General features: G+C 44.5%; 1 protein-coding gene and 1 long non-coding RNA gene across 5 annotated transcripts; both read right to left on the reverse strand.

Annotated features, from left to right (window-relative positions):
- Window positions 1-31472: 31472 nt before the first annotated feature.
- On the reverse strand, window positions 31473-37979 carry LOC128848651 (uncharacterized). Of its 2 annotated transcripts, XR_008447094.1 has the most exons (3): window positions 37968-37979; window positions 36819-36987; window positions 31473-31853 (listed from the first exon to the last, which is right to left on the reverse strand). It is a non-coding gene; the product is annotated as an uncharacterized LOC128848651 (long non-coding RNA). The 2 variants fall into 2 exon arrangements; XR_008447093.1 differs by lacking the exon at window positions 37968-37979 and having other exon boundaries at window positions 36819-37955.
- Window positions 37980-38090: 111 nt separating this feature from the next.
- KCNE1 (potassium voltage-gated channel subfamily E regulatory subunit 1) lies at window positions 38091-54581 on the reverse strand. 3 transcript variants are annotated; one of them, XR_008447089.1, is made up of 3 exons: window positions 54437-54581; window positions 49178-49249; window positions 38091-38204 (listed from the first exon to the last, which is right to left on the reverse strand). XR_008447089.1 is itself a non-coding variant. In XM_054048677.1 (3 exons), the coding sequence occupies exon 3, from the start codon at window positions 46261-46263 to the stop codon at window positions 45883-45885; it is 381 nt and encodes a 126-aa protein (XP_053904652.1). In that variant the 5' UTR covers window positions 46264-46301; window positions 49178-49249; window positions 54437-54577; the 3' UTR covers window positions 43430-45882. The 3 variants fall into 3 exon arrangements, 2 of the variants coding, with proteins under 2 accessions (XP_053904652.1, XP_053904661.1); XM_054048677.1 differs by lacking the exon at window positions 38091-38204 and adding an exon at window positions 43430-46301 and having other exon boundaries at window positions 54437-54577; XM_054048686.1 differs by lacking the exons at window positions 38091-38204; window positions 49178-49249 and adding an exon at window positions 43430-46301 and having other exon boundaries at window positions 54437-54579.
- Between the last annotated feature and the right edge of the window lie 17508 nt (window positions 54582-72089).

The following is a 72089-nucleotide window of genomic DNA, read 5'->3' on the forward strand; positions in this document are numbered from 1 at the left end:
CCCAGTGTCCTGTCTTCCGACAGTGGCCAATGCCAGGTGCCCCAGAGGGAATGAACAGAACAGGCAATCATTGAGTGATCCATCTCCTGTCGCCCATTCCCAGCTTCTGGCAGACAAAGGCTAGGACACTCAGAGATGATGTTCTATCCCTAACCGTCCTGGCTAATAGTGATAGCCATTGATGGACCTATCCTCCATGAACTTACATAGTTCTTTTTTTAATCCTGTTACAGTTTTGGCCTTCATGACACCAACTGGCAAGAAGTTCCACAGGCTGACTGTGCATTGTATGAAGAAGTATTTCCTTTTGTTTGTTTTAAACCTGCTGTCTATTAATTCCATTTGGTTACCCCTGTTCTTGTGTTATGAGAAGGAGTAAATAACACTTCTTTATTCACTTTCTCCAAGCCATTTACAATTTTATAGACCTCTATCATATCCCTCCATAGTCGCCTTTTTTCCAAGCTGAACAGTCCCAGTCTTTTTAATTTCTCCTCATATGGAAGCTGTTCCATACCTTTCATTATTTTTGTTGCCCTTCTCTGTACTTTTTCCAATTCTAATATATCTTTTTTCAGATGGGGTGACCACAACTGCATGCAGTATTCAAGATGTGGGTGTACCATGGATTTATATAGTGCCATTATGGTATTTTCTGTCTTCTTATCTATTCCTTTCCTAAAGATTCCCAACATTCTGTTAGGCATGGAGTTAAGCACTCAAGTTTGAAAAATATGGCCCAGGTGAAGAGAAGATAGAGCTCCTGCACTTATCTCAAATGATCTGGTCTTCTCTTTCAACATAGAAAGTACAAAGATGGTGGGAAGAGGTGGGACGGGGGTGGGGCCTCAAGGGAAGGTGCAGTGCAAGGGCGGGGTTTGGGGAGAAAAGGCCATGTGAAGGCAGAGCCTGGGGAAATGGCCCTTTGCCTGGTGCAAGGGCCTGGGCAAAGGCAAGGCCTTGAGGGAAGAAGTGGTGTGGGGGCGGGGGCTCAAGGGGAAGGAACAGCACAAGGGGCAGGTCCATGGTTCAGGTACCAGTGATGCCCCCACTTTTAGGAAGCTTCCACCGCTCTTGCAGGTAGTCCCATTTACCGTGTGTGGAGTCAGGTACTGCCAGTGGTGCAAGGAGAAATTATTTCTTGCCAGAACTGCACTCATGGGAGGGACACAAGGGGGGGGGGCATGTGACCTCCCCATGTGACCTTCCATGTGACTCTTCCCCACCCTGCCCCCAGCCTGGGGCCCCCCGTACTCTCCCCATCCCCTCAGTACCCCGCCTTTGTATATACAAACATCAACATGCTTCCTACTCACTTTCCCCCAAATATGTAGTATTCAGTCAGAACATTTCAGATATTATATTAAATAACATAAAAGTCAAGTTAATAAGATCAAAACAAAATGTCAGTTTGATTGTTCCTAAACAAAACATCAGAATTTCTTTCCATGGCAAATGACAACATTTTGTTTTTTTCGTTTCAATTCTGAACAATTTTGGGGGGAAATTTCAGAATTTCCTGTGGAATGGGAACTCTCAGTTCCAACCAGCTCTATCCCTGACTTGTATCATCCATATCTCCTCCTATCAGAAACAATCCTGCAAGGCCATGAATATTGGTTAACCAGTGAGGCCAAGGAGGTCAAAGACCCTTCATGAGGCTGTGGAATTCACCACAGAACCTGCCTGTATTTTTCCTGGCATTAGCCCGACGGAAAGGGAACCAGCTGCTAGTGAAGAAGATGGAAGCAGAGTGTCATGATCCCTGTGAATACAGCTCTGTGTCTAATATATATGATGGAAAAGGGGATTTGAATCTGTTTCATGATATTTTGAACAACTGGAAACTTTGTTACATCTGTTTTGTAAAACATGAGAAATTGGCCATAATGCAAAACTTAAGGGAAGCAATTCAGTTGAATGCTGGTATTGTGAAAAATTTGGCCATAAAAAGAAGGATTGTTATAAATTTAACAAAGCCAATACAGTGTCACAAGTGCCTTGTGAAAGTCCCTCCACCAGTTCAGGAGATGGGGGGACATCAAGCTGACAGTGCAAAGCTTGGAGGTACAAATATCAGCTCTAAAGTTTTTGTTTAGATTGGGGCAGTTAAACAGCAATACTGGGAGTTTGGCTGTTGACCTCTCTCCCCATAATTTGCAGAAATGCAAATGTTCCTTGTTCATTCACTGAAACAGTGGATGTGGGGTTGTAGGAGTGGGCTTCAGAGTAGTTAAAAGATTCCTAAAGAGAAGATCCTGATATCAGGATAGTGTGTAATGGGAAAATCAACCAGCAAATGAAACTCTCTTGAAATGCAGTGTCCCCTCACGAAACCACAGTAAAAGTTTTCTGGTCATAATGGACAGCTTGGAATTTAAAAAGGAAATATTGTATAAGAGATGGAGAAACCAGTGGGTGATGGGGACAGAGCTCCTATGCAGCAGTATTTTGTGGGGGCCACCAATAAAAATGTGTTGCTGTAAGCTGTTGATGTGCTTGGACCTTTGCTTGAGACAGTGGCTGGCAATTTTTGCTTGTAGTTATTCACAAAATGGCATGAAGCCAATGGCCATTAAGAAGCCATGTGGCTGACTATAGCAGAGGTAACAGTGGTCTAGTGAATAAATTCTTCTCTTGATCTGGGGTCCCAGATGACTTGCATACAGATTATGGGAGAAACTTTGAATTCAGAGTGCTTTAGCTGGCTTGCGAGATTCTGGAGCTCCACAGAACTCTTACACCCACAATCTGATGGGTTGGTAGACAGGTTCAATAGGACTGTGGGGTTCAAGAACAGCATCAATGGGACTGGGACCAGCCTATCCCATTCCGTTAGATGGCTTATAGAACTGCAGTCAGTGAGAGTGCAAAGCATACACAGCACACCTCATGTTTAGGAATGAGCTAAGGACCCCAGCAGACCTCTTGTCCCAAGTCACTGGCATGAGGTCATACAGGAAGTCCATGGGGGGGAGTAGAACCCAACTCTCTAAGGGCTAGCTCCCTATCCACTGGACCAGCCTGTCTCTCTGCTGCATGCTGCAAAAAAAGAGGACTCTGATAGATGGGAGGAAAACCAAGGCAGCCAGTTCTCTGAGACTCCAGCAAACAGTCCCGAGCAATTGGGAAGGATGTCATGGTAGACAGCATGAAAAGCAGCACAGAGATTAGAAACAGGAAGGATGAAGAAAGAAAGAATGAGAGCCTGATGAGAGATCATCACTTAACGCCCCAAGGGGTGGCAGGTTCTGCCCCAGGTTGGGCTGTAGAGCAATGGTTGCTGTGCAATTTTAATGGAAAACCATTTTGTTTTGTCATATTTTCTTCTGAGTTCAAGAAAAGGAAGGAATCAGAAAGTGTCATATGAGTATCAGATGTATTTATGCCTCAAATTCTTAGGGTTTCAGCTGTATCCAGGCCAATTCCAGAACAAAGAACAGAAATTGCATCCACAGAGTCCATAAAGTAGATGATTATTGTCACGATTTGTATTATTCACTGGGCACTATCTGTGTGCTAAGCACTGTTCAGAATATGCCAGAATATGTAATCCCTGAGCCAATGTGTATAAAATGTGTAGCCCTGGATAAAATGGCTGAGATATTTAAATATGAAGTGTATAGTTACTGAGCACATGTTATGACATATTCACTGTGATGTTAATTATCTGAGTGGAGGTGCTGATGGCAATAGAAGTTTTATTTGATTAAGGACTAGAAGACGGGGCCCTCCGACTTTCTTTCAAGAGGAAGAGCTGCCTAGAGCTCCTGCCTGTAGTGGCCCTGATATACCTCCGAAGTCTCAATTTTTTTTCTCAACTTTAAAATGTGGAATGTTCTTGGTGTTTGGTTTTAAATACTCTCCTGTGAAAACTGCAAGTATTGTGTTTAAGAGCCTTCTGGAAAGTAACTAGCCTTGTGAAAGTGAAGTGAAAGTGACCTGAAAATGTTAAAAGAACACGAGTACTTGTGGCACCTTAGAGACTAACAAATTTATTTCAGCATAAGCTTTCGTGGGCTACAGCTCACTTCTTCAGATGCATAGAGTGAAACACACAGACAGAAGATATTTATACATACAGAAAACATGAAAAGGTGGAAGTACGCATACCAATTGTAATAGGCCAATCAATTGAGATGAGCTATCAGTAGCAGCAGAAGAAAAAACTTTGAAGTGATAATTGAGATGACCCATAGAAGGTGTGAGGAGAACTTAACATGGGGGGGGAAATTCAATTAGTGTAATGACCCAACCATTCCCAGTCTCTGTTTAGACCTAAGTTAATTGTGTCTAATTTGCATATTAATTCGAGTTCAGCAATCTCTCTTTGGAGTCTGTTTTTGAAGTTTTTTTTGTTGCAAAACTGATACCTTCACGTCTGTCACTGAGTGATTAGAGAGGTTTAAGTGTTCTCCCACTGGTTTTTGAATGTTATGATTCCTGATGTCAGATTTGTCTCCCTTTATTCTTTTGCGTAGAGACTGTCCAGTTTGGCCAATGTACATGGCAGAGGGGCATTGCTGGCACATGATGGCATATATCACGTTGGTAGATGTGCAGGTGAACGATGACATGGCTGATGTGGTTAGGTCCTATGATGGTGTCACTTGAATAGATATGTGGACAGAGCTGGCATCGGGCTTTGTTGCAAGGTTAGGTTCCTGGGTTAGTGTTTTTGTTGTCTGGTGTGCGGTTGCTGGTGAGTATTTGCTTAAGGTTGGGAGGCTGTCTGTAAGCGACGACTGGTCTGTCTCCCAAGATCTGTGAGAGTGAGGGATCATCTTTCAGGATAGGTTGTAGATCTTTGATGATGCGCTGGAGTGGTTTCAGTTGGGGGCTGAAGGTGGCGGCTAGTGGCGTTCTGTTATTTTCTTTGTTGGGCCTGTCCTGAGGAAACTACAATCCATTGTATGCATCCGAAGAAGTGGGCTGTAGTCCACAAAAGCTTATGCTCTAATAAATTTGTTAGTCTCTAAGGTGCCACAAGTACTCCTGTTCTTTTTACAATCCATTGGTGATCTTCCAGAAAACACCATCCTGGCCTCTATGGATGTAGAATCCCTCTACATCAGTGGTTCCCAAACTTTAACAGCCCGCGAACCCCTTTCACTAAATTGTGAAATCTCGTGAACCCCCTCCTAAAAATGAATATTTTCAGGGATTTAAGTTTACATTTCCTCAGTGTGATGGATGCCCCAACTGCCAGGCCCCGGAATCTATGAACCTCTGAAAAATATTTTTAATTGAAACTTTTTTTAATGAACATAGAAAAACCAGAAACCAAAAATGTTTCTGTAAAATGTTTTTTTGGCTTTTGTTTTTTAAAAAATGGTTTCTAATAAAAATAAATTCATTTTTGGTTTTCAAAAATCAGAAAATGTTTCATGAAAACAGTTTTTGAAAATGAACCATTTTTCCGTTTCAGTTTTTTGTAAATTTTTCATGGGGAATTTTGAAAAATGTGAAAAAAATTCAAAACTTTCTGTGAAAAATGCTTGGTATTTTTCACCCACCTCTAGTTTCCGGTGAGGTTGTGGCTGGTGGTAACAAGGAGAGCCATGGTTCTGGCTTTAGATGAGATTTGGCAAATTCCTGGGGCTTGGGCTGGGGTTCGGGCTGCTGGCTCCCCCGCTGATGGGGGCGGGGCTCAGGCTGCCAGCCCCTACTGCCTGGCCCCACTCTCCCTGGGGCTCAGGCTGCCAGCCCCCCACAGAGCGCTGGGGTTCAGGCTGCCGGCTCCCCCGCTGACGGGGGCAGGGCTTGGGCTGCTGGCCCCTACTGCCCGGCCCTGCTCTCCCTGGGGCTTGGGCTGCCAGCCCCACGTGGAGCACTGGGGTTTGGGCTGCTGGCTCCCCCACTGATGGGGGCAGGGCTCAGGCTGCCAGCCCCAACTGCCTGGCCCCGCTCTCCTTGCGGCTCAGGCTGGGGTTCAGGCTGCTGGCTCCCCCGCTGATGGGGGCAGGGCTCGGGCTGCCAGCCCCAACTGCCCAGCCCTGCTCTCCCTGGGACTCGGGCTGCCAGCCTCGTGCGGAGTGCTGGGGTTTGGGCTGCCAGCTCCCCTGCTGATGGGGGCAGGGCTTGGGCTGCCGGCCCCAACTGCCCAGCCCCACTCTCCCTGGGGCTCGGGGTGTCTGCCCTGCAACCGGGTCCCACCTGCTGTCTCCAATGCCCGGGGTCCTCTGTCTGCCATTAGTGAAATTTTTCTGGCGAACCCCCAGGGGTTCGCGAACCCCAGTTTGGGAACCACTGCTCTACACCAACATTCCGCACAAAGATGGACTACAAGCCATCAGGAATAGCATCCCCGATACCATCATGGCAAACCTTCTACCTTTTCATGTTCTCTGTATGTATAAATATCTTCTGTCTGTGTGTTTCACTCTATGCATCCGAAGAAGTGGGCTGTAGCCCACGAAAGTTTATGCTGAAATAAATTTGTTAGTCTCTAAAGTGCCACAAGTACTCGTGTTCTTTTTGCGGACACAGACTAACATGGCTGCTACATTGGAACCTGAAAATGTTAGTTTCACTCTTGTTTAAAGTCAGTTTCTAGTCTATTATTTGTAAGGCTGTGAGTCTATCAGGGATGTCACAGAAGTCACAGATTCCTTGACTTTCCGTGACCTCCATGACTTCTGCAGTGGCTGGTGCTGGCTCAGGGGACCAGGCAGACCCTGGGCCAGCAGCAGCAGTTTGGATGTGTGGGACGGGGCTCAGGGCTAGGGGCAGGGGTTTGGGGAGTGCAGGGGAGGTGCTTACCTTGGGGTGGGGGGGCTTCCCAGCTCCCACTGACATGGCCCCTCTGCAGCTCCTAGGCAGCAGAGGGGCGGGGGGGGGGGGGTTGCCGTCCCGCATGCTGCCTGTGCCTGCAGGCTCGCCCCCCGCCCCGCCAGCTCCCATTGGCTGCAGTTACCAGCCAATGAGACCTGCGGCTACACCGGCACTTGTGGCGGGAGCAGTGGGGCCCCTGCCCTGGCCCCTGCCACCTAGGAACTGCAGGGATGCGGGGCTGGGTAGGGAGTCCCTGACAGCCCCACCAACCTCCCCCTCTCCCCAGTACCAGCAGGGGTCCCAGGCCGCACACCACGGCTAGGCCCTCCCCTCCCCCAGCACCAGTGGGGGTCCTGGCCCACCTCCCCCAAAACCCACAGTGCCCCCAGACCGCTGCCCCCCAAGCACTTACGGCCCCCCGCCCAAGTTTTAGTCAGGGTGGGTATTTTTAGTAAAAGTCATGGACAGGTCACAGGACCGTGAATTTTTGTTTATGGCCTGTGACCTGTCCATGACTTTTACTAAAAATACCCATGACTAAAATGTAACCTTAATTATTTGTAATGGGGTAACACCGCTAGATCCCCGCTCCCCAGGCAGGTGCAGTATAAACTCATGGGACCTTCCCCTTGTAGGATATTTTCAAAGTTAAATGATCTATTCCAAGCTTGTTGAACTGCAAAAAAGTGATAGAAAGTAATCTAGATTTTTCTACAATTGTTTCAATTGTTATACTCAAGAATTAGCAACAAAGTAAGAATATACATTAACATTGTAAACCTAACTAGTGTCCCTTAAGTGACTTGACACAAGATTTCAGAACATGTTAATATTAGACCTGAGTGGGTCTAGTATTTATTTTTCTTTCTTTATATAGGAATTAGATACAGTGTGGTCCTGTCAGCTAATTTCTAAGTTATCTGCAAAAAAACCTTAGCGTTTTCAGGTACCTAAGTAGCCCCTGGAATCATGGTTAAAGTTGTTCCCCCCTCCCCCCCTGCCCCAATCTGAAATGGCGCCCCTGGCCTGATCAGAAGCTTAGTTACATGGACTGAGGGGTTCCCCTATTGCAAACACAAGGGCTAGGCTAGGGGATTGGCTGTCAAACTGTATGTGTACTAGAGGCAACAAATGGCTTGAGAAAAGCTATTGGACAGTAAGAGAAGCAGTTGTGATTGTGGCCATGGGTGCAGAGAGACAGAAGCACTGCACTTATGGGAGGGGGCAAACTTGGAAATTGTGAGCAACGAAACTGCCTGCTGTTGTTAGTTTCTGCATGTTCAGGGACACAGGACTTGGTGTATGTTCTTTTTTAAAAAACGGTTGCACCAAAGAACTATCATCCATTTCTTCTCCTAACTGAAACAGCCCTGCAAGGCCATAAATACTGGCTAGTTTCTCGGGCCAAAGGGCAACAATATGTATAGCAGATATTTTGGAGGCATTTAAGGCTGTGACCTCCCCCTCTCTCACTGAAAAATGTCCTGGAGGGATCGGCTGACTCAGCAAACCCCACTGCAGTTGAAACGTGTGGCATTCCAGAGGGGCTATCCCTCAGTGGAGGAAGCAAGGGGTTTGTGGCCCAGTGAAGGTGGCCATGGGCATTTGCCCTCCAACATCGTGAAGCCTGTGATTCTTGGGGCATCTATCCAATCTAGTTACTGCTTGCTAAGCTGGTGCTGTCACGACTTCTGCTGCCACTGGAACCCCAGCTATGCTTGTGCCCTACTTCCTGTTCGCCACAAGGAAGCAGGAGTGGAGGATTCCTGGGAGCTTCTGCTGGCAGGGCTAGTATTAAATGCAGAAAGAATTCTCCAATGAAATTCCACTGGAATTGTTACGGGAAGTGCCACAGTGCCTTCTGCCTTGCCACACCCCCCTAGCCATAACTATTGTAGGGTTACCATATCTATTAAATAAAAAAAGAGGACCCTCCACGGGCCCTAGCCCCGCCCATTTCCCCACCCCCCAGCCCCGCCCTAACTCCGCCCCCTCCTCCCTCCCACTCCCAGCCACGGGGAAAGGGCTGCCCGAGCGCTACCGGCTTCATGGTTTGCCGGGCAGCCCCCAGACCCTGCGCCCCCGGCCGGCGCTTCTCCCTGGAGCCCGGGAGGGGAAGCGCCCAGCCGGGGGCGCAGGGTCTGGAGGCTGCCCGGCAAACCATGAAGCCGGTAGCGCTTGGGCTTCGGGCAGCCCCCATGCCTCCGGACCCTGCGCCCCCAGCCGGGCACTTCCCCTCCCAGGCTCTGGCGGCGCAGGGTCCAGAGGCATGGGGGCTGCCCGAAGCCGGTAGCGCTCGGGCAGCTCGGCTCTGTTTAAGAGCCGGGCTGCCCAAGCGCTACCAGCTTTGGGCAGCCCCCATGCCCGGCTCTTAAACAGAGCCGAAGTGTCAGGGGATGAGCAGAGCCACGGAGGCTCTGCTCCTCTGCTGACTCTTTGGCTCTGTTTAAGAGCCGGGCTGCCCGAGCGCTACCGGCTTCGGGCAGCCCCCATGCCTCCGGACCCTGCGCCCCCGGCTGGGCACTTCCCCTCCCGGGCTCCGGCGGCGCAGGGTCCGGAGGCATGGGGGCTGCCCAAAGCCCATAGCGCTCGGCTCTTAAACAGAGCTGAAGAGTCGGGGAGGAGCAGAGCCACTGCGGCTGGAGGCTCTGCTCCTCTCCTGACTCTTCGGCTCTGTTTAAGAGCCGGGCTGCCCGAGCGCTACCGGCTTCGGGCAGCCCCCATGCCTCCGGACCCTGCGCCACCGGAGCCCGGGAGGGGAAGTGACCAGCCGGCGGCTGGGGTCCGGAGGCAAGGGGGCTGCCTGAAGCCCATAGCGCTCTGGCAGCTCGGCTCTTAAACAGAGCCGAAGAGTCAGGGGAGGAGCAGAGCCGCCATTTTCCCGGACATGTTTGGCTGTTTGGCAATTCCCCCCGGACGGGGGTTTGAGTGCCGAAAAGCCGGACATGTCCGGGAAAAAGAGGACGTATGGTAACCCTAAACTATTGGCCTCATCCACAGCCCACTGAAGTCAACAAAGTGAATCCCATTGATTTGAATGGGCTTTGGACAGGAGCGCCAGAGCCAGGGGGGCCGTGTGTGTCCCCCACACTTTTAAATGTGGGAGAGCCATGCCTGTCAACTTTTTAACATGGACGTAGTAGCCTAGGGCAGGCACGGCGTGGCAGCAGCAATGCTGATAAGGTGATCAGCAAACCCACTGCAAAATGCAGTCCCTACTAGTGGCACCAGCCTCTTCCCTGAGTGGGGGGGGGGATGCTGAAGTGGGCCTTAGCTCCCTCTTGCCATGGATCTGCCCTGCTCCCCCTCTCCCCCCAAGGCCCAGACCTCTGGCCAGGCCAGAAGCTGAAGCCAGAGCCAGGCCATTGTAAGAGCCACCCAGGGAGCCTGGGCTGCTGTGGGAAGCCCCAGACCCTCCACCTGCCTTGGGCAGCACACCCCAGGGGGTGGAGACATGGGCCAGGGGCTGCTCCCTGGGTGGCTCTTACCATGGCCTGGCTCCGGTTTCCAGCCTGGCCAGGTGGTGGGAGCTCAGGGGAAAGAGGAGAAGCAGGGCCAGGGTCCCAGGGGGAAGAGGAAGAGGTGGGGCCACAGTTCCAGCACTGGTGGCCCCTCCCACTTCTACACACAAAGGGGCTTCCTGGGGGATGGGAGGAATTATGCCAAATACCGTCCCCAGACCAGGTTGCGAAGTGAGCACCTTCTCTTTATCCAAGTCTTAGATCTTCCTCAAGGCCCTCAAGTAAAGAAGTACCTTTACTTAATTTACTTTAAAAAAAAAAATCACACTACGTTTGCTCCAATCCCTGGATTTCCCAGTGTGTCCTGCTGTGACAAAGTGGGATTTTTTTATAATGTTTTTAATGAAGCCTATGCATGTCTCAGTTTCCCTCTGTATTTCCCATTGCTTCTCGGTGAGTGCAAAAGGGTTAGCACTGCTCCTGGAACAGCAAAGGAGGCATGAGGTGTGTGTGTGTGAGAGAGAGAGAGAGAGCGAGCAAGTGAGACCCAGATCATCAGAGAGACAAGGAAATCTCCCCCCCCACACACACACACAATGACTGAACAATCAACACCTAGCAGCAGGAAACCCTGGCAGGTGGGATATGTGAACTGAACTGGAGAACAAAGGAGAAAAGGTGTCAGGTGGCTTGGAATAAGGGCTGCCTTTTGGAGGGACTCAGCAGCTCTCACCAGGGACTAAGGGTATGGCTACACTACGAGGCTTTTAGCGACACAGCTGTGCCTCTACAGCCGTGCTGCTAAACGACATGAAGTGTAGCTACCGTTTTCCACCCCCCATGAGCGGCAGCAGCTTTGTTGGCAGAAGAGCACTTCTGCTGATAAAGCTCTATTCACACTGGCGCTTTACATTGGTAAAACTTTTGTCATTTGGGGGTGTGTTTTTTTAACATCCCGAACAAAAAAAGTTTTGCCGATGAAGTGCCAGTGTAGACAAAGCCTAAGGAAAAAGAGGTGGAGTGAGGGAGCAGGAGATGGATTTTATTACAGCTTGGCTGGCTTATGTCACTGGCTTGGCCAGAATGGACTATGGCTTAATCTCTGCCTCTGTTTGCTAACCTAAGGACTTTCAGATGCTGTATGCCAGGTGACTAATAACCTGCTACCTTGTTTTGAGAAGGCTCCCTGGTGTCACTGCAAATACTCCCTGAGAGCATTGCACCCTGAAGGGGTACAGTACAAGCCTCCCACAGGAGTCTGGTTCATCTGGATTTGCTGCAGGGAGTCACCGAGAGAGAATCAGGGATCGCTGTTGCTGAAGAACTAGTCTCAGAGCCGTGGAGACGATAGGCCTGCCCTAGTCGAACTGTGTAGGTCCCTGGGCCTGGCACATTAGAGGCCTCAATTCGAAGTGGCACCCTGGTTACAGGCGGGGGCACAGACCAGACCCTGTGGATCTATGGCAGTTCTGCCTTAGACATAGCACCATTTGCTAGAGACTGTAGCTGGTCTTTATTTTTGTATAGCATACAGCCACGAAGAAATGGTTGGTGCTAAACAAATAAATAAATAACGAATAATAATAATAATGCCAACACAGCTAGAAAAACCACTAGCGCATGCAGGGACAAGACAGGAGCATAAGGAGGGAGGCATTTCGTTCTTTTGAGAGACGCATTATAAAAACACATTAGAAAAGAGACTATAAAAGAGTCACACAAGTTTGCACTTGATTTCCAGTCACTTCTGTACAGGCCCAGCGCTGGCATCACAAGGGCATTGTGTTGCACATCAGGATTGAGGAGGTGCTTTCACAGCTGCGTGTGGGAAGCTTGCACCATACCGGTCTGTGCAATGTCCTGGCACTAGCCAGTGCTACCAGTATCTCACTTTTGTGAACAATAAAATCACCTTTTGATTCCTGTTCCTTCTTTAAAGACGGTCCATCAATGCTCTTTCATATGTTTCTCAGAACTGCTTCTTGGCTTGGTGTCTCAGGCTCATTGTTATTGCTGTCAGTTTTTTGCCATTCCCTAGTGTTGTTGGGGTCCACCATCACTTTGTCGCTAATCGTTACTGACGTGTCTTTGCTTTCTTTTCTCTGAAGTCCTCTCTCATTTCCCTGGTTGTTAAACTTCCCAGAATAGAGATAGTCAATGTAGTTTTCAGGCTTGTTGGAAACAATATTGCTGATCATCAGGGAGAAAAGGAGGAAGCCAAAAAAGCCAACGATGATAAGGATAAAAAAAGAGGCTGTTATCTCCTCTTGCTCCTTCAAGGCCGGGCTGGTGAAATTATTGAGCCTAACACTTTTCCTCTCTTCCACGTACATCTCGAGAAAATTCCGCAGGACAGAGTTTGTTTCTGAGTGGTTGAAAGCCATTTTACGATTCCACTCTGGAAATAAAGAAAGCAACTGTAAGAAGCCTAGTTCATGTTTTTGGCTTCCTCAAGGACAGCTCTAAATTGACACTGATATGAACACATTTTAGATTAGTTTCCCACCCAAGTCAAAACAAGTAATAACCACACTAGGTATATACTGACCACAATCTACCATTCTTCCATGCACTGAACTTCCCATAAAATCAGCAAGGGGTTCATGCAAAAATCAAGGGGTTAATGTATTGGCTATTACATTGGTAAAGAAAACAGAAGACTCCATGGAGGGGATTCTCTTTTTACAGTACTGTGAATCAGAATCAACTCTATTGCAATCAGTGGCATTACACAAGTGTGCAACGTGTGAGTACAATATCTAGCACAAAGGGGCCCTAATCTGTGATTGGGGTTGGTAGGTGTTACTGTACTAAAAGTAATATATGATTATTAATAATAATACTAAGTGAGAGGCAAACGAGCGCTGTATTCTACCTTTGTTCAATGAGTGGACATGCCATTGACAGCTGTGATGGTACCAAGTTAGCTACAAGTTCTTTTGTCCAGTTAGTGCCCACACTCAGGGTGACCAGACAGCAAGTGTGAAAAATCGGGACAGGGGGTGGGGAGTAATAGGAGCCTATATAAGAAAAAGACCTAGAAATTGGGACTGTCCCTATAAAATCGGGACATCTGGTCACCCTACCCACACTGTACGCACAGAAGCCTCTCTGACATCCTTCATAAATTGAAGCCACCATTTCTCTCTCCCATATGACCAGTAACTCACTTCTTTCCTTTGTCCTTGATTCTCTGAGGATATTACAGTCCAGATCCTCAGCTGGTACTGCACAAATCTGTGTAGCAACACTGACTTCGATGGAGGCATGCTGATTTATGCCAGCTGAGGATGTAGCCCCATCTAGTCATACCCCCACTATAAAACAGTCAGAGCCGATTCATATCATATGCAACCAAAGCAACACTTATTTTAAAGAAGTACAGGAGATGAAGAACCAAAATAAAAAGAAGTTAAATATGAAACATCTGAGGTGGGCAGTAGAGAAAGCTCCTTCAAACCAGACCTACCCTTTAATCACAGCAAAGCCATGCAAGCCATTCGGCAGTATTAAATATGAGTTACCCGTGGAAGAGATCATGCTCAGGACCCAACCTCAGGGCAGGCTGCATTTCCAGTTAGAACCTTCCTCTTCCCTTCCAGCCAGCTTGCCTGTCCCAAAATGGACCCTCTCTCCCTGGAGAGCTGTTTTATAGCATCTCCTCACCCTGTGAGGAAGATTACTCCTGACTGAAGAGAGTACGCCATTTCCTCTCCAGCCCCTTTCCTGGTGAGTATTCGGAAGCCCGATGAACTGAAATGCTAACTGTGACTGGGCACCTGAAGTTGCAGGAACATCCTGAATGACTCAGGTTAACGATCCCTGGTTAACCTTCCCCCTCCCTCCTTGGGACTATTATCTTTTAATGGCTGTGTTTACCTTACCTTCATGGTTGTGACTGGGCCATCTGGAATGCTATTAACATTCAAATAGCCCCTGTGACCCAAGAGTCCAGTGTGTGACTTTTCCACTTCACACCAGACACATTCATAATAGCAAGCACAGATTTACAAGCGCAAGGACAGGTATCAAAAATGTAGCAGGTGGATTATAATAAATCACAACCTCAGTGAGCGTTTGGGACAAATATCAATGGTAGATCAATTTAGATTGATACAAATACATCCTTACAAAATGCAAAGTGTATTTTGTAAGGATGTATTTGTGTCTATCTATCTATCTATCTATAAAGTGGCACCCCTACCAGAAATTACAACAACAAATTCAATTAAACTGCCCACAGAACATGACTCCCACACTCAAAATCTGATAACGTTACCTGAGCTCAGTTGTGGCAGAGATCTGTGTTCATGACACTATCTACGTGTGAAAGATGACCTTATGGTCCCTTGTTTTCAGAGATGAGTAATTTAGTAGGAAATGAACTCCATGTGGCCTGGAAAGAAGCAAAAAGTTATCAGTCTAAAGAAGATTTTTCAAAAGTAAACAAGATGATTTAGGCTTTTTCATCTTATATCAGGAAACTAATACCCTCCTGTCTCTCTATACTACGCCTGAGGAGTTCCAATCCCTTACTGCAGCTCCCAGGCACTCAGAAAGACCTTGCATCCTATACCATCCTTTAAGACAGTACAACCTGCTTCCCTTGGCTCATCCAGCCAGCTCCATGAGCCGTGCATATGCCAGCATTACATCATGCACAGATTCTCCCAATCATAGGGGACCATTTAAGACGGTATCACAGCCTCACAGCACCATCTGAGCAGGGCTGGGGATCTAGCCCTATATTGCAAATGTACGCTTTTTTTTTAAAATAGTTGTTTCAATAACATTATTTTTATATGTGTAATGTCACCGGGACCACTCACTAATAAATCAGTTGTGTTCCACTTTCCAGAAATTAAAACACTGGTATAGTAGAGACACAGTGGAGTGTCTGAACAATGTGGGACTCACTGACCCATAGAACAGTGAAAAACTGCAGGCATATTTTGAATGCTATATTTTACCTGAAATTGCCTTGACAATGTTAATAGTAGTGATACATAACAAAATATAACAGAGAAAAACGACAGTGTGTGATTGTGCCCGCAGAAAACAACGAACACTTGAGTCTGCTGACATCACAAGAGCAGATGGAGCACCTGCCGTTACTGTAATGAACACGTAATTAATAACAGGTTAAACATACAACACAATCTGACTTGTACTCAGCAGCATCTTCAGGACTTTCTTGCAGAAGATGTAAAACAACTGACAAGAACAGAACCTGCAAACATGTACAATAAAAGAAGAGGGAACAGGTATTTTAGGCTTGATCTTGTGTTTATTGACACCAATGGCAAAACTCCCATGAACTTCATTGGTGCAGGATCAGCCCTGTATTGACCTTTGGCTCAAATTGGCTGGTCTCAAGGATAAATTTAAAAAAATATGTTTTTTGTACAGTGCTTGTAGCAACTGAAATTGTATGTATAACCCCTCCCCCCCGCATGAACTGGAAACTTATATTATATGACAAGGTGTGTGTGCATTACACACACACACACACACACACACACACACACACACAGAATTAGAGAGTTTAAGGAAAGAAGGGCACATGAGATCACCTAGTCTGTCCTCCTGAATATCACTGGCCACTAAACCCCATGCAGTTACCCTTGTATTGAGCCCAATAAACTGGATTAGACTAAAGTATTACAGCCCTCAGGATGCTAAACTATTGTGTGCCACAGGCAGGGAACAGGAAGGACCCAGGCCTGAGGTCTTTGCAATGGCAGAAAATGTATTTGATGACATATACCTAGATGATCCTAGCAACTGCAAGCAATATATGCATATACACATAAACATACATAGAAATGCATGCACACACACACGTATATGTGTAGCGAGAAATACACACACAAGTATATGAACACACTAAATACACACAAATTATAGATAGCCTAATTTGTCAAAAATGACTAGTGATTTTGGGTGCCTCCGTTTTTGGATGCTCAACTTGAGACATTTCAAAGGTGGATGATTTTGATCAAGCAGGTAGGTGCTCAGCATACTGTGAAAATCGTACCCTTTTAGATGTTTTGAAGTTGGGTACCCAAGGAGTGAGGCATTCAAAGTCAGTTACTGCTGAAAATTGTGGCCATATATCACTGTGTAATGTAAAATCCAGATACAAAAGCCTCGTAATAATGGTAATAAAATGTATACACATTTTAGTTGGCTACTTACATTGCAGACTTGGGTATGTCCTTTGAGCAGCTTCTCTTTTGGATATTAAATTAAGCTAGCTCCAAGCTGACACCTGCATTTAAATATTTTAAGAACATAAGTAGAGAGAGGCGTGGCTTCTGCTTCTTTCCCCTAGCAAATAATCACAGGCATGCTACACGTGACACCGTCATCCAAGGAAATGTGGTAACATAATATTATCAGAATTTTAGGTTTGTACAACATGGAAGGCACACACATGTTGCCATATATATCTTCAGTTAAGATGGCTAGGTAAATATATTGATCATAAGGTCTGTGGCTTGATTGTCTCAGTACTGATAGGAATACAAACTAATTCCTAATTTTCAATGAATAGTTGTTGCTGGACAGAGCATCTATGAAAACAGATTATGCCTGGGGTTTTGTTTTCTGCGGCTGCTCTGTAGATTACAGATGAGTTGCTTTTCAAAATAGTCAACAGACATTACAAAGCAGGATAGAAAATTTCTTTATTCAACAAGATTTCTTGTTCAATGTGAGTCTTGCCTTTACCCTGAGGCAAAAGAATGGGGAAAGAGTACAACTGGAACTGGAAAGAGTATGTAAGATGAAGCAACCCTACCCTACCACACTTCATTTTGCACCCTCCTGTTACTGCTTGCTACACCCCATTCTGCCTCCTGGCTGTGGGTGTTTCATTCCATTTGCACGCCGTCTCAATATCAAATCAGTGCAAGTTAAACTACTTTACCATCTGCACCCATTTTATGACCAACTTGTAACTCACAAACAGTTTACAACATTATTTAATTTAGATCAGACGCTGCCATGGGAGTTATACTGGCTGGGACAGATTGTTCTGATCTTGGTTAGCCCAGTGAAAATTTAGTATCAGAGGGGTAGCCGTATTAGTCTGGATCTGTAAAAAGCAACAGAGAGTCCTGTAGCACCTTCCCACATCTGTTAGTCTTAAAGGTGTCACAGGACTCTCTGTTGCTTTTGAAAATGTAGTGTAGGTCTGTTGAAGACAACTGAGTCCAGCTCGACAAAAATTTTTGTAAATCACAATTTGGATGAAATTTTTCACTGAAATTTCAAATAAAAAAATTTCAATGACAGTTTTTAAAAACATTTCATCTTGTTTTTGATTAGCCAGGGAGCTGGTAAAAAAAATGTCAAACTTCAATTTAAGAGAAAGGAGAAAATAATCAGGAACAATTTCCCCAAAATGATGTCCTGTTTTTCATCCAACTCTGCAACTAAGTTAAATCTGCCCCATATATCATTTGGATAGAGTCTGGTCTGCTTACTCCAGCAGCCTGCAGTGTGGATCGTGTCATTCAGCCTTCAGGAATGAGAAGTAAGAATGAGGCATCCTAAACATTTTGCTGTGGTATGTTGGAGGTGCAGCTTGTGTGGCTAGGTGATGGTCTCCTGGAATTGTTAGCATGTTAGAGATTTTGGTGGGGGGGAGGTGAGCTAGATGGCTCTAAGGATGGTGTATTGGGAAGAAACTGACAGTATGTTGAGGAGTAATCTGGGAAGAAGGAGCATGACCAAGTTGAGGTGTATGGGAAGGTTCTCCTTATTTGATCTTTTTCCAAAATTATCAGGGCAGACTAGAGAAGAGAAGAAGGTTCCAGACAGCACCACTTGGCCTATTCCTACTTCTACTGCTTGTTATTGTCTGGGCCTCAACCCCAGATTCCTCACTGAGTAAGATGCTGTTTAGCTAGCAACAGCAATGCTCTTTATTTTCACTACCCTAACTCTCAGTCAGCCCACACTTTGATAGTGATAGATTATGGCAGCTTATGTGTTAACCTTCTAAAAGCCAATAAAACTAAATCAAACACAACAGGACCACACAAGGACTGGGATATGGCACTTTCTACTGGATCTAAATTGCATTCTTCTCAAGTCTATTAAGGCTTCTGATTTAGTCTAGACAAAGCCCAACTTAAAATGACACAAGCAAATCAACAGAGTGAATAGGTTCAAAAGTTGAAGGTTATGCAAGAATTATTTACCATCTTTTGCCAGGAACGAGGGAAAGATTTTGGGGGCAGTATGCGTGTATGTGAGGGGTTGCTGTTTTTGAGATTGAGGATTAAATAAGATAAAGAATATAAGAAAGGGCATCATTAACTTTCTACCTATTCAAAAAGAGAGCAGGAAGTAAGTCAGACAGAGGCTATTAGAAGCCAGTGCTACCATAATCATTGCATCATGTTGTTTGTGCCTTTAAGAAGCAGCAGCCATTGTAGGGGATGATGGTCAGACATATTATTAAATCTTGCTGTGAGGCTCAGTCCCAAACTATTTGTGGCTGATAATGGTGACCTAAAGTCACTGCCACCATAAAAGACAAAATCCAACCAGAGCAAGTAAAGTAGCAGCATTCTTCTCTCAGGTCCCCATCTGGATTTCTTTCCTTTCCTAGTATCAGAGGCGTAGCCATGTTAGTCTGTATCCACAAAAATAACGAGGAGTCCGGTGGCACCTTAAAGACTAACAGATTTATTCGGGCATAAGCTTTCGTGGGTAAAATACCCACTTCTTCAGCTCCATGGAGACATGCATCTGAAGAAGTGGGTTTTTTAATCCATGAAAGTTTATGCCCAAATAAATCTGTTAGTCTTTAAGGTGCCGCTGGACTCCTCATTGTTTTCATTTCCTGATTATGTGGAGGGACAACCCATTCTGAAGTCATCCGGAGATTGCACTGGATTGCAATCTGGATCTGGCACTAGAGATTGTGCACCAGTGCTGGTATTTCTTGTGAACAAAAGTAGGAGTGAGTTTGAAAGCAGAAAAAAATCATAAGTGCAATGCCAGTAACTTCCTTCTCTTCATGCCCTTCATCACTATGCTTCTGCTGCGGCATGAAAATGGCCTAGGACAGAATAGCAGCATCCATAAGAACAACTCATGAGGGAGCTGAGTCAAGGGACAGCGCTGGGGTGCAGGGCAGAAGAGGGCGAAAATGCAGGATTTCTCCAGTAAGAGAGTTGTGGAAGTATATCAGGAGATACCACTTATATATATAAAAAGAGGGCCTGGTTTTGTAGCCCAGACCAAACCATAATTATTAGCAGGGATACCAGTGAAATATTTACTGCTTTTCAATAAAAATATATGGGCCACATGCTCAGTGGGTGTAAATTGTCATAGTTTCATTGACCTCAATGGACATACAGCTATTTACACCAGCCGAGGCTCTGGCCCACATGTAGAGGGAAAAGTCTGATCTTCTAAACAGTGTCCTGAATCTTCTAGAACTTTTAGTCAGATTTCTACACTAATTAAGAGCTTTGGGAGTGTTATCAGCCTTACAACAATAAATAAGATCCCTGTGAACTGAGCTGTTATTTATAGCTCCTATGCAGTCTTTCAAAGTGAACAGAATGCGTCCTTACAGCACTGCTATGCAGAAGGGCCAGGGGAGGCCTGCACAGAGTGTGTGGGGACATTAGCAAGAACTCAGGCTAATTGCTTTAAAATTCCTTTTACTGAAATTAGAAAACTATGGACCTTTCAATGTGCTGTGCCTGGGCCTGGAAAGGCATCCAGAATTTCGTATGCCAAAGGATCTTCAGAGTCATCAACACTCACATTAATGCTTTTATTTGTAACATACGGCATGGCTATACTTGCAGATGTAGAGCGCTGGGAGTTAAATCAGCCCTCGGAGAGCGCAGTAGGGAAAGCGCTGCCGTGTGTTCACACTGTACAATTCAAGCGCACTGGCGTGGCCACATTAGGAGCTCTTGCAACGCCACAGAGAGCAGTGCACTGTGGTAGCTATCCCAGAATGCAAGTGGCTGCAACGTGCTTTTCAAATGGAGGAGGGGGTGGAGTGTGACAGGGAGTGTGTTGTGTGTATGTAGGGGGAGAGAGAGTGGGGTTTTGGGGAGGCTGAGAGCATGTCAGCATGCTGTCTTGTAAGTTCAGACAGCAGCAGCCCTCCTCCCCCCCGCCTCTCTCTCTCTCACACTCTCAACAGCAACGTTCCACAGTAATGGCTTGCTTTGTCCCAGAGCAGATAAGCAGCCAGCTGTCAGAAATGGAGCTTTGAAAGGGCATATCTGCTTTCCTACAGCAGAGTTCAAAACAATGACAAGAATGGCCACTTGACTTCAGGGGATTATGGGACGTTTCTGGAGGCCGATCAAAGCACAGTAATGCAACACCTCGTTCACACTGACGCTTTCAGCCGAGGCGCAGCAGGCATTATGCTTCTCGTGGAGGTGGATTACTAGGAGCGCGCCAGCTGCAGAGTCCAGGCGCTCTAAGTGCCTTGCCAGTGTTGTGAGTTAGGGCGCCTGGGGCTGCTTTAATGCGCTCTAACTTGCAAGTGTAGCCAAGCCCATAGTAGCTTTGTTTCTGTGCATTAATTTCTGTGCTATAGTGGGTGGAGGATATTAATAATTCCATGCTGTACCCACTCTCTGCTATTGAGGATCAGATAGCAGGTGTTGTGCCACTGGAGCAGTCCAATACACAGGCCTCTTTCACAGATCAAATGTGTCATCAGCACAACATCTCTGGTTTTCAGTGGATTGGGGAAGCAGAGTTCTGAGCCAAAGTGTTCTATAGCCCATCTCATTATACTATTACAGTACCATGCCACTCAGCTGGTCCTAGTCCTCTGTCTTAGTCCAAGTGGAGGTGTGAGGTGAAGGGCTGGTTTGAATCCAGGCCTGTTCGTGTGAGATTCCAAGAAGTCTCTCTCTTTTACGACAACTTTCATTTTTAACTTTACTGATTTCACAGTACTGGTTATTCTAACAGGACTATAAGGTTTCTTTATGTAACTGCCCATAGCCATATGTAAAATACATATACTTACACAGCAAACTTGTAGAGTGAATTACAAGAGTTGTTCGTGACGCTGGCAGACCAGTTGCTAGCTCATGCCAAGGCCCATAGGACTCAAGTGAAGACTGACAAATACATAGCTGGAGACCAGGCTGGCTCACCTGTGTGTCAGTATTGTTAAAATAGATATTAGAGTTATAAAAATGTGGTTAGAGTTTAGAATTTATGAAATGCTTGTAGGATGCTGCATGTATTAATGTCACTGATAACATCTGTACCTCAGATTATAAAGTATATTAAATGTTTGCATTGTAATCCTCTGTAATTGTGTGAGCCATCAAACTGGAAAGAAACATTAATGTAACATACTGGCTTCTTACAGAAGGGGTTAGGCCCTGCCCACCAAGAAGGCCCATTGAAACCAAATGAGCCATTGTGATACATCAAAGAACAAAGTCTTTATTAAATGCATTTCTTCCCACCTCCATGAAGAGGAGATTCATGAACTTGCGTGAACTCATCCCATCAGCCTGAACATTGGGGGGTGGGGAGGGGAAGGGGATAAAACTTCCTAACAAGAAGAAACTGTATCTTGGACTTGGGGGGGCAAGGTTTACTAAGCATAAGGCAAAAGATCCCCAGTGCTTGGCCTGGGTTAGTCCTAAAGGACGCATAGAACTTGCTTATTATAGAAGCTTCTATTACCTTTTAAAACTTAAGACTGGAACTCATTTGTGCATATATGTTTACCTGCTTTAACCTTGTAAATAACTCACATTTCTTTTTCTTAGTTAATAAAGCGTTAGTTAGTTTATTATAGGATTGGCTACAAATGTTGTCTTTGGCATAAGATCTAAAGTGCAACTGGACTGGGGTAAGTGACTGGTCCTTTAGGATTGGCAGTAACCTGAGTATTGTTGTGATTTTTGGCATAAGGGACCATCTATCACAAAGGCAAGCTTACAAGTTAGGTCAGAGTACCCAAGGGGACTGTCTGTGACTCCATAGTAAGGCTGTTATAGTGCGTGAGGAGTCCACACTTGATAACTGGTTGGTGAAATCTAAGTATAGAAATCACAACCAATTTGGAGTTTGTGCCCTGTTTCCTGCCCTAAGGTTGCTACTCATGCTTGTGAGCCACCGCAGGGCAGCTCAACACCCTTTACTTACCATGGAATTTGCCACGTGCTCACATTATACAAAGAGTGTAATTAGATAAAGCTCAATTACATTATGACTGATTGATTTAGTCCGGTGATAGAAGTCTCAGGCAGCTAAACATAGGCACCTGCTCTTCTTTCCTTTAATACAGGTTATTCTTAAGTCTACATTTTCCCATCCCAGCCCCAGTGGGTGGCTTCCATTAAGGCAAAGGCAGGATGTGGAGTCACTGTTAATGATACTCCATGCTGTTTGGCCAAAAGAGATGCTGATCCAGCTATGGATCTAAGCAGGAGAAGTGGAAAAAGCTAAAAAGCATCTCCAGAAGTGATTAAAGAGGGTACGTATATTTACCACCATTCAAACATATGCCATGTATAGGATGGTAAAGGCTCCTCTCCAGTCACTCCTGTGCCTGAAGGTGTGATTGCAGGGAAAATATAGAGCTATTGTTTGGGATGGGAATCTTTTGGGCTGTGCTTGTCACCACAGTGTTCGATATTTTGACCTACGTTTGCAGAAGTCCGGGCTCCCTTTTGGAGATGTCGTTTGTACTTGCAAAATTTGTACCCACAGTTTTTCCTACACACTAGCTTTGTGATTATAATCTGAAAACTGATGCCGTGGAAATGCCATCATGGAGCTACATGCTTATTATTTCTCAGTGACATCAGACCCTGATGAATCAACTTACTAATAAAAAGACATTTTTCTCCAGGCCAACTCTTTAGAGATAAATTGAGATGTAAAAGTCAAAATGAAGTCCATTTTGCTTCAGGCATCAGCACTACTAAAAAGAAACTTCAACTGGAACTTAGTTAACAAGTCTGTTGATAATGCACGAACCAGAATAGAATCTAGCTTACTCTGTCGTAACTGTGTTGGCTCTGAAGATCTAACAAGAGTAAAAAGCAGTAAAAACATTTTTTGTCAGCAGATGGAACTCTGAATTCTCACAGGGAACAGATTTGCTGAGTAAGAAGGTGCCACCTTTGCAGAGTCAATTTTCTGCCCATAATTATACTTCAAGCAACTCTGAATAATTGTTATTTATGAGCTCATCAGTCTTTGGATGATTCTTAGTTTCCTCAGCATGTGATGACTGACAGATGATGATAATTGATTGAGGAAGAGGATGGTTAGAATCCACAGCCAAAAGCCCCGTCCTCCTATCCACCCAGAGTCTGACACTGGACCATGAATCAGATTAACAACATAGAGGGTTGGATTTATCTATGGCTGAAGTGGAAGGAAGGGGCAGCTTTCTTACCTTGACTTTTTCTTGTTGTTGGTATGTTCAGGGGGGATCCCAGCCTGCTGTGGAGTTGTACAGATGAGGTAGGGTTCAGGTAGGGTGACCAGACAGCAAATGTGAAAAATTGGAATGGGGGTGGGGGGTAATAGGAGCCTATATAAGAAAAAGACCCAAAAGTCGGGACTGTCCCTATAAAATCGGGACATCTGGTCACCCTAGGTTCAGGGGTGGTTTGACATATTAGGTATGTCTATATTCCTCTGTTCAGGCTCCTTTCCCACATAGGCACTGACTTAAAGTTTTCCCTGAGGGGAAAGTTTCCACCTGTGCTCTGCCGTGAAGCTCCACCCCCATTCTGCCCCTTCCCACAAGGCCCCATCCTCGCTCTGCCTCTTCCCTCCCCCAAAACCCCATCCTCGTTCCCCCTGCTTCCCAAGGCTCCACTCTCACTACACCTCTCCCCGCTCCCACTCTGCCCCCTCCCCAAGGCCCCACCCGCCCGCCACTCATTGCTCTCTGCCTTCCCCCAAGCTCCCCCCTCCCCCCGAGCTGTCAAACAGCTGTGGCTGGTGTCTGCTGAGCACCCACTATTTTTTTTCTGGCGCACCCCCCACAAAGTCAGCGCCTATGCCTTCCCACATGCTGTACCTCTGACACAGGAAATTAGTACATGCAGCAGAAATACATAGGATGGAATGAGAAAGAAACAAAGACAGAGATGCAATTTAAAGGGAAAGAGCCAGTCAGAAAAATGGAAGTGAAAGAGAGAGAGGAGGTGGCCTGAGACAGAAGAGGGACACAAAGAAACATGACTGAGACAGTCAAAGGAAAACCCGTGGTGAAGATAAAAAATGGAGTTCTCTCCCTTAGGAGCTGGCAGAGCCTACAACACACCAAACAACTTTTGGTCACTACTGACCTTGGGTGGATTTGAACTAGTGTCCTAAGTAGATTGTTCTTGAAACAAATGGAACAGAAGGTGCTACAGGTTCAATAAATATTTTTTCAGCCAGGCTAGAAATTATAAATATTAAAATACAATTAAAAGACTCTTTGTAGAATATTTCTGATTTCATCAAAACAGGAAGCAGTGGGTATCTTTATTACTATTACTAAAGATTTAGGGCACAAATCGTCCAGTTTTACTCATGTTGAGTAGCACCTGGCTCTGGGAGTAGTCCCACTGGAACCTGCTTGAAAAGCAAGGTACTGCTCATTGTACAGATGTCAGAATCTGACCCTTATATAGCAGCAGCATTTTGCATGGGACTTCACAGAGATTTAATAAAGAACCATGGTGCCTGCCCTGAAGAACTTACAAGTAAATTAATAGTTGTTTATATAAGTTTGCACTGGTTTAATTAAACTAGTGTAGTTGAACTGGTGCAAACCCCTGTGTGGACACTCTTATTTCATTTTTAAAATGGCTTATTTTAGTTTACTTTAAAACAGTTCCTTATTAGTTCAAGCTAAACTGAAATAAGCCTAATGAAAACCCAAATAAGAGGGTCTACACAGTGTTTTGCTGCACCAGTTTAACTAAGCTGATTTAAAATCAGAGCTCTAGTTTATGTTCCTGGCATATAAACAGAGAAATTAGATAACATAAAATACTCTTGTAGGAAGCTTGCAACATAACACCACTTTATGTCTTAGAATCCAGCACAATACCCCACAAGAACACAAAAACAGTGAAAGAGAAAGCAGGCTGCTCCCTAAAACAGGCACAACTCACCCCACTTTACACTGTATGTCTGTAGACTGACTGCTGCAAGGCCCAGATCACTCACTTCCCTATATAGCCCCTAGCCTGCAAGCAGGACCAGAAAACACCCTGAGCATTTAAAGCGCCAGCTTACAAATTTAAGAGTCTTCAATACAGTACAGTTAAACTGGTGCAACTCTGCATATAGGCAAGCTCTTAGACAAACATAGAACATGGTGAAAATAGACAAGGGAGTAGGCAGAGAAGGGAGGGGCAAAGATTAAAACTGTGTGAGGAGGCCTGCTATGGGAGAGCTCTATTCCAACAGGGCAGACTGAATAGAGGCAGCTAGTCACCCAGACGTCTGAATGTTCAGCTGCATCAAACCTCCAAACATTTTGCAGTTCTCCCATCATTCTCATACTATTCCTTTACAACACAAGCCCATGTTCTAATGCTGTAAGGAAACTGAGAGGCGCTGACCACAGCAAGAGTTGGTCAAAGCTGTCATCTTGAAACAATTATTTTAAAAGAAATAAGTCAGTGGAAAATATTGCCCGCAGTCTTCAAAATGTCATGACCTGGCAATTTCTAGATTCATTTTACATGAAGATTTCTTCACATAGCATTTACCACAGCTGTCTAAAAAATTGTTATCTGTGGGCTATATCCTGTCTTTGTTTCTCATGGGACTCTTCCATTGACATTAGAGGAGTGGATATGGCCCTTTAATTGTAACTTGGGGGAAAAAGAGGCTTGCATCATTTGTCATGGGCAAATGTGCACATTTTTGACTCCTATCCTAAAATTGTTAGTCATACAATTTAAGCAGCAAAGCTTTATAATGTTGTGTTCATGACAGCAATACCATTCTGTGCTTCATATCCTGTTTCCAAAATAGGCTACCTCTTGCTCATGACATCAACTGCACTATCCTTTAATGCAACATGTGACCACTAGATGGCACTCATACTAGAGTATAGTACTCTCAACTAGAGACTGAGCAATGCTAAATTATATAAATAGAGTACAATCAAACTATGGAAGATCAGTGCTAACTGTACTGAATTGTGGTAATATCAATGGCACAACTAATGCACAGCCATGGGCAAACACTATTTTTCTCATATTTTATTACTAAGATTAAGATTTTGTCACAATTATTTTGAGTAAAAGTCACGGACAGGTCACGGGCAATAAACAAAAATTCACGGAAGCTGTGACCTGTCCCTGACTTTTACCCAAAATAACTGACAAAATGGGGCTGAGCCCAAGCCCTGCTGCAGGAGGGCAGGAGAGGAGTCCAGCATCTGCTGTCACTGTGGCTGAAAGCTCCAGGGTCCACCCCCCACCCCCACCCCTTGTGGTGGCTTGGAACTGTGGGGCTGGCTAGTGGAGCTCCGGGTCCTCCCACAGTTGCTGAGAGCTGTGGGGGCCCCTGCTGCGTGGAGGCTCAGAGCTCCAGGGCCCCCGCCGGCTGACATCTCCAGCTTCACTGCCCTGGGGCTGAAGTAGAAAATGTATCTGGAGGTCACGGAAGTCATAGATTCAGTGACTTCTGTGACTTCCATGACATAATCTTAGCCTTATATATTACTAATTACTCTACACGTGGAACTCCCATCAAGTTCAATGCGAGATCTGCAAACAGAAGGCTCGCAAGATTGGGCCTTATGCTTGTTTCAGTGCAGAGACGATGGGGGGTTAAGTGGCCTGCCAGAAGTGGGGAGAAAGAGGGGCTCTGTCTTTCTCTCCCTGTTCCTCTCCCTCAGCACTTTCGGCCGCTCTCCCTGGTAGCCGGGTGGGAAGTGGGATAGAGCCGCTTCTGCCTGAGAGAGCTGCTGAACGTGCCGGGGGGAGGAGAGAAGGTGCAGGCAGAGAACCCCACACACACACTGGTAAAGTGGGGCGGGGACAGCACTGTGGCCCCAAGTTTGGAGCAGGGCGGGAGGGGTCACTAGGCAGGGGAGACATATGGAATGGTCATGTGTCCTCCCCTTTAGCTTGTGCCCCCCGTATGGGGAGACCCCAGTCATCTACGTTTCAGAGACTTGTGAATACATTCATTAGGAACCAACAGACATCTTTGATTAAATGCCTACGGCCTGTTAAGTTACCAGCATTCTTTGTTTAGTAACCAAGTAATAGCATTGGTTATGATGGACTCCTCTGCTACTGTTCTGGATTCATATAAATCCAGATGTAATGCAGGACACCTGAAAACAATGTCCGGATAGCTAGAGGGTGAAAATGAGGAGCTGTAGAGGAGTCAGTTTGATGTTCTAAAATGGGAGAAGAAGGTATCAAACACGAAATTCTGCCTGAATGGTCAGCTAGGCTGTGATTCAGCAAGGTACTTAAGCACATGCTTAATTTTATGCATGTACGGAGCTCCGTTGACTTTATTAATAAATCTCTCTCTCCTGCATAGCACTTTCATCAGTACATCTCAACATGCTTCACAAAGGAGGTCAGGAACATTCTTCTCATTTTACAGCTGGGACTACTCCTGTGCTTTAAGCTAGGCCCGTGCTTAAATCCCTTGCTAAATCAAAACCGTAATGCGCAATTGCCCAACCCCACAAATGTACATAGTGTTGCCCCTTTCGACGTGAGCAGCTGGTCAAAGTTTGGGGCCCCATGGATATTCCAGCTGGAAGTAGAAACTGGTGATAGTCAGGTATCTTTTTGAGGCAGGTTTGTTTATTTACAAAGAATGTATAAATAACAGGAAACAGCTTCTGTTGCTTTCAGCACTAAGAGCATACTTATAGCCTACATCCTTGACCCAAAAAACATCTCCAGAGTCAACCATCGTGCTTTCAGCTGCTCATTTATGATATCTCTTCCCTTCAGTCTTTTTCAGTTTTCTGTGTGTTCTCTGCACCCTTCCTATACCCGTTGTGACAGACCAGACCAGTGGGGTACAGGAGTCTGGTAGAGGCCAAATATACTGGTCCCTGGATGAGTAGTTTTCTGTTCCCTAAGTGACCAGAGCAGGGGCTGCACTAGAGTAATCAGGAACCTGCTAGAACCAGTTAAGGCAGGCAGGCTAATTAGGACACCTGGAGCCAATTAAGAAGAAGCTGCTAGAATCAATTAAGGCAGGCTAATCAGGGCACCTGGGTTTTAAAAGGAGCTCACTTCAGTTTGTGGTGGGAGTGTGAGGAGCTAGGAGCAAAAGGCAAGGAGCTGAGAGTGAGAGGGTGTGCTGCTGGAGGACTTTGGAGCACAAGTGTTATCAGACACCAGGAGGAAGGTCCTGTGGTGAGAATAAGGAAGGTGTTTGGAGGAGGCCATGGGGAAGTAGCCCAGGGAGTTGTAGCTGTCATGCAGCTGTTACAGGAAGCACTATAGACAGCTGCAGTCCACAGGGCCCTGGGCTGGAACTCGGAGTAGAGGGTGGGCCCGGGTTCCCCCCAAACCTCCCAATTGACCTAGACTGTGGGTTCTTCCAGATGGGAAGGTCTCTGGGCTGTTCCCCAACCCACATGGTGAATCTCTAAGGCAAGAAAATCCGCCAGTAAGTGCAGGACCCACCAAGATAGAGGAGGAACTTTGTCACACTGTACCCAATACCCACCTGGTGCTAGTTTCTGAGCAGATTCTGTTAGGCTTTGTTTTAGCTGTGGCCTCTTAACTGTCTCTTACAGCTATCTCAAATGTGGGACTCATTCACACCTCAGTTTGCATGAGATTTTTAACTCAACCCACGAGGTGTCTCCCAGCTCATGCCAATAATAAATCCTGGTGTGCTTTACTATCATATTTCTCTCCCATTTTTATTTATGCTGGCTGTTTAATTACACAAGTGAGCCAAGAAGAGGCAGAGATCGCTCGGGAAAAGGAAAGAACAAATCAGTGCCAAGGTCCTCATCCTATTTACTTGTGGAACAGGAAGAGGGAATGGGCAGGTGGGATGATTTGAAGGAAGAAAGGGCAGGTGCTTCCTGGGTGCTTCATTGTGGAGGGTGAGCATTGGGAAGGACCTGGGAGAGTGGTGCTGCAACGGAGGCCGGTGGGGCAATTTACCAGGCAATTGTCACTTTGATTTCCCCTAGGATTTTATTAACTTTTAGCGCACCACTTGCTTTGGCAGCCATGTGCAGGGGCCCCAAACATCTAAATAACGCAGTGCTAACAACAGTGAGCAGCAGAGCTACCAAGGCTGGTAGCTATTGGCCGTTACACTGCCAGGAACCAAACCTTAATCAGATGCACATGCCTTAAATTATGCTTTGAAGGCCAGCAAAGCAGGGCTGTGGTGGACTACAAATGGTACTGAAATCTGTCGAGTGAGGCCAACAACTGAGAAAACTCCACCATTTGTCCTGGATAGTTCAGTTCACAGGGTATGTAATAACTATAAAGGGAAGGGTAACAGCCCTCCTGTGTACAATACTATAAAATCCATCCTGGCCAGAGACTCCAAAATCCTTTTACCTGTAAAGGGTTAAGAAGCTCAGGTAACCTGGCTGACATCTGACTCAAAGGACCAATAAGGGGACAAGATACTTTCAAATCTTGGGAGGGGAAGGCTTTTGTTTGTGCTCTTTGTTTTGGTGGTGGTTCGCTCTTGGGACTGAGAGGGACCAGACATCAATCCAGGCTCTCCAAATCTTTCTGAACAAGTCTCTCATATTTCAAACTTGTAAGTACAGCCAGGCAAGGCGTGTTAGTTTTATCTTTGTTTTCTCAACTTGTAAATGTACCTTTTGCTAGGGTGTTTACCTCTGTTTGCTGTAACTTTGAACCTAAGGCTAGAGGGGGTTCCTTTGGGCTCTTTAAGTTTGATTACCCTGTGAAGTTATTTTCCATCCTGATTTTTACAGAGATGATTTTACCTTTCTTTAATTAAAAGCCTTCTTTTTAAGAACTTGATTGATTTTTCCTTGTTTTAAGATCCAAGGGGTTTTGGATCAGTGTTCACCAGGGAGTTGGTGGAAGAGTCTCTCAAGGCTACCCAGGCAGGGCCGGCTCTAGCTTTTTTTGCTGCCCCAAGCAGCAAAAAAAAGCGCCGCCCCCGAGCCCCCCCGCCGAGCGCCGTGCCGCCCCCCCCCCGCCGAGCGCCGCGCACCGGAGCCTGCCCCCACCGGAACCCCCCCTCCAGCGCCACGCCCGCGCCGCACCCCCCCCCCCGAGCGCCGAGCCCCGCACCGCCGGAGCCAGCCCCTGCCGGAACCCCCCTCCAGCGCCGCGCCTGTGCCACACCCCCCCGAGCGCCGAGCCCCACGCTGCCCCCCCTGCTGCGCCATCGGCGCCCGCCCCTGCCGAGCACCGCCGGAACCCCCCTCCAGCGCCGCGCCCGCGCCGCCTCCTCGCTGAGCCCCGCGCAACCGGAGCCCGCCGCGCTGCCAGAGCGCCCCCCCCCCGTGGAATGCCACGCTCCCCCCGCCGCCCCTTACCAGGTGCTGCCCCAAGCATGTGCTTGGGTGCCTGGTGCCTGAAGCTGGCCCTGTACCCAGGGAAGGGAGTTAGCCCATTGGGAGTGGTGGCAGCGGACCAGAGCTAAGCTGGTAGTTAAGCTTAGAAGTTTTCATGCAGGCCCCCACATCTGTACCCTAAAGTTCAGAGTGGGGAAGGAGCCTTGACAGGGTAAAACCCGCCTAAACCCTTGCTGTCACAGAGAGCATTGCCACTGACTGCAACAGGGCCCGGATTTCACCCCTGGAGTATAAAAGGGAGAAGGGTTCTTTCAGGTAGCTGGGTGTGGACTTCAAGTTTGTACCAGCTCCTTGAATTGCACACACAAGTACACGGAAAGAGGACAAAACATTTGAGTACAGGTATTCTGCCTTTGGAATGAAAGGTGTTACATAAATATAAGAATGCAATAAAAATTAGCATCTGTTCCAAGTGCTCAGAGAAATGTTCTTTCATAGCACTGCATCTTGGCATTTGGTTTCTATAAAAGTAGAGATCAAGATATTTGTTTAGATAGATTCATCATGCAGTACATTAGAGTACAGTTTCTAAGCGTTGCCCCAACAGGGCCCAGATTTCACCCCTGCAGTATAAAATGGAGAAGGGCTTTTTCAGGTAGCTGTGTATGGACTTCAAGTTTGTACCAGCTCCTTGAATTACACACACAAATACACAGGAAAGGAGGACAAAACATTTTGAGTACATGTATTCTGTCTTTGAAATGAAAGGCGTTATATAAATATAAAAATGCAATAAAAATTAGCATCTGTTCTTTCACAGCACTGCATCTTGGCATTTGATTTCTATAACGGTAGAGATCAAGATATTTCTTTAGCTAGGTTGATCATGCAATACATTAGAGTACAGTTTCTATCTGCTTTCCCTGTTGCAAAGTGTACAAAAGCCTTCTCATTCAGATACTGCCCAGGAGGTTACAAGTGGTGAGATCCTCTCTCTGCTCATTGCCGGACACAAACCAGGTTTCTGATGCTGTATGCTGGACTCCATTTGTAATTTTGACAGGCATACAAATTCTTGTATTTTGGTGAGTTGTAGGAACTGATGCTGAATTCTAAAGAGGGAATAAAGAGAAATCTGCATGTAAAGAATTCTGGAGAAGAGACGCAGGGGCTGTTTCATGTTCATTTTGGAATAAGCAATTCCTTAAGAGAAGGATCCTTTTTCTGTTGCCTACATGGTGCAGTAGCACCACAAGAAATGTTGGGAAGTACAGAATGGAGTGCATCTCTACTGCCAGTTTTCACTCAAATATACCAGCTGCTCTAGAGACATCACCAGCTATGATCACTTGAGGTTAGGATTTGGATTTAGGAAAGGATTGCTGTATTTTTGACATTAGAAAGACCTCTCTTTGTACCTCTTTGGGGAGAAATATAGATAATCCAGACAATTGATGTTGTCATTTAAGGCCTCAGTCGTGGAGTGAGCTCCGTGAGGATGTGGGCAGACTTCTGTGGCTGTGCACTGGGCAGCCTCAGGGCCTAATGGCCAACTGGTGCTGAAGCATCTTATTAAGCTGTATAAATTATATTGCATCAGTGGTAGTAAATCATAAAAGTATTTAGAGTCTTCTCATCTTCCTGAACCAAAGGAGGGCCCAATTCATCTGTCATCCCTATGCAACCCCACTGACTTCAGTGCAATTGCACAAGAAACGGAGAATTTAGCTCAAAAGATTTATTGGAGATGAATATTGCTTTTTGCTATGTTATTTGTGTGAATTTTATTTGCATTTCCAGATCCAATTTTTAATATGAACAATTAATATATAAATGATACATAGAAATATAAGGGGGCAAAACATAGACCCAGACGTAAAGCCCTTACTCCCATTGATTTCAATGTGTCTGAGTACAGACTATAGGACTGCATCTCCCCTGAGGTATACAAAAATGAAACGGAATGATCTCTCAGTCACATTACACGCCTTATCTGGAATGTTTTGACATTACACTGCAGCTTTAAAATGGACATAAAGGAAAAATAGAAAGAGAATTTCTATATCCAGAAACAATGGGCCAGGATCTCAGCCAATGTAAATCAGCATAGCCACTGCAATGGAGTCAGGCTGACTGATGCCAGCAGAAAATCTGATCCAGCACCCTGTGCTGTAGTGATGGCTGAGTCTGATAACGTTGCAATTATGCACTTGCTGATGTCACGGCCTGTGTGCTACACAATGTAAAATTACCAACATTTCCCCACACTCCACCAAATGGGAGACTTCGACAAACTCACAATCAGAGCATCCAGTTTTTCCAATGAGATGTGGCCATAGTCTAATGTATATGCTTTTTGGAGAGAGTGGTGGATTCTCCCTCTCTTATATCCAGTGGTGGAGGGACAGAAAGATGGGTCTCACCACAGGTTTTTATTGTGGGCCACCATCCAGAGCAGCACCAAGTACAGCAGCACCCTCTCTTCTCTGGACACCTCAATCCTAGCCCAGTGTGGAGGGGAGTCAGGGTGGGGAAAGGGAGGACAGGACAACAAGCTCTCCCCGTATTCACCCTGCAGAGGCAGCTCCGGCAACTCCTGTGTCCCGTGGGGCGAGGCCTGGTCACCAACTCTGTGCGTTGCAACCTGGCAGGTGTAGTCATAGCACTGCTCAAGTTTGGCCCACCTGAACCTCCATTCATCATGACAGAGGGCCAAACCTGAGCGGCACTGCGACCCGGTGCTCTAAGTCGCAATGCTACTGACTGAAGTCTGGCCCATCTGCTCCCTCACCACCCCCATCCTGATGGAGGGTTGAGCGGGCCAAACCTGAGCAATGCTGTGACCCCACATGCCAAGTTGCAATGCCCAGAGCAGGGCGCTGGGCCCAGCCCCATGGGACACAGGTGCCACTGGAGCTGCCGCTGCAGAGTGAGTCATGGAACCAGAAAAAGTCCTGGACAAACAAACAAGTGTTATTTGTGACTTTTTTCAAGCCATGACAACCTGCAGCCTTAACAATGATACCTACCTTTGAGCCTCCTGGGACCTCTATGGGCATGTCTACACTGTAATTAAAAACCTGCAGGTGGCCCGTGCCAGCTGACTCGGGCTCATGGGGCTCGGGTAAGGGGCTATTTAATTGTGGAATAGATGTTTGGGCTCAGGCTACAGCCTGACTCTGGAACCCTCCCACCTCACGGGGTCCTAGGGCCTGGGATCCACTCCAAGCCCAAACGTCTATACTGCAATTAAACAGCCCCTTAGCCCGAGCCCCATGAGTCAGCTGGCACGGGCCACCTGCAGGTTTTTAATTGCAGTGTAGACATACCCTTTGCCTCTGTCCCTGTGCATCTGCGGCAGTTGCTCTGGCTAGTCCTCTGCCAGGGTTTTAGTCAAGACTGGATGTCTCTCTAAAAGATACAGTCTAGCTCAACCCAGGGCTATGGGCTTCATACAGAAATTATTAAGTGATGTTCTCTGGCCTGTTTTCTGCTGGAGGTCAGGTTAGATGGTCACAAGAGTCCCTTCTGGCCTTAGAATGTATGAATCTTTGAGTCTATATTTCCTTATTCCTTCCTGTCTCACTCAACCTGAAGGATAGCCATAAACACACCTCAACATATTTTTAGAAACAAATGTCCTTGGAAAACTTGACGTGGAACCAGCAGAGAAAATTATCTCCCTTGAGTAACTTTAGCATGATGCTGGCAAGATATTGTACTTCTTGTTACGTACAGTTGGTTGGCTAGAACCTACTCTGAGTTACAGTTAAGCTAGTACTCAGAACCACCCTCTGCAAACAACCATTGTCTAAAGAAACCACTTTAAAGTTTCCCCAGGGTTTCCAGGAAAATTCAGTTTGATCTTTAATGACCACCACCTCTACTAAGCAATCAAATTTGACGCCATTACCCAAGAGACTAGCACAGACAGGCTTGCTATTAGCTGTTTGTATTAAAGCCCCAGGTCCTTGAGCCAGGTGATTACAGGAGATTGTCATCTTCATTTAAAAAAAAAAGTTTTGAGTCCTCATGGTTGTAGAGAAAAGCCTGAAATTTGTGAACTTGAAAGACTCAAAAACAAGAGGGCAAATAAACATAATCCTGTATTCATTTTTTTTGAAATCTCATGATATTTTGGGGACTGACTCCTGATTTTTGAACCCTTGGGGGCAGCAATACTGTTACCCAGTGTCTTGCTCAGCTGCCCCAATGTTCACGGCAGTAATATAACCAGAGCTGATGGCTTCTGCTGAGTAAGGAGATCAGGGAGTGATTTTAGTATAGTGATAATAACACACAGAAACCAAACAGGATGCCTTAGAAATATTGTTCAAGATAATTGCTATGCTGGTTATCAACAGTAAAGAATGTTCGGCTTACCTTTGACTGCTCAAAGCTCATATTTATATCATTTGTTTGTGCGTGTTTTCCCTGAATAGCTATTTTGATCCAAGCAACTCCAAATAGAGATTGTTTTGATAACTCTGCAGCGAGTTCTAACGTGCTGGAAAGGAGGGACCCACCCCGCCTGGTGTGTGAAATATTTCATGCAGAGAGTAGTTAATATTAAAAGGTCTGATCTTACTTGCCTTTAGCACCAAGACGTTCATTGTGTGCAATCCCAGGCCCATTGACTTCAATGGGAGTTTTGTGTGTGCTAGGAATGGAGCATATGGGCCGGAGAAAATCCACATCTCCAAGAGGGGAAGGAGGTTCTTATGCCTAAGGCTCTGGGCTGGGGGTCAGAAGATCTGGCTTTGTTTGTGACTTTGGGTACGTCACTTAGGGTGAGATCTTCACCCCACTCCACTCTGGCTTTTTTGTCAGATAAAAGAGGGGGCGTAGTGTAAAGGGGTCATAGAAGCCCTGGGTCCCCAATGTCTGGCTAGGTGAGGATTCCCCTGTTGCAGGCAGGGCTGTATTAACTCATCTCTGAGCTATAGGCAAACATATATACTCTTGACCTCCACCTTCTAATATGATAATACATGACAATAAACAGCCATATAGCACATTCACTGTGGCTGGACTGGCCATGCTGTGGATTTGCTGGGACTGACTGCTCCTTGGAGCACTGCTCCCCATGATGGAGGGGTGGCTGTGTTAAATCGGAATAGAGTTGCGACTCCGTGCGCTATGTCGCAAAGCAACTCACTCAAATTTGGACCAGCTGATGACGGAGGGGTAGAGGGGGCATCTGGGCCAAACCTGTGTCGCACTGTGACCCAGTGCACCAGGTTGCAACACCACTCACTCAAGTGAGTGAAGTTCTTTCAGTTCACATGCAAATCTGCATTGGTTAAAAAAAATTTGGCCCTACCCCCATGAATTTGTGCCCTGGACACATGCCTAGTTTGCCTATCTGTTAATCTGACCCTGGGTGCAGTCACAGTGGAAGATAACCATAAAAGCTGTCTCCGTGACTCCTTTGCCCCAGTGTAGGAGGTGTGCTGGGTAGGGTGGCCACTGATGCATCCCCAGAGTACAGGATATCCCCTCAGATGCATGAAACCAAAGCCCGCCGCTGCTGGCATGACCTGGCACATGTTGTGCATGCAAGGTCACACCGGCAAGGGCGGAGCAACGCACGGAGCAAAATGGAGTTCTCCATGCATCCACGATGATACTGGACAAACCCACACTGTTTTCTATCAGTACCAGACACAGGAACCAACCTTACCAAAACAGGACTATCTGGCTTAAAACCAGCCGAATGGCTACCCAGGGCTGGGGGCAGGAGGGATGTGTTGGAAGCAAAAGGATGCAGTGCTACAGTGATTCTGGACAGCAGTGAGGTCTATAGAGCATTCTGGGGAGGCTCCTATGATTTAGAGAGCTCTCCAGGGCTGTCCAAGCTATGCTGGGGGCCTCAACAGCCCAGGTTGGCACTAAGATGGTTTAAAACCACTTTAGCTTCCCTTCCTGTGGGCTGTGATTTCTGTACTGTACCTCGTAGAGGCACAACACAGAATCTCACCCATGAGTGCCCTGTGCCTCAGTTTCCCATACAAGAAGGATAATACTACTTGTTTTCTCCCACCCTCTGCAACTATGATTTAAAAAAACCAACATACCTATTACGTAGCTTACAAATCATCAGACGATAGCCAGAGATGGTTGCCGAGCTAACATACAGTAAGTCGTAGAGAAGTAATCCGCCACACAGACATACTGGTTACCACCAGCCAACATTAATATTCTGTATTTGACGCATACAAGTCATTGAAGCAAGGCACAAAACACCTCAGTTATGAAGAAACAGAGAAAAGAAATCAACCACCTCACATCAGTGCATGAACCCAGGCCACATTCATAACTTCTGCCTCCAGAGCTACTTATTTTTTTTCATCAATTCATATATTTCAAGGGCAGAAGGGACCGGGGGGAGGGATAGCTCAGTGGTTTGAGCATTGGCCTGCTAAACCCAGGGTTGTGAGTTCCCTCCTTGAGGGGGCCACTTGGGGATCTGGGGCAAAATCAATACTTGGTCCTGCTAGTGAAGGCAGGGGGCTGGACTCGATGACCTTTCAAGGTCCTTTCCAATTCTAGGAGATGGGATGGGTTATCTCCATTGTGATCATCTAGTTTGAATAAAACAAACCACAGAACTTCTCCAAATAATTCCTAGAAAAAATAATTTTAGAAAATATATCCAATCTTCATTTTGAAATGGTTAGTGATGCGGAATCCACCACAACCCTTGATAAGTTGTTCCAATGGTTAATTACTCTCACTGTTAAAACTTTACACCTTACTCTGAATTGGTGTAGCTTCAACTTCCAGTAATTGGATCGAGTTATACCTTTCTCTGCTAGATTGAAGAGCCCACTATTAAATATTTGTTCCTCCAGTACATACTTATAGACTATAACCATCACCCCTTATCCTTCTCTTTCTGAGACTAATAAGACTGAGCTCCTTGAGTCTATCACTATATGGCATGTTTTCTAATCCTTTAATCATTCTTATGGCCATTCTCTAAATCCTCTACAATTTTTCAACATCCTTCTTGAATTGTGGAAATGAGAGCAGGACACAGGATTTCAGCAGCAGTCACACCAGTGCCAAATACAGAGGTAAAAATCTCTCTACTCCTACTTGAGATTCCCCTGTTTATTGCATTAGCCCTTTAGGCCACTGTGTCACCCTGGGAGCTCATGTTCAGTTGATTATCCACCAGGACCCCAAAATCTTTTTCAAAGTCACTGGACATTTACACTTACCCATATTAAAATTCAGAGTAACAGCCGTGTTAGTCTGTATCCGCAAAAAGAAGAACAGGAGTACTTGTGGCACCTTAGAGACTAACTAAGGTGCCACAAGTACTCCTGTTCTTCTTTTTCCATATTAAAATGCGTATTGTTTGCTTGTGCCCAGTTTACCAAGCGATCCAGATTTCCCACTGCTCCGATTTTTGTGTCATCTGCAAACGTTATCAGTGATGATTTTATGTTTTCTACCTGGTAATTAATAAAAATGTTAAATAGTGTAGGGCCAACAACAGATACCTGTGTGTCATGTTAATTTTATATTGTTCTATTTTTATTAATTAAAAATGTGTGCGGTATCAAGTCAAACACCTTACAAAAATCTAATTAAATTACATCAACACTATTATCTTTATCATCCAAACTTGTAACCTCATTTTAAAACTGGGATGGGCAAACTACGGCCCACAGGCTGCGTCCAGCCCGTCAGACCTTTTAATCTGGCCCTCGAGCTTCCATGGCTCCGCGTGGTTCCTGGAAGCAGCGGCATGTCCCCACTCTGGCTTCTATGTGTAGGAGCAGCCAGGAAGCTCCGCGTGTTTTCCCTGGCCCAAGCACCAGCTCCGCAACTCCCATTGGCCAGGAACCATGGCTAATGGGAGCTGCGGGGGAGATACCTGTGGACGGGGCAACACACAGAGCTGCCTGGCCGCGCCTCCGCATAGGAGCTGGAGGAGGGACATGCCATTGCTTCCAGGAGCTGCTTGACATCCTCCCATGCCCCAACCTCCTACCCCAGGCCTGATCCCCCTCCCATCCTCTGAACCTCTCAGTCCCAGCCTGGAGCATCCTCCTGCACCCCAAACCCCTCATCCCCAGCCCCACCCCAGAGCCTGCACCCCCAACCAGAGCCCTCACTTCCCCACACACCCCATTCCTCTGCCCCAGCCTGGACCCCCCTCCCGCATCCTGAACTCCAGCCCAGAGCCCATACTCCCTCCCACACCCCAACCTCGTGCCTCAGCCCAGAGCTCCCTCGCATACATTGAAACCCTCTGCTCCACCCCCAGCCCACAGCCGTTTCCTGCACCCCAAATCCCTAATCCGTGGCCCCATCCCAGAGCCAGCACCTCCATCCAGACCCCTCACCCCCTCCCGCATCCCAACCCCCTTCCCCAGCGCAGAGCCCCCTCCTGCACCCTGAACTCCTCATTTCTGGCCCCACCCTAGAGCCTGCACCACCAGCTGGAGCCCTCACCCCCTCCCGCACCCCAATCCCCAATTTCGTGAGCATTCATGGCCCACCATACAATTTCCATACCCAGATGTGGCCCTCAGGCCAAAAAGTTTGCCCACCTCTGTTTTAAAAAAAGATATTGGTAGTGTGACAGATCTATTTTACATAAACCAGTGCTGATTTTCATTATCCTGCTTTAATTCTTTATTAATCGAGTCCCATATCAGCCACTCCATTATCTTGCCTAGGATTGATGTAAGACTGATAGGCCTATAATTACCTATCAGTCTGTCATGCCATTTAGCTATTTTAAATATTGGCTCAAGGTTAACTGTCATCTGGAACTTCCCTAATGTTCTAAGACTTATTGAAAATCAAACACAATCCAGTGAGTGCCTCATCCAGCTCTTTTAAAACTTTTGGATGCACGTTCTTGGGACTTGATGAGTGAATAATGTCTAACTTTAATAGATGATATTTAGCATCCTCCTGAGACAGTAGGGGACGGGAAAGAATGTTATCACCATCATATGATGAGCCTGCATCATCTTTTCCCCCCAAGTACAGAAGAGAAATATTTATTGAACTTTTCCTACTTTACTGCATTATTATTCATAATTCTACTATTTCCATCTAGTAATGGACCAATACCATTGTCAGGATTTTTTTCTTTTTGTTATATACACTTATAAAAACTCCTTGTCCTTAGCTCTGCTGGCCATAGATTTCTCCTTGTGTCCCTTTTCTTCCCTAATCAATGTACTACAATTCCTAGCTTCTGATTTATAGTCACTACTATCAGCTTCCCCCTTCTTCCATTTGTTATATAGTTTTATTTTTCGTAGCTGCTTTCACTTGCCTCTAAACTAGGTCAGTTTTTTATCCAATAAGGCCTTCTTCCTTTTTTGTGACTTCTTAAACAGTTCCCAGTTATCGTTCACATTTTTCTGACTAAATATTTCCTCTCAGCTAATATGGTTCATAATTGTTTTCAGCTTTGTGAAACTGGCCCTTTTAAAGTACCAAGTATATATATTACTGGTTTGAACTTTATTCTGTTTGCACATTAAAAATGTGATCAAGTCAGGATCCTGTGTATGTAGGCTATCATTAATTTTTAGTTCTGAGATCAGTTCCTCTCTACCTAGTAAGATCAGGTCTAATATAGAAGTCCCCTGTGTTGGTTGCAACAGTTTTTGAGTTAGTAAATTGTCATCTATATTGAGAATTTCTTATTACTGGAGCAAGAGGCCTCCAACATATGTCACTCAAATTGACGTTCCCCCATGATCGTGCAGCTTTCTTTCATTATAGATAGGTGTGTAAGGAGATCCTGTTCCCTAGCATGATTTGATGGTCTGTAGCAGACACCAACTAATACCCCATCTTGTGCTTTATCTGTTAGGACATTGATCCATAAGCATTCAAGATTATTTTCTCCTGAGTTATCAATGACTCACAAACAGGTAATGCTGTTTTTTACATAGAGTGCCATTCACTCTGCCCATTTGCCCACTCAGTCCTTCCTAAATAAGTTATAACCATTGGTTTTAACATTCCAACTGTAATAGTCATTTCACCAGGTTTCAGTAATACCAGCTAGATTGAATTTATGCTCATAAATAACCAATTCCAGTTCCTCTTATTTGTTAGCCAGGCTCCTAGAATTGGTGTATAGACAATTCAAGAATTTCTTCTTTTCATGTTCTTTGGTTCCTTGATTAATTTTGTTCTCAACATCTTGATTCTGTGCTAAATGAGTACTCAGATCTTCCCTCTGTTTTACCCACTTATTCTGTTATTAGTCTATCCCCCTCCTGACTAGTCTATCCAGCCTGTCCCTGTGGACATCAATTCCCATTCTACTGAGTTAAAAAGTGTTGATTAAATAATATACAACAAATAATGTATCCAATGACTGTAGCCTCTTTTTCAGCTCACCAGTACTAACCAACATGGCAGGATGCCAGGAAATGTGAGTGCTAGTTAATGATATTTATAACAATATTTTTGTTGTTGTTGGTTTTTAGTCTGTGCAGCTATGACCAGCTGAAGAACTGATTGCACATCCATAAGTGTTACTCGTCTTGTTTCTGTTAAATATTCATGAGCAGTTAAGGCTGTAGCTTCATGCACTCTGAATTAGTCAGTGATTAATGATAGAGGAAGTTGGAGTTAAGTTTACAAGACCTACACGATGTTTTGAAGTGCAGAGACTGCAGTCTGGCTCACAGGTGTTAGCTCTCAATATGTGTTAGGTTTCATGAACTCACAAAGAGTTCAGCCCAGCTTTTAAGCTAAATTATGATCTGGTGGAATCTAGTTCAATCTCCCTTGCTCCTTCTCCAGGCCATCACATTCGGAACCCCCTTCCACAGATTACAGGGAACGCGGAGACAAGCCTGCTCCATCCACCTCCACACCCTCCCCCACGCTCAGTCTTCCTGCATCTTCCCCCATAGGCTTGGGCTACACTAGGAATGTGTGTCATTATGACTTTGTCGCTCAGGGTGTGGAAAATCCCGAGCGACGTAGTTCTACCAACCTAACCCCGGTGTAGACAGCGCTGTGTGGACGGAGGGGGGCGGGGGGACTTCTCCCATCAACATAGCTACCACCTCTCGGGGAGGTCGGGTACGTACGCCAATGAGAGAAGCTCTCCCGTCTGCATGGGTAGCATCATCACGGATCGCTATAGAGGTGTAGCTGTGCCGCTGCAGCGCTGTAAGTGTAGACAAGCCCCTAGTACTACTTGGTAACAGAGTTCCTATGGTGTAGAGAGCTCTGCCTTGGCGTGAATCCTTAATTAATTGGATTTTTTTTTTTTAACAAACATTGTTAAAACTGTGTGTGATATGCATGTAAAAGATGAACCAATTGGGTATTTGCCTCCATATAAAGTTGGGCCAGATCCTCACCCTGGGGTAATTCATTTACACCAGCCAGCGATCTGGCCTATGACATCATTATTTCTCCCTTCATTATAAGTATAATTATAGGCTGTATAATGTAAGATATAAAGGTGCTTAGCTATGACACTGCTGAATATGCTCGAAAACTGAAAGCAAGAGATCGGTAAATAGTTATTCAAACAGAAACAGACTTTTATATAACTCTTAAGCAAACATCATTCTGGGATGTGTTAGCAGGTGTGTTGTAAGCAAGACATGAGAAGTAATTCTTCCGCTCTAATGCACACTGATTAGGTCTAACTAGAGTATTGTGTTGAGTTCTGGGTGCCACATGTCAGGAAAGATGTAGAAAAATTGGAGCGAGTCCAGAGAAGAACAACAAAAATGATTAAAGGTCTAGAAAACATGACCTATGAGGGAAGATTGAAAAAAAAAATTGGGTTTGTGAGCATTGGCCTGCTAAATCCAGGGTTGTGAGTTCAATCCTTGAGGGGGCAGGGACGGCTCTATGTATTTTGCCGCCCCAAGCACGGCAGTCAGGTGGCTTTTGGCGGCGCGCCTGCAGGAGGTCCGCTGGTAACACGGATTCAGCGGTATGCCTGCGGGTGATCTGCTGGTCCCGCGGCTTCGGTGTACCCGCCGCCGAATTGCCACTGAATCTGCGGGACTGGCGGACCTCCCGTAGGCATGCTGCCAAAGGCTCCCTGACTGCTGCCCCCACAGCGACCGGCAGGCCGCCCCCCATGGCTTGCCGCCCCAGGCACACGCTTGGTGCGCTGATGCCTGGAGCCGCCCCTGTGAGAGGGCCACTTAGGGATGTGGGGCAAAAATCAGTACTTGGTCCTGCTAGTGAAGGTAGGGGGCTGGACTCGATGACCTTTCAGGATCCCTTCCAGTTCTATGAGATAGGTATAGCTCCATATATTTTTTTTATTTAAGACTGAGAAGGGACATGATAACAGTTTTCAAGTATATAAAAGGCTGTTACAAGGCGGAAGGAAAACAATTATTCTCCTTAATCTCTGAGGATAGGACAAGAAGGAATGGGCTTAAATTGCAGTACGGGAGGTTTAGGTTGGACATTGGGAAAAACTTCCTAACTGTCAGAGTGGTTAAGCACTGGAATAAATTGCCTAGGGAGGTTGTGGAATCTCCATCATTGGAGGTTTTTAAGAGCAGGTTAGACAAACACCTGTCTAGATAATGGTCTAGATAATACTTAGTCCTGCCATGAGTACAGGGGACTGGACTAGATGACCTCTCAAGTTCCCTTCCAGTCCTACAATTTTATGATCTTATGAGGAATGACATCTGAGGCTACACCACAGTTTTGTAATTACACAGTTTATTGAGTTTGTAAAAAGGAAAATGATTTTCACAAAACAAACTGGAAAAAAATTATAAAGTTAACATTCCAAATCTATGGTACACTTTTACACCACCATTGAAAAGCCAATTAATAGCTCCTCTATAGAGGAAATAATTACTATAAAATTGTATTCCCCCCTTTTATAAATAAAGAAAATTATAGTTTTAAAACAACATAGAAGTTATATAATAACTAAAAATGTCAGTCACCTTCACCACTAATAATTATACTGCAAGTAATGTACATTCTTTTTAACAAGGACACTGCCATGTAGTTTAGGGCCAAAACTTAGGTGGGGGAGTTATTTGTTTAAAAAACTTTCAACAAAAGCTAACATTAATAGTATTTGTTAAAATGTTTTAGTTGGTTTTTGTTCAGGTTTAAACATTTCGCAGCAACACTTCACTCTAAACTGTATAGTACAGGCCTTCTGCAGGAGAACTAGAAAGCAAAACTGCTTAGCCTGTTTTCATTTGTTCAAGCTGAGGGAAATTCAAAAAATAAATAAACAGCATAAATGGCACTAAGAAGAAAAGTTCCAAGCCAGGAAGGCTCTTCTCCCCAAAGTCGAAGGGTGTTTGGATACGTTGCTTTGTTCTAGAAAAAGTGAATCAGATAATAACAATGACTGAGATTCTTGGAGCAGTCTAGGGCACATAAAACATATACCTTCCACTCACATTAATGGAAGGTACTTGTCTAAATCCCCTAAACTGCTTTGACAATCTCCACCAATTATTTTCAGCTATTGTTGGTAGCACAATAAGCACAAACACTAATAGCACAAGCAATATTTTTAATAGTATGATGATTTCTAATGACAGTGTCGGGCTTTAAGGAGTACCTAAGCTTAGAAAGAGAACAGTCAGTGAATTACAGCAACATGTCTTCCAAGTATGTGGTGTGGCACATCCTGTGGTGCTGCACTTATCTTTCCAGCCCCCTGCCTACTTGTCTCTGCAGCTGAAGTGGCTCTTTACACGAGTTACCCCTACCCAGGGGGACTGTCTTCCCACCTCACCTTAATTATAAGAACTTTTGAACCAGAAACTGTATATGCGATGTGCAGCTGAAACGGCGTTTTTGCTCAGACCATGCTCCTTTGAGACAAGGCGCAGAGGTGAGGGGCCGAGAGCCCTATTGTTGAGCCTGCGTTGCCTGGCGAGGGCACAGTCCCCTGTTTTCGCAGAGACAAGAAATGCTTCCTGCGGTTTCTTTTAGTCTTTCCCCTTCCCAAAGTTGCTGAGTTCAGCTGACACATTTCAGCTGGGCTCAGTACCGAACAAATGGCACTGGACAGGTAGAAAAACCTTCTTGCCGTCAGCTGGGCTGCGCTTTGGCCACTGTGTAATAAAGGAAATGTACTGAATGTGACACTGCTATTTTGGAGTATTCTATGGAACTACTCACAAGCTTGAAGTTAAGCACATTTGTAAGTGCATCACTGAATTGGGGCTTAAATATCAGAGGTTTGCTAAACAAACTCATCACGTAGCATGAAATTCACCCTGTGCACTGGCAGCACAAGATCTATGCACCACCTAAATCCCATCAAAATAGCGTGTAAGCAGAACATAAATGATGCACAGACTTTATGCTCACCTTGTGCAGTTGGGTGAATTTCATCCCTAGTGCATAATCTTTCTTCCTGAGGAGGGAGAAAGTACAGAGCGGGATTGATCTGTAGAGTCAGTTGGAAAATTGTATTTACATTTTTCACAACATAATTTTCTGATTTTTTTACATGCAAAACTGGAAACCAATTTTTTTCTCAGATTTCCATCAAAACCATGGAAAACTTGGAAAGAAACAAAAATCTTCCACAACATTTTTCATTTAGTAACAAGATTGTTTTTCCTTCAAACATCTTTTGAATGACAAATTTCAACTAGCTCTATTGATCAGCTTCTTCCATATTTTGAAAGGGTGGAATTGCCTAGATGCTACTTGATTGTTAACATTTCTAGCTTGGGCTAGATGAATTCTTGTTTTAATCAGGCAGGTTACTACAAATGCTACCAGCAGATTCTAAATTTTGATCGTGGTAAGAATATGTGATGCAGCCTCAAAGTATAAACCACTTTTTAAACTAGCCTCATTGGTGAGAACAATGCAGCTACGCTGATTTACACCGAGTGAGGATCTGGCTCCTACTGTTCTGAATCTTAGAGATTACTGCAAGCTGATATTCAAGGTTGAAAGCTTTGCAGCACAATTGTCCCATTTCATGGAACAAGGAGTGTATGAAATGCAGTGCTACCACATCATGGGAGATGCTATGCAGAAGGAGATTTTTTGTTCTACATGCAAAATTATTTTGCACCGATGGGCCATGAGCTACTTCCATTTGTACCAGGTGAAGATCTGGCTCTATACCTGTAAAGTTAACAGACCATCTTTTCTCCCATTTCTCTATGAAGATTTCACCTGAGGAATCTGATTAATAGGTTGCTCCACAGCAACCTGGTTCTCAAACACACAGCACGATTTATAATGTCCCACAACTCTTGCATGAAAATTTGCCTCATCCAGCTTATGCCAAATATCTGTTTCAATGTACACATTGTATGGGTCATTTGAGTGCTCAAGCTTTTTGGAGCGGATGTTGCTAAGCATTGTTCCAAATGTGAAAAAGCCAAAGAAACCAAGCAACAAGAGCACATAGATGATTTCCAGATTGTCACTGGGTTTTCCAGCCTGAGAAGATGCAGAGTTATTTGTCCGGTCTACATATTCTTGTAATAATTTGGAGAGGAGTGAATTCAGTGCTGTATCATTAGACAGCGTTGCCATCTTCTTCCGTCACTCTTTCCTTTCTGAAGTGGTGATTTCTAGAAAAGCATGAAAGCCAGGTACATTTTTAAAACCCAATGTGGCAATAATTCTATACATATATCCTGTCTGCCTTCCTTTCTGAGAGAAGAAAACGATTTCATGGGAGAATGCTGAACTTGGAAACAAAATGTTTCGGACCATATCATCAGTTGGTGTAGATTGGCATAAATCTATTACATTTAGTGAAGATGTATTTAATTTCAATTTCCATCAGCTGAGGACCTGTCCCTTAATGTGTCAATTTATAGTAATGTTTACTATGTAAGTACAAACATCCTAAATAAATTACTACTGCTCTCTCTGTCTGTTTCCCCACTCTGCTGCAGTAAAACAGAAGTTTGGGGAGACTAGGGAGTGGAAAGGCCAGGAGGCAGCTGTGAAAACAGCAGGTGACAGAAGAAAGAGGCAGCAGCCTCCAGTGCAGGAGCTCCTAGGGGCTGGTGATGAAAAGTGCTTCCATTTGCCCCCCTTACCTCCAGAAAAACAAAAACCAACCACCCTCCTGTAACTGATTCACAGAGCCCTTCTCAAAGAAAGCCACCATGCAATTGTGAGTTTTGCTGGATATTTAAGCTGACCTCTGGTGACATCCTTGCAAATCAGGAGTACTGCCATATAGAGTGCAAATCAAATCACTTTGGCACAAGGAATCAAAGATTTTTAGTAATCAATACTACTTTGACTGAGAGTTTTACACAAGAAGCTTAATGATCATTTCCCCCTTTAGAGTCTCAATACCAGACATCCTGTCCAGTAAATCCTTTCAGTGGATAAGAACAATGTATCAGGATTGCAATATGCAAGTCTCCCTAACCAGACAATATAACTGACATGTCACTTTAATCTTAGTACAAGGCATAATTTAGCTTTTGTAATAAATTACAACAAACATTCCTTATTGTATTATGCCCTTAGACTTTTTGAATAGCAGGTATTGTAGTTCAAGGTGACTTCACTGATGGTAATCTTGTAATAATATAGGAGCTGTCAGTTCTTTATACAGTTTTAATTATATGAAAACAGAGTGGTCCATTTACACAGGCTCTTCTGATTTAAATAGGATTTTTTTAGCCATGTTCTGTATTTTATTCATTCACATCAAGGGTAAAATTTGCTCCTGGGCCAGCACCAGGTTTATGCAGGTCTTACACACTACTTGAGCCTTATTTTGAGGGCTTAAGTAGGACTTGAGTGGAGCATAGATCTTGTGCTGGCCTTCTGCACAGGAGAGATTTTCACTCCAAACACTCAGTTTAGGAGTAATGGCACTCAAATATGTGCTATCTTGTGAGGCTGGGTTAAATTTTCTGTTTCTAGCTAGTGTCTGGGCATAGTTTTTGTGTGAAAGTTTTTTTTTTTTAGTGGTGAAAACTGCAGATTCAGTGACACCAAAACCTTTGTAAAAAGTGACAAAGAGTCCTGTGGCACCTTATAGACTAAAAGATGTATTGGAGCATAAGTTTTCATGGGTAAATACCCACTTTGTCAGACGCATGCGGGTATTTACCCACGAAAGCTTATGCTCCAATACGTCTGTTAGTCTATAAGGTGCCACAGGACTCTGTCACTTTTTACAGAACCAGACTAACATGGCTACCCCTCTGATACCAAAACCTTTGCAAATTCATGTCAATTTTGTCAAATTCTTTTGCCTGAAAAGAAAACCCAATTTTTTATTTTTTAATCCAAAAAAACAAGAACAAAAGTTATGATTTTTTTAATTTGAAATTACTTCTACCCTCCGCCCCCGCATTTTCCTTTAACTTAAAAAGGAAACAATCCAAAACAAAAAAGGGTCAAAATTGAAATGAAACATTTGAAATCCAATGAAAACAGGTTGTTTGTCTCAAAATGATTTTTTCAACTTTTTGATTCATCAAAAAATTCAAAACATTTCTTTTCAAATTGACCAAAAACATTTTTTTAATTGCCAGCAAACAGAAAAATCTATTATTTATCCGTCTCTCTATATGACATCTGCAAACAGAGATGCTATGATGTACTGGAAATGAAAAAAAGAAATTGATCCTATGATTCTTTCTCCTTTATAAAAACCGCATTTATTTACCTGAAATATAATGCTATGAAAGTTAATGAAATGAAACTCTAATACAAGAACAGTATGTTGGTTTCAGCATTGGAATTGTCTGAACCTTTTGCTATGAAACCGCAAACTATGCAACATTTCCCCTGGGTTTGGGTTCCTAGCAAACTTAACACTCAGCTTAAGTTTATAAATATTTTGGAGAAAGCAGGAACTCCTGCACCTCACATTTTCTAGGAAAGATTAATAGTTTCAATCAAACCACATGAAATTTGATGATTTCAAACTGAAATCAGACAAAAATTGGCCGTTTGGGTTGCTTGGTGGTTCAGGTCAATCCTGAAACTTTAAAGTATGGCTCAGTCGAGATGTGAACTGAAACAAAACACTTACCCTCAAATTTCACATAGCAACAGTATCCTTCTACAGCACTAATTCTCAAACTTTTGTACTGGTGACCCCTTTCACGTAGGAAGCCTCTGAGTGTGACCCCCCTTATAAATTAAAAACACTTTTTTATATTGTTAACACCATTATAAATGCTGGAGGCAAAGCGGGGTTTGGGTTGGAGACCGACAGCTCACGACCCCCCCATGTAATAACCTCACGATCCTCTGAAGGGTTCCAACCCATAGTTTGAGAACCCCTGTTCTACAGCATAGGAACCCTCTGACTACCTTTTACAACACATAGAAGCTGAGTTTAACATTTGTTTGACGAGGGTCCAAATTATCTGCCCACAAGATGGAAAAATCTCCCTTACAAAATAATACCCAGATCCAAATGATTGCTTTAGACAAAGAATTCTGACAGGTCAAATTTACTTACAGAAAATTACGTCTTGGTAACTTGAGCTCAGCAGGCTAAAATACATTCACATTTCACAGCTGTTGACAGATCCTTTAAAAGCAAAAAAGAAAAGAAAAAGGGAAATTGAAGCCTTTCTCAGAGAGAATTTTTTCTACAAACTGGGTGAGAAGTGTGTCAACATTCTGAATACTGTAAAATGGAAAATGCCACCCAACCAAAGTAATTTCAAAACAAAACAAGAAATAATTTCTTTGAATCTCCCAGCTGACCATTCATTCTGGAGAGCTATTTAACTATTTGCTAACGTAAAATATTAACAAACATGAGCAACCTTTAAGGACTGATCCATTAACTTAAATGCGTTGTAGCCCTCAGCTAACTATACTCCTACACATGACAAGGCTTCCAAGATAACTGAACTTTCATAGTAAATACAGTGATGAATTTGTAGAACGTGTGTGTGAATTTTAAAAAACTGCAAATGGAGGCGCGTGTGAACTACTGCACATAACATTTGGACATTGTGTACACTTACTCCTTCTCCACTGATGTACAATGGATGGGCATGATGGGCTGTTCAAAGATAGCTGTGCAAGTATAACTGTCAAAGATAAATCCTGTGGACTACTTACATTCTGGATGGGCAAGAGATAAATGAGGACTTTAGGAAACCCTTTAAGTCATTTATTATTGGCTCTAAAGTGCCAGCGGGATTTTGGATTCAGATAGAAATAGGGTGACCAGACAGCAAGTGTGAAAAATTGGGAGGGGGGTGGGGGGTAATAGGAACCTATATAAGAAAAAGCCCCAAATATCAGGACTGTCCCTGTAAAATCGGGACATCTGGTCACCCTAGATAGAAAGACCCTTAAGAAGGGTCAGAAGGTGATATTACATTGAGACATAAGAATACAAGGCCTAGTTCACCACTGCATTACTCCTGTTTAGCACTTGTGTGACTCCACTGAAACCAGTCAAGTTGCATCAGTGTAAAACTGGAGTATTGCTGTGGTGAATTAGGCCGACAGTTTCAATTCCTTGGTGGTCCTCACACAAGGCTCAACCCTTGTATTTGGCAATAACTCTAGTGACTACAATAGAGTTGCACAAAGGATGAAATTGAACTTCTATTCTTTCATGCTCTGTTTATTCCCAATATGGGAGTCTTGTCCACTTTTCCTCCAAATCCTGGCCTTACTGTGTAAGGAGATGAGGGATTTCCTCTGAACCCTCTCTTTCAGTCAAGAACTAAATTTCATTCCCTCAGTTGCTGCTTGATGTAGGTACAAAAATATCCCTAGCTGCCACTTTGTTGACTTGATTTCCTCGTGTGTGCAATCGAGTACATCTCTAGTGTCTTTCAAACATTCCAGCCTCACTCCAATTTGCTGTAAACACGACTAATTTAGCACCCAAGCACCTGCTAGCTGTCATTCTGACAAGAAGTGTCATAGAGCAGGCCTGCAGGAACCTCATACAGCACTTCTGTCAGTGGGAAAAGCAGGAGAGTTTACGGGCAGCGTTCCTTCAGTTTCAATGTGTTTTAAAATATTTATTTGTAAATGTAGCACTATTTAAAACAGAAGGAGCCAGAGCCTCGGCTGCTATAAATCAGCGTAGCTCCATCGGACTTACATCGGCTGAGGGTTTGGTCCAAAGTTTCCTTTCTCTATTTGTCTGCAGATATTGTTTGGGATGATTTAAATTGAGGGCTTTTCTACACTAGGATTTTTTACACCAATGTAGCTGCACGAGTGCAAACCCCTAGCGTAAGTGTGCTGCACTGGTGCAAACTGTGACTTGCACTGGTACAAAACACCCTTGTAGACAAGGCCTTAGACAGTCTTTGTCCCCTTGCCCTTATTCAAATGTACACTGAACTGTAGTCACACTACTCAGTCCTCCATATTACCCTCCAACAATCACTTTATGTGCATGTGCTACCCAATTATCACCCAATTAATTCTCTCTGGCCTAGACAAGAGCCCTGTCATCTGTGAAGCAAGAATGGGAGGGGATGGGAGAGGTGCATTAGTGGCAGAGAAAATTCTCCAGAAATCTAAAATTGCTAAATAAGCATCCAATGGCCACTTTGTTCTTGATTTGTATCTTCATCCTATGGAGGCCTATTGCCAAAGAGAAATTAGCCTGAGGTGGCACCTGACAGATGTATGCGAAGGAAGATATCAGAGGGGGTTCTCTGCCAGCAGATGCCTTTCCAATTAGTGCTTAAACAGTTCATGTAGCAATCCAGAAAGTTGGTAAATAAAGCTTTCAACCCACCAGGATCCCTTTGTTTAAAAATAGATTGCTTTTCAGTGGAGTGATCAGGAACAATCTCCTGTAGCAGGGCAATAGCAGAATGTGGGTGTTAGATGAACCAGATAAAAAGCCATTACCCACAAACACAGGAAGCTCAGCACACTTTTCAACTTGATGGAGATACAGGTGAATTGTCTCTGTGTGTTTCAGGTTTTCCACGTGCATGACATGAGACTGCTGAGAGCTGGTTTGAAGACTGCCCATGAACACACCTGGTTGCAGGTCTTTCAAATGAAAGTTCAAGTACTACAGTACCATAATACATCTTCTCTGATTTGTATCAGTCAGTTCATTACCAAATAGAAGCATTTGTGACTATGCTAAGTGGCTGTGCTAAGAAATGAAAGACAGTCAAACACTAATTCATCCCTAAAAGCATAGATACATCTATGTGAGATACATACAAGTACAATGTATACAACACAACTTGAAGGGTTAATTTCAACATATCAGTATTCCTTTGCAGTGTATATTCTAAATATTTCATTTAGGTTGGTTATTTTGACAGGTTCATGCTTGATCAGAAAGCATGCATTCCCAGGAACAAATGTTGAAAAATTCCGTTTGGCTCCAGCTCACTTTTACAGTTGTCATCCAGTAAGAGTGATCTTATTATAATGTTCAAAAAAGGACCTGATCTTGCACCTGTGATGTCCAGGGGAATATTGACACTGGCCAAAAGTGGGCAGGATCGGGCCCAACATTTTTTTAGGATGTCTGCTTTTTCATGCGTGCTGAGGTTAGAAAGTGACAGATTTTCATAGTGCAGGGGTTCTCAAACTGGGAGTCGGGATCCTTCAGGGGGTTGCGAGGTAATTACATGGGGGGTCGCGAGCTGTCAGCCTCCACCCCAAACCTGGCTTTGCCTCCAACATTTATAATGGTGTTCAATATATAAAAAAGTGGTTTTAATTTATAAAGGAGGTCACACTCAGAGGCTTCCTATGTGAAAGGGGTCACCAGTACAAAAGTTTGAGAACCACTGTCATAGTGTGTATAATGTAGAGACAGATAACTGTTAAATGCCAGATCCTCCACTGGGTGTAAATTGGTGTGACTCCCTTCAAGTCAATGGAGCTAGGATGATCTACACCAGTTGGGGATCTGACCCTAATATCTTTCCTGCCATATGACCATCAGCCATAGCAGCCTATCATTGAAATCTCTACAGAAGTATTTGTCTTCTGAAAATACAGCACCGTAGTAATCTTTTCATGGAGTGATTAGGGGCTGAAAGCCTGTGTGCCAATCCAACACATAAATGTTACCACTGCTCTTTGCCCATAATCACTCCCATACAATGTCTTGCAACAGTACTGTCCTCACCCGTTGTACATAATTGTAACCAATTACATCAGAGTGAAAGTGGTTCTCTTCCCTGGTTGTTTACTCAGAGAGATTGCTAGGGTGAGCAGTTTTCTGGAGATTGGAGTGTTCCACAACTGAGCCCCCATTTTTTTCATATGGCTTTTAGAAATGTATGCAACAATCTGGCATCCAGAATGCCAGGGTCCCACCAGAGACAGAACAGAAACAAGTAAAATTTACTACTGCACTGAATAAATGTTGGGCATAGTTAGGTATGTGTTTAGATATCATGGTGATAGGCACAAGAGAAACACCTAAGATAGACAGGGCACAGCTACACAGCAGGGTTCTTTCAGCAGTGTGCGGTGTACACACACATTTAGCCCCCAGAAGAGGTATAAATAGCAGTGTAGATGGTAAAACACGGATTAAGCCAGTAAAGACATCCTGAAGGGTGTGAGTGTGTAGTTGGGGTACAGATGCAGGAAAAGGCTCTGGCTGTGGGGGAGGGGGACCACAGGGAAAGGCTGCCAGCTCCCCACTGCTGGATCCTGTAGGAAAAGACTCCAGCAGGGGGGAAGGCTCTGGCAGGGGGACAGGCAGCAGGAAAAAGGCTGAGCCTTTCCTTGCTGCCTGCCTCCCCCTGCCAGAGCCTTTCCTAGCCGCAGCGAAAGGCTCTGACAGTGGGGAGCAGCTGATGCCTTTTCCCAACTGTCTCCCTCTGCCAGAGCCTGTCACTGACTCGTGTAGCTGTGCACTATGGTGTGCCTTTCATAAACTACGTAGCTACCTGTAAACTACACACCACCAGAAGAGGTATATAATGTAGACATAGCTTTAGGTAGGTTTATGCTTCCACTCCTGTACACCGACTCAGACTGTTTTCTTCAACTATTGTAATGTAATAAACTTCTGAGTGTGAACAGATTATATTGTCATCATTCCTCTTCCTGTGTCTCACTGTTCACCCAATCCTCAACCATCATTCATAATTCCACTTTAGACAGCCACACAGATACAGCAGGGCTGGGCTGGTTGACTTGTTCCTTTACAAAATGTTATGTTTATATGATGACAAGATAGAAATTCAACCCTCACTTCACACATACGATATGACAGCCTAAAATCATGTGCACAGTGTTTGTCCCTCCAGATCTAGCTACGATAGGCTGATGCGTAACGTATGGACTGTAAAGGGCCAGGCCAATGCCTGGCACCATACAAATAAACAATAACAACATCAAGTTAAAGACCTTCTCCCTTTTTATTCATCTCCACGAATTCCTTTGAGAGAGGCTTATGTGACCTGTGGCTCCTATGAGCATTATTATTTCCCCCACTCTCACTTCAGCCCCTTTGCACTGAACTTTATTTCGCAGTACCAACCTGTCTTAGCAAAATACAGTCAAGACTCAGGCTTCCAGCTACTGCAGAGAAAAAGAGAAGCAGAAACAAGTGAGCTCTGGAGACATCTAGGGCCAAATTTGCCTCCGGCTTCACTGGGGTCAGAGCAGGGGAAAATTTGCTCCTAGTTCCTATGGGGGCCCTGCAAAAAAAAGTCCTGAGCAGGCCCAGCTGCCCAGCTACTTGCTTTCCCCTTGATCTATACAGAGGCTGAGAGGCAAACAGGAAAACATGCAAACTCACCAGGCTGTGCAGCTGGAAGAGGGCGGGAGGCTGTGATCTGGGTGCTGTAAGCCAGATCCTCTCACTGTGAGCATGAGTGGGAGGCAACCTGAAGTCTGGGTGTTGGGAACCAGCCTCAGATTATGTGCGTATGTGGGCGGGAACCTGCGATATGGGCACCAGGAGCCAACCTCAGACTGTGAGCACAGGGGACAGGGAGGCTGGGGGCAGCTCTATTCAAGAGCTGGGGGCCGGCTGGGCACAGAGGTCAGGTGGCCCAGAGACACAGCATCCCAGAGGACAGCAGATCCTCAGCAAGTGAGTTGCCTCCTCTCACAAAATAAGAAAGGGGAGTGTGACTTGCACCTGGTACAGCGCCCTGCACCTGGCCCTAAGGAGATTCAGCTCTTGGCTCCCTTGCCTGCACCCAGTGTTTCCCTGCTCCTGGGTGCTCCAGGGCAGCCACACAATGACCCAGCCTCCTTCCTCTCATCCTATCTTCAGCACATCCCCCCCAAGTCACCCACACTCCTGCTCTCCTGGCATCACTCCCCATCCCCCAAGGCACACCACACGACTGACTCCACAGGTCCTGCACACACCTCATGCATCCATCAACATTTCTTTCAACATGCTTCATCCTGCAGCCCTCACAGCCCCCTCCATTCCCTCTGCCCCACATCTCTTTGGAGTCTGAAGTAGGGAGAGAGGACTGAAGCTCAGAACAATCATTCTGACACTCTCTGAATATGGCTCATTCTTCAGTTGCATTATAAAGTCTGTCACAGGTCGTTGCTTAGCTCTGCATTGATATACTGAATGAAACATTTTGGGAAACAAAAATCATCTGCAAAATGGCTGATATAAATGCTATGACTTTTACAGACATCTTGGTCCTGTGAGACCCCTAGTTGGCATTATCCTTCTGAGTGTTAAAGGGAGAGGAAGCCACTTCCAGCAATCAAACAGACACATGCAGACTGTGGTGTGGAACACCTAGGGTGACCAGACAGCAAATGTGAAAAATCGGGACAGAGGGTGGGGGGTAATAGGAGCCTATATAAGAAAAAGACCCAAAAATCGGGACTGTCCCTATAAAATCGGGACATCTGGTCACCCTAGGAACACCCTATTTACTTCTGTTCGTTACCTGAAAAAGATTTGCTATCCAGGACTAAGGCGTGTCCATTTCCACTGGATAAGCAGAGGGACATTTGGCTGGCAGTCATTACTGCCTGAAAGGCTTCAGTGCCTATGTGAAATGAAGGGATGAGCTCAACTGGATAACATGAGCCCTAAATTCACTTTTAAAATATGATTAAATGTAGCATAACATACAACTTCATACTCCCTAAATGCCCGTAACAGATACATCTGGTAAGTCTCCCAGCGTGTGCCGGCTGATAATAACTTCCTGTCCCCAAGAATTCTGACTAAAGGTAACATAGGTTTGAAGATTACCAGCTCCCACTTTGTTTACATAGTTGTGTTATTCATTGTGTGTATTCCTTCAAAATTGAGTGGTCCTTGTAAGAGTATTGGACTGCAGAAGAGTCTGGAACATGACCAGTACTTAAAATGAAGGAATGAAGATTAACACATAAGCATCTTGAGATACTTCTGACACATCCTCTCCAGAAGAGTGGAGCACATTTTTTTCCCATGGGGTGGGAGTAGGCACTAAAATATACCTCCTGTCAGACTGTTGTATCCTGAAGATGAAACAGGTTGTTAAAATGAAAAGGACAATAATTGCTTTGATACACACTTAGCATTCATATAATGCTCCCCATTCAGGGTCCATAAAGCACTTTACAAACACTAGTTAGTTAAACCTTGCAGCATCCCTGTGAAACACAGGGATGGGATGTATTATAACCTCCATTATACAGATATGTGAATGGAGACTGAGGTGGGTAAGTGACTTGGCCAAGTGCAAAGAGTGAGTCAATAATAGAGCTCGGAATACAAGAGAATCAGTCACATACTTCCCTACTGTAACTTCTAGACAACACTGCCTCTAGTCAAAGCAAGGCTACTAAAAATGCTACAGAATTATGTGGTAACGAATCATGTCCCTCATGTGTCGAGTTCTCTTCTAGGTGAAGGTGAGCTAGTTACAGCTAGAGTTGAGTGAAATGTTTTGACCAAACCTTTTTTTGGGTGAAAAATGAAGATTCAAGTCAACCAAAACATTTTGCATATTTATGTCAAGTTCACTGAATTGTTTCAGTCAAAAAAAAACCAACCAAAAAAAAAAAAAAAATTCTGAAAAAAACAAAATGTTCTGTTTCAACATTTTCAAAATGTTTTGGTTTTTCAATTAGAAACTACTCTTGTTTTGAAATTTCCTTCATTTTTATTTTAATTAATAAATAAAATAATAATAATAATACCTTTTTAAAAGTTTGAAATGGAAACAAACATTTCATTTGACTCAAAACAATTTTTTTAAATTGTTTTGGAACTGCCAGCAAACCAAAAAGTCAGTTATTCACCCAGCTCTAGTTCCATCCCCCCAAAGTCAGAATCATCTCCAGTAGATTTAAGTGAATACAGAAGAACTCAACAAAGAAACCAGAAGTTAAGGTGAACACTATGGCTCCTTAAGGAAGACGTATGGTATTTGGTAACCATGTCAGTAAATCTTCACTGACAACAGTACACAGATATAAAAAAAAAATCAAAGGGCTATATAAACATGTGCAGAAGGTGACAGCCTGGATTAGTAATCAGCTGCATCTGACTATATTATTAGTCTGCTAGAGGAATGGTTCTCAGCTGGGGTACATGTACCCCTGGGGGTATGCAGAAGTCTTCCGGGGTGGGTGGGTACATCAACTCATATAGATCAGTGTTTCTCAACCTGGGCGTTGCGACCTCCAGGGGGTTGTGGGACAGTTTAGGGGGGTCACAAGTGCAGGGCTGGCGTTAGGCCATGGCAAGCAAAGCAAGTGCCTGGGGCCCCATGCCACCAGGGCCCCCAAGAAGCTAAGTTGCCTGCTTCAGCTCCAGGAGGCGGGGATCGGGCTTCCAACTCCTGAAAGGGGTGTAGTAGTCTGGAAAGGTTGAGAACCACTGTATGCCAAAGGGAGAGTTGCAAGAAAAGAGATCAAAAGAGAATACAAAAGATTCAAGAACAAAAATGAGACGGATTAAAGAAGAGTGAACCCAGGCAGATAGTGACAGGAGAGAGCAAAGGGACAGGCATTGTGCGAAGGCATGGCATATGGGGGTTGAAATGGTGGGGGGCAGTCATCTGTCATAAGGTGAATGCCAGCAGAAGGAAGGCTGGGAACCAATGTAGCAGAGTTACCCAGAAATAGAACAGCTTGAATATCTGAGCGCAATACAGGATTCTATTTATGTATCTTTCTTGTTGGATAAAATATTTGTGATACAAAGAGAAAAGAACAAAAACAGTTCGTGATCACTGTTTGCATCTCATGGCTAGAGATCTGTCTTCAGCTGCCTAACCTGACTAGACCCATTCTTTAAAAATGACTAGTCAGCTGTGAGGTGTCAGTTGATGTGGAGGAACTCATTTTCCTTCGTGACGTATTGGAGACAGGACTCACAAACCACATGCAAATCTTTGGTGATAGAAAGATGCATTTTTCCGGTTAATCCATTTCATTCGGTTAAATCCTGTCACTTGTACTATCTGGCAGACTGCCTTTCTGGCCTAGGTTTTTATCAAGTGCCTGTCACTTTACTAGGTAAATGCCACACAACAATTAAAGACAGCACAAAGTGTGCCCTAAATGTACTAAAAGGGCGCTAAAAGGAAGGTATTTCTCAGTATCTCTCTTGGAATCACTAAATCATCAGGGCTTGTTTTTCTCATGCCCTCTCCAGTAGAAAGACCAATGTGTTCTGATATTTGCAATAATATTACTGAGATCAGTGAGACACCTTGAGGCTTGTCTACAGGTGGGCCCATGAGCACTACAACAGGGCTGTGATTTCTAAAGCTGTTGCACATGAATTGGTCCGTGTAGACCCTGCTGGTGTGCATTAAACATTCCCTAGTGCTGTTTAAAGAAGTGCTGTTTCAAACATGCTGACTGGAGAGTTGGCTAAGCTAGCCAATGGGAAATACTGAAGAGAAGGATTGGGCCTAAGCCCTTCAGAGAGAGATAGGGGCCTAAGTCTGGGCCAGAGGTGCCTGTCTCCACTCGGGATTCACAGTTGTGAACCCTCTCCTGGAATTTTGCACCTAAGCCCTTTGTTGCTAAACTCTGAAGAGGAGGAGCCCTTTCCCCACACCCTTATAACCTTTAACTCGGTGGTTAAGGTACTCACCTAGGATGTGGGAGACCCTGGTTCAATTTCCTACTCTGTCTGATGCGGGGAAGGGATTTGAACTTGGTTCTGAGGCCCGTACCCTAGCTTATGTACTGTTCCAGGGTAGGCCTCTCGCAATCTCACCTATTGAAGTGGTTTCCCTGTGTATAACTAATTAAAAGTTGTTGGTGCAGGGGTACTGTGCAGCAGCACCACCCGCACCTTCTCCTCCCCCTTTGTCCTGTGCGGGGCCTGATCTGAGAGGGAGCTTCTGAGAATGCCTACCAGACCAGGCCCCCCAGGCGAGTTAGGCAGGGGAATGTCTAGTTTGAAGAATTCCATTGTGGTTGAGGCATCAGCTAGGTGCCTGAGCACCAAGGCTGAGATGGCTGTGTACATACTCACTGGCAGGTTCTCAGGGGACTTTATCAGTGGAAATTTAGGCACCTAGGGACTTAAGGCACCTACAGGGTTAGGCAGCAACTTAGTGGGAGGGTCTACATTTTGGATTTAGGCACCTGAGGTGGCAGTTAGGCACTTAACTCCCTTTGTGGATCTGGCCCAAAGTTTCTATACCCTACTGGGTCTGTAAACAAGCAGTGTTTTCATTTTCTTTAGTACACCCTATGCAGTAGCGACACGCTGAGCAATGAGATCCATCAGATCAGTCAGATGCTGCCTGTTTTAGGAGAAAGCAACAGAGGGTGCTGTGGCACCTTTGAGACTAACAGAAGTATTGGGAGCATAAGCTTTCGTGGGTAAGAACCTCACTTCTTCAGATGCAAGTAATGGAAATCATTACTTGCATCTGAAGAAGTGAGGTTCTTACCCACGAAAGCTTATGCTCCCAATACTTCTGTTAGTCTCAAAGGTGCCACAGGACCCTCTGTTGCTTTTTACAGATTCAGACTAACACGGCTACCCCTCTGATGTTTTAGGAGATTGGTCAGTAACATTGCACAAAAAACAAGGCTTTGCAGCTCTTTCAAAATTGCTTGCTGGTTGCTTGCAAACAAGGTCAAACTGGCCCTCACTGTCACCCTCCTTCAAGCAGCACTGAGCCGGTGTATGGAATAACAACTTATTGTTTGGGGCTTTTTCAGTGTCTATCAGAAAGGTTAGTGAAGGACTTGCTCCAGTGGCTTTTGTTAGCAATGAAATAATGAATCATGTAGTTCATGAGATTGCTATCTTTGGCACAACTCCCATGCATCATACTATATTAAACCATTATCATCACTATAAAATCCTAGGAAAATCAGCTGGAAGGGATACACCTCTTGCCTCTATTTATAATGTATACGTAGTGCAGGGCCCAGTGGCCAAGAACCTGAGTTGTAGCCCAAGATTGTTCTGTTTGGCTCTGGAAGGGGTTGGGGGGGGCACAAAAGTAGTTCTAAGGCACCTTTGTACTCCCTTGCTCCTGGACCGACCTTTGCCAAGCTAGTCCCCCAGCTCAGACTGAGAGAAAATGGACTGGCCTGTTTGATCCTGAACCTTCTTAGCTGGACACAGTCCAGATATCCTTCTCTCCTTCTCAGTCCTGCCTTCGTACATCAAGAGTACTTTTATAAGATGTGGTCATTCAATTGCCCAAACATATTAAATGCCAACCTCAGTGACCATGGCTTGAATCCCACTCCTAGTGGCCAAATTGACCTAGATTATCATCTTCTCCCCAAATATAAATCCAGTAACTCCAACAGCTGTCAAATCCCATGATACCTCAAGCTATTAGATTTTACCTTGATCCATGCCGGTGACAACACACAAATCACTACTCCAATCTACCTGGGGAAGGCCTGGTAGATTGGAGGTCTCGGAGGGAATCCAAACACCAGGCAGGTTGGAGGATACATGTAGGCATTCCCATCTTGGTGGTTCAAGGAATTCTTAGAATTTAAAAGGATTACATTGCACACTAAGGAACATAATGTAGTTCACACCAATGAAGGGTTTGTAATAACCACACCACTGGTGTGAATTAAGTTTCTTAGGATGTGGGATTTGATCACACACACACTGTAACAGGCTCATTGGTATTCTGCTTGAGGCACTAGCACAAGAAAACGGAACCAAGTTACTTTATTCTCTTTTCATGTATTTAAAAGTAAAAGGAAATCAAATGCAAAAAACTAATGTTAATGAAACATTAATGTATCTCAAGACATTTAAAAGCTAAGATCCCCACAGAAACATCAACTCACTCACATTGAACATACACTCGTATCAGAGATGGGCCAAAACAAAAGCCCGGGTAAGGATAGTGTTTGCACGAGGACACTCTCTCTCTCTCTCTCTCTCTCTCTCTCATGAATATGCATACCAAATCTGATCACACTGAAATTTAGGACAATTTGGATTAGAATTTTAATCCTCCCCCTACAACTAAATTTCACATTCTCAGTCTTTGATTCTCCCCACTAGAGAGAGATCAAATATTGGTTTGGGCCCATCCCTAGCTAGCCATTTGAATTGCTTGTTCATTTCTCTTCTTCCCTTCAACCCTAACACTTATTGTAACACCTCTTTTACCAACATTGCCTCAAGCTTCTCTCCAACTTCATCCTGGCTCCTCTCCAATCTGGCTTCTGCCCATTTCACTCTGTTGAAACTGCTCTCACTAAGATTTCCAACAACCTCTTCTTGGCAAAGTCTCAGGGTCATAAGCTTCAACTTCAGTGCAAACATACTGAAGTGTCTGGTGATTTTGAGTGATCAGCCTATGACAGTTTAGAGAGGACTGATTTTTGAAGGACCTTAACACCAGCCCTCTGAAAATCAAGATCCTTTAATTTGTCTCAAATTATAGAGACAAAAATAGAATCACTCAGAATCATGAAAATCACAGCTGAGATATTAATACACTTATTGACCTGCCAATATTCCAACATTAATGTATGCCCATCAGATTCATAACAACAAGGACACCAATCAATCAAATTCCTTCCCCATAATCCCAGGTCCTTGAGCCACATCCTCCTCTACCACACTATGGGCTGGGGGGAGAGGGGGGAAGGGAGAGGAAGGGGCTAGGGGACAGGGACAAGTGAGGGGGGAGGGACAGCTTGCTTGACTACAAATCAAGTTAACTATCACAGTCCAGATCCTCAACTGGTGTAAATTGGCATAACTATGTTGAAAACCATGCCGATTTACATCAGCTGAGAATCTGCCTCAACCTTTGTAATGATTCACAGATTGAATCTACAGCTTAGAATGGATTGTTTAATTAAAAATGTGCTTAAACCTGAACAAATTGTACAACCTGTTTGTAGTAGCTTCCACTGTCCATAATGTGGGTAACTATAATTCCCTCTCCCCTTGATAAGTGTGCATTTTAGATGCCAGTAGAGACATGCATGATAGAGCCGTTCAATTTTTATGAAGAGCCAGATGTGTCATCCAAATGAGTGCTCATTCATTTAATGACGGTACAGAGAGAATTTGGTTTAGAGGTGATGGTGCTACAGTTTATACTGCTCACAACTCATCTGTTAACTGGTGGGAAGACTGTGCCACTAACTAGAAATTAAAATTCATTCAACCAGATCTCTTGAAAGCAAACTGCAGTTATCGGGTATTGCAGAGTACACACTGGAGAACCCCGTACTGAACCTTTGAAATACAGTTTCAAGCAGCTCTACAATACGAGCTCTTTGGGGCCTGGGCTGTCTTTTTACTCTGCTTGTGGAGTGTAGCCCTGGAACCCGGGGATCCTTGATTCATTCCCCTCGGTGCTACTGAAAATACAGTTAATAAAGGATAAGAATAAATATAACTGAAATAAAAATCACACTGAGGTGGAACTCTGAGACCACCATAAAGTTCTCAGACACATTCCTACACAGGAACGGAGTCTTTTTGCAGCAGTAGATTGCCTGATTCTGACCTGGGAATCTGTACTTTCTGCAACTGGGACAAGAACATACCAATCAAGTTGAATGGTCTTTGCTCCATTCTGAGTAGACAGGTGGCCATATCACAATAATTACTGTTGTAATTGGCAGCAGCTACTGCAACTGGTCAGCTCAGCAGAGGTGCAAGGACCGAATGGGGCTAATTACTTGTAAAAAATTAGAATTTTTAATGACGCTCCCCCCCCCACACACACAAAGGAGTACAGACTAGCTCCTTAAAGAGAGCCCTTTTAAAAACACACTACGCATACCAAAACATGAAAAGGACTTTTGGTTAAATTGGGAATGGTAACAGAACCAATCCTGTCTCCTGACCAAGGTAAAATCCCAATAAAGCCATTGGGATTTTTGCCTGAGGTGGTGTGCAGGAGGGAGTCCTCACCTCTGAGTATGCTATTTTGGATGTAGAATTTCATCCTAGAGCAAATATTGTTTCTTCCCTCTTCATCCCAGGAGGAACTCCCTTTTCTCTGCAGCAGTGCCCCTGTCTCCTGGGAATGGGAGAATTCAAGGAGTAGACTAAGGAATTAAAGGACTACGGAAACAGACTCAGGACATACATTTGTTTCACTGCTCCATATTTTAAAACTGGGCTTCCAGTAACATTAGTTAACGCAAATGGAAAAAACAGCTTTGCAAAAAAACAAAAAACTTGAGCTCATTATGGAAATACTAAAAAAACAAACCCCTCAGTTCATTGATTTAAATAAAGTCAGTAGAGCCATCAGATGCAAGCTGCAAAAAATAACAGATATAGAATTAGAGTATTTGGTCTATCGTCATACAACATCATGGCTCATTCAACCCAGGAGAAGTAATGATAGTGAAACAAAGACCTCTCCTTGATTATATCTAACATCCCCTCTGTAACTCAAGTATGCTACCCCACAGTGGGAAGGGCGATGAACTCCAATTTCCATAGTGAACAAGCGATGATCAGATATCATCCACTACACAACAAAAGGGCAAAAATCATTTATTACATTCATAATGGAATCAGCAGGTTCTCAGTGTTACTGACTTGAGGAAATTAAATTGTTTGTTATTCTTCCTACCACACAGTTTCAGTACATTAACACAAAAAATGGATCTCAGGGATTACGAATAAAACTGTGGCAGAAAGTTCCCAAAACAGAAAGGCCATCAGGGAGGAGGCTTTAGCATGTGGCCATAACCTCCAGGGCCATAGGGGACTGTGCAGCTCAAAGAATGGGTGGTTCTGGCTGGATAAGAAGTGTGGCCAGGGCAGGGGGGATGAGGTGGCTTTAGTGAAATTCATTTGCCAGTTCAGACCATTAATTCTGTAGGTGGAGTAAGCCCTGAAGAAACTGAAGAGAAATAATGGCATGAATACAAAAGAAACATCCAAAACATACTTGGATTTATGGCTATGATGTTAAATAATGTATGCAACATAACACCGGGAAAGGAAAGATGGGAACAGAATCAACAAGGCTTAGACACCCAAAGACTTCTTGGCATAGGAATTCCTTTTAGTGTTGATGAGGGGCCCAATTCCATCAACTCCCATTGATTTCAATGGAAGTTGACGCGGCTCACCACCTCTGAGGAGATGCTCAGTGAATCTTAGGAAAAGGCCCTATATTGTGGAAACTTGATAGTCTTAACAATAACTGGAAATACTTCTAGAGAGAGAGAAGTTAGGTGATTTTTTTATTGGACCAACTTCTGTTGGTGAGAGAGACAAGCTTTTGAGCTTACACAGAGCTCTTCTTTGGGTCAGGAAAAGGGACTCAGAGTGTCACAGCTAAACACAAGGTTGATTTCTGGTATTCAACTACAAGGAGGCAGCCTTCACTGGTAAGACTGTGCACAGGGATTTGTTGACTTGGAGAATGTCCCACCAAAAATTACTAACTCTGTGTGGGTGGGGTGGGGTGGTAGGGGAGGAATATTCTGTATTCTGTTCATACCATGCAAATTGTGAAAGAGACATGGGGAAACTTGAATCCAGTTGGAGAGGGATTTCACTTTTCATAAAGCTGCTAAACTCAGAGACTCTGCATGATTTAGCATATCTGATGTGTGTATTTAATTCAGCTTAGTGGCCACGTGCACCTTGAACAACAAGCTTCTGATGTACTTTCAAAGCTTTATATTTGTGACCTTTTATCTCTCTCTCCTTTTCGCAGATTCCATTTCTCTTTTCTAATGGGAGCACTGCCAGACCCTCCTGAATGTTGGAATGCATGAAATCCAGATCCAAACATTAGGTCTTGGGCCAGTCATTTCTTCCAATAATGTTTGCGATCCCCACCCCTTCTCCCACACATCACATAATGAGCAGCTGTGTGGTAAAAAATCCAGGTGGCCAAAGTATTAGAAAAATGTTACTTCCATAACGTAAGTCCAATCAAAATAGATCCCACTGTATCCAGAAGTCTATAGCTGTAAAAAGGTGTGATCTTAAAAAAAAAAAAAAAAAAAAAAAAAGCTACACCTGAAAATGTGTGCAGATCAATATTTTTTCAATGAACCATGGAGAGCTGTCATATTACCTCATAGGCGGGGAATTCAGAAACAATGACACTGCTGTATTATGACTAAGTTGTTGGAGCGTTATTTTATCGTGCAGATAACGTCAATAGTGCCAAGATCCTAATAGGTTTTAACTGCTCACCTTTGTCAATATGTGCTTTGACTAATAAAAATATCTAGCATGTTATTTTCTATTTATTTCACTAATACTGGATTTTTTGCCTTAATTATTGAGGAAATTATTATAATGCTTATGGGCAAAACACTGTGGAAATCTTTGCACTTATATTTAATGCATTGTATTGTTTGTGACCTGTATTGTTGCTCAGTACATTCAAGTCTGCATTTAAATGGTGTTTTACTTGGCTCAGTGTCAGTAATATAATTGAAAATTGCCAAGTTAGAGACAGGGATGCAGTGAGACAAAAATACTCTGATGTCCCCCAAGGAGAAAAATTCTTTGCCACATTTTTCAGTCCCTTCTAGGGGCAACTGTTTATTTATGATCTGAACAGCTTGTTGAATTATTCATTATGAATAATAACCTTACCCCCTTTTATGTAGCAAATGGCTTGTGAGGTGATCTTCATTTGTATTTATTATTCATAATTACCCACCAGATAGATTGAATGAATAATTTTCACCCAGTAGGTTTTGCAAAATAGTCTCTGACTATTTGCCATTAACTATTTGTGTTGTGTGGCCAATTAATATTCCCTCTGTTTCCTGTCTGGATAACTGAAACAGTTTAAACAGTACAATAACAAATAAATCACTTCCTATAAACATTCATAATTACATATGTGAAAACTGCTGAGATTTACGATTTTTTCACAAATACTTGGCAGTTGTCTAACCACTCATAATAGCTAATAAAAGCTCTCAAATGATAGTGACCCAAACAGTGCTTTCATTCACAATTTTTGAATTATTCACCCAGTCCATAAAAGGAGCATTATGTGGGCATGTATCTCGTAACTGACTTCATCTGTAGCACTGCATGTTGCTGTAAGAGGGGAGGACAGAGTCTAAGGACATTATTCTGCCAAAAATATTCCTTGGGTAGTACAAATCTGAGCACTTAATTCAGAAGAAAGTAGCACATATATAACTTTTTATCTAGTCTATGTCAAAGGTATTCAGTCACAAGGTTTTCTGTTTGTTTCTTTGCACCACAGAAATATATATATTCTAGTACCTTTTGGGAAATCCCCAAGCACAAAAAGGGACCCTATCAGAGTGAAGGGGAAGGGTCCTGTCCAGTTGTGCAAATTAATAAAGGCAAAACTTTCCCCAACAAGTCAAATCAAAAGATGAAAGCTACCCTATACATAGCACTTTAACTTATGCAACTGGGAGGATGTGGTGCAGTAAGTAACCTGAGTTCTCATTGACTTTGGCTGCATTATCACAGATGTCTTTAGAAAGGATGTACTGTTCTTTTTAAAAAAAACAAAACAAAACTTTCCTTTCCAATGAGGCATAAGTAAGCTTTTCTTCAGCAGCAGCCATGCATGCCTTCCTGTTTCAACTACTTTTCTCTTGAACAAATATTTAATGTGAATAGTTCCAGAAAATTACCGCCCTTCTGAAATGTCTGAGATTCTCTTTATTTCTTATTCACTGACCCAGAGCAGTAATACAGAGCGGGATTTCCCACTCCGCTTTGATTTTTCTGAACCAACTTTGTATCCCAGTAACTTCTTCTTTGAGGGTTGGAATTGATGTTTCCTACTTTAGCATACTCCAGAGGCCCTGATGTTCCTTTACACCAATTTTACACTGGTCTAACCCAATTATCTTTAGTGGAGTTACTTCTGATTTACAATGTTGTAAGAAAGGAAAGACTTGGGCCTTGATGTGTGGCCAGACATTATGCAGACATGGCACCAACAGCCTAAACTGAGGAGGCAGTAGCTTCTACGATACCAGAAGTAAAAGCATCAGAGATGCTAAATAAGTAAGCAGGAACAGACTGTCAAAGCAATTCTTCTAGTGTATTTTATAGGCTCAATCCTTAGCTGGTATACTTTGGGATTCTTAGAGACACAGAGAGCTTCATTGTGTGTGGACTGCAACTGCTCTTTGGAGAGATTTTTCTGTAAAGTGGAGAAATAATTGTTTGGGGCAATGCATTTTGGTGGGGGTGGGATGGGGTGGGATGGGATGGGGGAGGACAACACCTTCTCTTCCAGAAGATCCAGCACAAGGTTGTATGACACTTCTCCAGGGGATCAGCACATGTATGAATCTCCATGGGGAAAGCCTTAGATTTCTTTGGTAAAGACAAGTATTCCCTTGTAAAAAAGTTTTCTCCAGCAAAAGCCCAAAACACTATAGCACAGATTCTCCATTGCTCCATGTGGGCACCAGTATTTTTGAGACGTCTAGGGCTCTGCCTTTCCCTAGTGTCAGAGTCAGCCTAAGGATTGCTCTAATTTACACTCAAGCTGCAATGGCACCCTCTATGGGTCATCCCTCAGCTGAGAACATTACTCACGCTGGTGTAATATATGCCTGATCTTGCCATTCACTGCTGAGGTGAACAGAACGAGGATCCATGTGAACCAACTATTTCCCAGGTCAGGTTTCATTCATTTTGGTCCATCTTTTTGCCACAGAACCAACGGACATTTGTGTTTAATACTTCTTTGAAGTGGAGTGCTTTGAGTGAGCTCATGTACTTGGCACCTCTTTATTTGGGAATTAAATCTCGCTTTTGCAAGTGTGAAAATCACACATGCTCCTGTGCTGCAGGCAGAGCAAGTTTTTGCCCTTGCAAACTCTTATCTTAGGCCACATAATGGATATTCAACCCTTCCAGGCTCTTTTTTAAAGTGACTTTTTGTTCGTCAGAAAGAGAAATATTTTAGTTACTGTAAGTGTCCATCTGTGTTAATCCTGCAGCCATTCTACTGCAGGCTTGTCAGCTTTCATAAGATTTGCTCAGAAGCGGCATAGGCGAGCGATGTGCTGGCCATGGCTTCTCGCCGCCCCCGTTGGCCCGGGACGGCGAACCAAAGCCAGAGGGGGCCGCGATCGGCCGAACCTGCCGTGTCAGCAGGTAAATAAAACTGGCCCAGCCCTCCAGGGTGCTTACCCCGGCGAGCCACGTGCCGAACGTTGCCAACCCCTGATCTATATATTAAAGATCAAAGCCAGCTACAGAGAAGTGAAACTTGAAGGCTTAGAGATGGACAGGTCAGGAAAACATTTAGACCATATACATTCTTTACATTTTTCCATTTAAATAAAAGATTACTGTTGAAGTAATCTCATGTGCACTGCCTATCTCTGCATGACATGGTGGCACAGGGCAAAAAGAGAAAAGAAACAGGGAAAAATCCTTAATTATAAGGGTCTACTTTGCCAGACTAGGCTGACTTGCAACAGCACTTAAGCAGTTTCCACATAGCCACCAAGGTCAAAGAGGATAACCGAGAGCTACAGGTTTCAGGGTAGCAGCCGTGTTAGTCTGTATCCTCAAAAAAAACAGGAGTACTTGTGGCACCTTAGAGACTAACAAATTTATTAGAGCATAAGCTTTCGTGGGCTACAACCCACTTCTTCATTGGTAGAGAACATAAGAACGGCCATACTGGGTTAGACCAATGGTCCATCTAGCCCAGTATCCTGTCTTCTGACAGTGGCTGGTGTCAGATGCTTCAAAGGAAGTGAACAGAACAGGGCAATTTATCAATTGATCCATCCCATCATCCAACCCCAGCTTCTGGCAGTCAGAGGTTTAAGGACATCCAGAGTATGGAGTTGCATCCCTGGCCATCTTGGCTAATAGCCATTGCTGGACCTATTCTCCATAAATGTATTCTTTATTCATAAACTTATTCTTTTTATCCATAATCTTATTCTCTTTTTAACCCAGTTATACTTTTGGCCTTCACAACATCCACTAGCAATGAGTTCCACAGGTTTACTGCATTGTGTGAAGAAGTACTTCCTTATGTTTGTTTTAAACCTGGTGCCTATTAATTTCATTGGATGACCCCTGGGCAAATAAGTGATTATTTGGTTCTGTGGCAGTTCTGGAAAAAAATTGTTTCACGTCAAACTGAATTTGAAATTTTTCAGAGTTTTTATTGAATTTCAAAAGTCTCTGCAGGGATTTGAACCTGGCTCTTCCACATCCCATGTGAGTGCGCAAACCTCTAGGCCTCAGCATATCTTCCTCCACCATTTTGTGAATGGCAAAAACAATTAATGTCATATCAATGTCATATTTGCAAACAGTTTCATGTCAGCCAAAACTGTATTTTTCATCCAATAAACGATTCATCCAAACACTTTTTTACCCAACTGTACTCACTAGTTCATGGGATGGGCAGCCACGCCCAGAATCATTTTACAGTCAATTATATTGAAAGAGGGGGAAGAGACAATTTAGACAGCTTAAGAACGTTGGAGAAATGCTTCATGTCAATACAAACTGCAGTACATTAGAGCATCCACTTCCTCCAGAAAGCAACTAAAGTAGATGAGACCATCAAAGCCTGGATACACTCTCCTAGTTACCGGGGAAATGACACCTGTGACCCCACTTGTGCTCTCTGGGCACACCCCATTGAGGTCCAGTCTCAGGCCATCTACTGTCTGTTGGGATGGAATCATGTAATTTTCCCACTCTCAGATGGGCCCTAAACCTGTCAGTCAGGGGCAGCTCTAGGCACCAGCAAAGCAAGCACATGCTTGGGGCAGCCCATTTGCAGGGGCGGCAGGGATCCAGCATGGAAGCTGAGAACCAACAGGGGGCCCTGGGAGCTGTAGTTCCTCGTATGCTCCCTGCCTATAGAGCCAGCCCTGGAGCAGGGAAAGAACTACATTTCCCAGCATTCCCTTGGCCACTACCAACAGGAAAGAGGGGGAGGGAGTGAGGAAGCTGAGACCTCATGCTGCAGCCTGCTGTGAATGGAGAGCTGCACTGGGAAGGTAGGGATACCATATTTTAACATTCAAAAAATAGGACACTCCATGGGGAGGGAGGGTAGCCCCACCCTGCCACCATCCACTCCCTCCGACTGCCCCCCACAGAAACCCCAACCCATCCAACCCCCCCTGCTCCCTGTCCCCTGATCACCCCCCCAGGTCCCCCACCCCCTATCTAAGCCCCACTGGTCCTTGTCCCCAACTGCCCCCTTTTGAGACCCCCCCAACTTACCCCCTAGGACTCCACCCTCTACCTGTCCCCTGACAAACCCCTGGGACTCCCATGCCTATCCAACTGCTGCCTGTCCCCTGACTGCCCCCCCAAACTCATCTAATCCCCCTTCTCCCTGCCCCTGACTGCCCCCCCGAACCTCCACCCCATCCAACCCCACCTGCTCCCAGTCCCTTGACTGCCCCCCCCTGAATCCCCTACCCCTTCTCCAACCCCCCAACCCCCTTACCGTGCCACTCAGAGCAGTGTGTCTGGCTTCGCGTAGCGCCAGACACACTGCTGCATACATGCTGCCATGCTCCCCTGCAGAGCCACAGCCCCCCCCGCCCCCGCCTTCCAGATTTGAACACCGCAAAATTCAGGAGTGCTCAAGCTCAGTTTGGGCGGCTGTTACTTCATTTCTCCCAAATCAAATATACTGATCCACTGTAACTTGCTATAGAAAAAATAGGATAAAATTGAGCAAGAAATGCTTCCCAATGGTTATTAGGACTGGAATTGCTATTTTCAACAGCCATTGCCTTTTTTGTTTGTTTGTTTGTTTAAAAGGAAGACAGTGAGATTGCATTGGCAAATTCCCCATAGAAAGAAAGAGTGGAACAAAAGAATAATAAACGCACCTCAACTTTTCCTCATTTATGTAGGACAGTCTTATAATATGCATCCAGATATCCTCCAATCACACAAGCTGAAAAGTGTTCCACTTTACTGCAGTTCTGTAACCATATGGGAACCAATCCTGTCTGTGTTCTGTGCACACCTAAAATTCCTTCTGAATGACCTGCCCTGGGAGCGAGTTACCAGTGACACAGGGCTGCGGTGGAAGGAGGGTGCAGGTGGGGGGGAAGAGCCCAGGGCTGGGGCGGCAGGGGGGTGCGGGTGGTGGGGGAGAGCCCAGGGCTGGAGTGGCAGGGGGGTGCGGCGAGGAGCCCAGGGCTGGGACGGGGGGCAGCCAAAATTTTTTTTGCTTGGGGCAGCAAAAACCTAGAGCCGGCCCTGCTGTCAGTCCCCTGTGCTCAACCATGTTTGCCTCAGCAGGTCTGATGTAGGCATAGACCCTGAAGTTCTGTTTCCTCTGGGGCAATGACTACAGGAACCAGTGGCCAAGCATCCTTCTTCAAGCAAAGTATTTAGAACAAAAGCATTTCAAAAAAATAGATCTTAAAATCACTTAAACGGACTGTATGCATGTTTACCTTTTCCCTTAGGCTTACTATATCCTGCACCTGGAAGGTCCAATTCCTTCAGACTCCTCCAGCTTGTCTGCCTAGACAGCTTCTGGCAAATGATCTCCCTACCTCCCTTCAGAAGGGCTTCTTAACTGTTTTGTGTTCTTTTGATCTCCAGGCTCCCATTCTGCCAAAACAACTGTGCCACTTCAGCCTGAAGCCTTGAAGTGCAAGTCCCTCACTTCCCTCCCCTCCAACTGTTTGCTGGGATGTTTTTATTTACTGCACCACTGGTCTGCCTTCCTGTACAGTCCCAATTGAATTCAAGCATTATAGGCAAATAATAAACATTTCCTGACTGCCCCAGTTTAAGTTAGATCCATACTGTCATACAGGAAATTCTAATGCCCACTGCAGTAACACAGTAACTGTACCTCACTGGCCAGGCCTCTGACCATACTCGTACCATTCTTACATGTTATATATCAATGCATATCACTATGCATATCATAAGTCCACATCTGCCACAAAGACTTCCATGCAAACATGTAGAAAAAACGGATTTTGTGGATAGCCGCATGCATTAGAGACTGATTTACATTCAGGCCCCTAGATAATAAGGCCCC

This window comes from Malaclemys terrapin, chromosome 1 (genome assembly GCF_027887155.1).
Source record: "Malaclemys terrapin pileata isolate rMalTer1 chromosome 1, rMalTer1.hap1, whole genome shotgun sequence".
In the NCBI taxonomy this organism is placed as follows: domain Eukaryota; kingdom Metazoa; phylum Chordata; order Testudines; family Emydidae; genus Malaclemys; species Malaclemys terrapin.

What these genes read in the sequence shown, in the direction of transcription:
- KCNE1 (XM_054048686.1), bottom strand. Translation starts at nt 46,263, where the DNA reads ATGGCAACGCTGTCTAATGATACAGCACTGAATTCACTCCTCTCCAAA.